The 72,089-nt window shown below is 42.3% G+C and overlaps 1 protein-coding gene and 1 long non-coding RNA gene across 2 annotated transcripts; one reads left to right on the top strand and one right to left on the bottom strand.

The window, feature by feature from the left end:
• The first annotated feature begins 24,082 nt into the window (after positions 1-24,082).
• BCL2L11 (BCL2 like 11) lies at positions 24,083-62,080 on the top strand. Its single transcript, XM_060248293.1, has 4 exons — positions 24,083-24,216; positions 25,572-25,991; positions 42,583-42,683; positions 61,790-62,080. Exons 2-4 carry the CDS (start codon positions 25,589-25,591, stop codon positions 61,877-61,879), a joined length of 594 nt encoding a protein of 197 aa, XP_060104276.1. The 5' UTR covers positions 24,083-24,216; positions 25,572-25,588; the 3' UTR covers positions 61,880-62,080.
• LOC132578357 (uncharacterized) lies at positions 31,153-71,046 on the bottom strand. The gene is made up of 2 exons (XR_009555879.1): positions 70,905-71,046; positions 31,153-32,325 (listed from the first exon to the last, which is right to left on the bottom strand). It is a non-coding gene; the product is annotated as an uncharacterized LOC132578357 (long non-coding RNA).
• Between the last annotated feature and the right edge of the window lie 1,043 nt (positions 71,047-72,089).

The raw sequence follows: 72,089 nt of genomic DNA, 5'->3' as shown, positions 1-72,089 counted from the left end.
GTTGTTATTACATCATCAAGGCTGTGAAGTTGTGCAGCAGATGTGAGCTTTAATTTGTCTGACAATAGTCATGTTATCGAAAATGAAATACAAGCCCTCAAACAACTGACACAGCAAATCAAGCAAGATGTCCTCCCTTCCTGGAGGAGCAGCTTATGGTCCTGGTTTCCCTCAGGAGCCTGGCTCCAAACTCTTTGCATGTATGGAATATTAGTTTTTGTCATATTAATTTTATGTTGTTGTTTAATTCAGTGTGTACCCTCCTTATTGCAGCAATGTCTTTCTACTTGCCTCACAGTTCCCACAAATCCTATTTCACGGCAACAATTGTCATATGTATATAAAGCTCTTGCACAGATGGACCATCAGTTTATAAAACAAAAAAGGGTGGAATGAAGTGGCTCTACCTTGCTCCTTGACCTTTCAGGCACACCTGAAAGGTTAATAGGGAACAGGGCACAGCGAACTTTGTGCATGCTCATGGAAAAATGCTAAGTTCAGTAAACATAATTATTGGTCTCTGCTCTCGAGCATGTCTCATGCTCTGACCAAACAGTTTTGTACAACTCAGCTGTCCATCTCAGACAGTGATTCATGATTATCTTGTATGACTCAATAAAAGACTAGGTAAAGACCCTAGCAGGTCAGCTGATGCTGCGGCTGGAAGACTGACTGTCTCGACTCGTTCTCTGCTTCACTTTTCTAACATGAACTTATGTATCTAACCCATGGACTTTGTCAAGTGTGAATCAGCTCTGAGTAGTTACTCTGCAGTTTTAGGCATACCAGGGTATCACTCGTTATGATTCCTGCCAATGTGACTTTCAGCCTGGGTTTGACTCACTTGCTCTTGTGGCCTTGATATATAGAGATCTTTAAAGAAACATATAATCTGGAGATCATTTTAGATCCACATGGAGCACTGAGGTTCTAGTGGTCCATCTTTTAAGACTTGGTAGGTACTCTCAGAACTGCTTTGGTGTGTTCCCTCTCATTTCCAGCTGTGAGGTCTCAATAGGTTTAGATGGATTCGCTACTCATCATCTTTCCACGACCTTCCCACTGAAGCCAAAAATGGGCAGTATAAAGATGCTAAATGTGAACTGTGAGCTGAGAAGTCCCAGCTTTAATTCTTACCTCAGTGGAGTATTTGGAAGAGCAAAATTTGGAAAACAGTCCACTCAGCAATGTTTTGGCAAAGGAAAATAGCTTGGGGGTGGGGTGGGGTGGGGAGGCAGGAGCCATCCTTTCCCCTGAGGCAGCATTCCAGCACTGTATGGATTCTCCTTTATTTTTAAAAAGTCATGGCCAGCAGCTGCTGTGTGGCTGCAGGGAATCCCAATTGGGTATGGGGAACCTTAACCCAGCTTTATAAAACACAACTGGATAGTTTAGCCCTAAGGCAAATTCTGCTCTTCCAAATGTCATAGAATCATAGAGTTGAAAGGAACTTCTAGGGTCATCTAATCCAATCTCTCTGCACTATGCAGGAAACTCACAAATATTTCCTCCCAAGTTCACACCTCCCCCCTAAGTTCTGCCTAAGTTAACAGAATCAGCATTGCTTTCAGATAGCCATCTTGATCATTTAGAGACTAACTGTAATGATCAAGATCAGCTCACCTGGAGAAAATGGCTCCTTCAAAGGGTAGGCTCTATTCCGTCATACCTTGCTGAGGTACCTGCACTTCCCAAACCCTGCCTTCTCCAGGCTCCACCCCCAAAATCTCCAGGTATTTCCCAACCCAGAAGTGGCAACCCTATTGATTCATAAATTACCTTTCTCACGGCTGAATTCCCCAGGGGGGCATTAGCTTAACAGTAGAAAAAATGCATGCTTACAGATTTTCTCAAGAACCTAAAAGCAAAATCTCAGTGTAAGAAACAAAAACAAACCTAAACAGTAATATAAAGTTAAAATCCACAGCAAGACTTTGCTCCTTTAAGCAGAGATGGTAGGACTGAATGTGGCATTCTTTCTGTGCAAAGCAGATGCTCTGCCACAGAGCTACAGCCCTGTCTGTTATCATGTCTGTGTGGTGCGAGACAGCTATGGCCCTTCCGCTAGATTCAGACTTGGCAGCTGTCATCTGTGTGCCCTCACAGTCTCGATGATACACTGATATTATGTACTGTATGTTGAGAGACAATTAATTGACTTTTTAAAAAACCCAGTTCCAAGCAGATTAACTCCAATGTAATTTTATTCCAATTTAATTTTTCCTCTATATCAAGTACAATATCCAATACAATATAGGACTTCGCATTCTGAGTCAGTAGTGTTCCTTTATTTTGTTTTCATTCTGCACAAGATTTATGTAAGCTTAACTTTGCATACTGTGAGGAGTCCTATTGGTTTCAGAGGTGCTAACTCCCAGCATGGGACATTAACCAGATGTATAAATCATTGCAAAAAGAGTGTGCTTTGTGGCGCATTTTCATACAGACACACACACACACATTCTGAACAGCAAATGTGAGAAATTGAAACTTGGAATTAACAGCTAGTAAAACTTTTTTTTCAAAACCAAACTGCTTTGGTTCAGGTGCGTAACTGCGTTGGTCTGAAATAGCAGAACAACATCTGAATCCAGTGGCACCTTTAAGACCAGCAGCGGTTTATAAGCTTTTGTGTGGACACGGACGTCTTCAAGACTGTGATCAGGCAGGCAAAAAGGGACTATGAGGAGCATATTGCAAAAAACATAAAGACCAACAATAAAAATTTCTTCAAATATATTAGAAGTAGGAAACCAGCCAGGGAAGCAGTGGGGCCCTTGGATGACCATGGGGTAAAAGGATTACTGAAGGAGGATGGGGAAATGGCTGAGAAGCTGAATGCATTTTTTGCCTCCGTCTTCACCGTGGAAGATGAGAAGTGTTTGCCCGCCCCAGAACCACTAATATTGGAAGGGGTGTTGAAAGACCTGAGTCAGATTGAGGTGACAAAAGAGGAGGTCCTACAACTGATAGACAAATTAAAAACTAATAAGTCACCGGGTCCGGATGGCATACATCCGAGAGTTCTGAAAGAACTCAAAGTTGAACTTGTGGATCTTCTAACAAAAATCTGTAATCTTTCATTGAAATCTGCCTCCGTTCCTGAGGACTGGAAGGTAGCAAATGTCACCCCCATCTTTAAAAAGGGTTCCAGAGGAGATCCGGGAAATTACAGGCCAGTCAGTCTGACTTCAATACCGGGAAAGTTGGTAGAAACCATTATCAAGGACAGAATGAGTAGGCACATTGATGAACACGGGTTATTGAGGAAGACTCAGCATGGGTTCTGCAAGGGAAGATCTTGCCTCACTAACCTGTTACATTTCTTTGAGGGGGTGAACAAACATGTGGACAAAGGAGACCCGATAGATGTTGTTTACCTTGACTTCCAGAAAGCTTTTGATAAAGTTCCTCATCAAAGGCTCCTTAGAAAGCTTGAGAGTCATGGAGTAAAAGGACAGGTCCTCTTGTGGATCAAAAACTGGCTGAGTAATAGGAAGCAGAGAGTGAGTATAAATGGGCAGTCTTCGCAGTGGAGGACGGTAAGCAGTGGGGTGCCGCAGGGCTCGGTACTGGGTCCCATCCTCTTTAACTTGTTCATAAATGATTTAGAGTTGGGAGTGAGCAGTGAAGTGGCCAAATTTGCGGATGACACTAAATTGTTCAGGGTGGTGAGAACCAGAGAGGATTGTGAGGAACTCCAAAGGGATCTGTTGAGGCTGGGTGAGTGGGCATCAACGTGGCAGATGCGGTTCAATGTGGCCAAGTGCAAAGTAATGCACATTGGGGCCAAGAATCCCAGCTACAAATTCAAGTTGATGGGGTGTGAACTGGCAGAGACAGACCAAGAGAGAGATCTTGGGGTCATGGTAGATAATTCACTGAAAATGTCAAGACAGTGTGCGTTTGCAATAAAAAAGGCCAACGCCATGCTGGGAATTATTAGGAAGGGTATTGAAAACAAATCAGCCAGTATCATAATGCCTCTGTATAAATCGATGGTGCGGTCTCATTTGGAGTACTGTGTGCAGTTCTGGTCGCCGCACCTCAAAAAGGATATTATAGCATTGGAGAAAGTTCAGAAAAGGGCAACTAAAATGATTAAAGGGCTGGAACACCTTCCCTATGAAGAAAGGTTGAAACGCTTAGGGCTCTTTAGCTTGGAGAAACGTCGACTGAGGGGTGACATGATAGAAGTTTACAAGATAATGCATGGGATGGAGAAAGTAGAGAAAGAAGTACTTTTCTCCCTTTCTCACAATACAAGAACTCGTGGGCATTCGATGAAATTGCTGAGCAGACAGGTTAAAACGGATAAAAGGAAGTACTTTTTCACCCAAAGGGTGATTAACATGTGGAATTCACTGTCACAGGAGGTGGTGGCGTCCACAAGCATAGCCACCTTCAAGAAGGGGTTAGATAAAAATATGGAGCAGAGGTCCATCAGTGGCTATTAGCCACAGTGTGTGTGTGTGTGTGTGTGTGTGTGTGTGTATATATATATATATATATATATATATATATATATATATATATATATATATATATATATATATATATATATATATATATTTGGCCGCTGTGTGACACAGAATGTTGGACTGGATGGGCCATTGGCCTGATCTAACATGGCTTCTCTTATGTTCTTATGTTCAGATACAAGGAAAAGGAAATTCCCAGTCTATACATCTAGGTAGAGAGTGAGCAGTAAATTAGCATACAGCATAATGAAGATGTTTGATGCTGTTTGCTAGTTTATTGCTCATCCTCTACCTATACATATGGACTGAGAATTTCCCTTTCATTGTATCTGAAGAAGTGTGAACACGCACAAAAGCTTATACCTTGAATAAAACTTCAAACTGCTTTGGGTTAGGTATTACATTGCACTGTATTAAATTTTTGTATTATACTGTTAACATTCCAAAGCTGATGTGGATCTATAATTTAGTGTGTTTAATTGGGCAAACATTACCAGTCTTGCCCATATTTCAGTAATAGCTTTAACAAAAATGTTCAACATCTGTGTTTTTACAAAAATGTTTACCTACACTAGAGTCAGTGGTGGGAGACCAGAAAAGGGATAATAAGTCTGGACTTTCGTCAAGTTTCATGCGCCAGTCAACATTTGCACAGTAGGTCCGCAGTGAGGTGTTGAAAAGCAAGTTGTTAACTGGTGATAAGAATTCCACATTTGTAGTTTTGTTAAACAAAGGCCACCTTTCATTACAGTTTGTTTAATCAGCAAGGCCATTTTTTGAATTTCATCAAAAATGGATAAAAATCAGTTTTGCTATCCTGAACAGCTAATTTAAAATTAGATTTACAGTTTGGCACTTTCAGCAGTGGTGGAAACCATGGACTATTCCACTTAAGCTAAAGCCGCATCCTATTTTTATGTTTATGTCAGGTGAAGCTCTCTATTGTCTTAGGCCTAAACTACACATGATTTCAGAGACCTGTGATTGGATGTCTCACTGTGTTGTTTCATCAAAGTCTGATGAAGGGAGCTTTGAGTCTCCAAAGCTTACACCCTGAAACTCTTGTTGATCTCTAAGGTGCTACTGGACCCAAATCTGTTTCCCTGCAGACCAACACAACTTCTGCCTTCTGAAATGGTGTCATTTTAAGTTCAAAAGGGAGGTGGGTTGGGACCAGGGCCATTATGCTGTAACAGGGCAGGGAAAAGTTAATTTATGTCCTCAGGGCTTTTTTTTAATGAAAAAGCCCAGCAGGAACTGATTTGCATGTTAGGCCACACCTCCTATCAAGCCAGCTGGAACTGCATTCCTGTGCATTCCTGCTCAAAAAAAGCCCTGCGTGTCCTCATCATTTCATTGAAAGGCTGGAATGAGGAACTGGCTGTGAAGAAGGGGAATCAAGTGACATTACCCTTCCTTACTTTTCTGCCATCAGAATTTCTGTTGACTTGAGGACTTCTGGGGGAGGAAAATGTTGAGCTGAGCTTCTTCTCATAACGGGAGCAGGCTGGAACTTCTGTTTGGGGTAGTGGAAGGCAATTTAATGCCTACTGCCTACTTTTCTCAGTCAAAGATTAGTCCAAGATATGCACAGGAAACTTTGAGGAGATTTACCTTGGCTAAAAGGGAGTCCCGGGGGGGGGGGCTGCTTTGAGGCTTTGAGAGGTCTCCGGGAAGAGTTGCATTTTCATCATCTGAAGAAGTTTTCAGAGTAATTTATTTGACATAAGCTCGACAGGATCCTAACCTTCTTGGACATTGCTAAACATCTAAGCTTTGCAAGACCACTGAAAACTTGGATAATTGGAAGAGGAGGTACAAATTACTGTCTTTCATTCCAGAACTATTTACAGCTAAATGGAATAAATTTAAAAGGTGGGAAAGGAAAATCTAGAAAGTCTGGAAGAAGAGGGGAGGAAGAGGTGAAATTTGGACTTTATAAATATAAAAGACAGTGCTAAAAAGTGGAAAGGAATTTATTGTTTAGTCTACTTGTGGTTTTGAAAAAAGCACCATCATCACAGACCTGCAGCACATTCAAGCAAGACAGGAAGTACGTCAAGTATCGTGAGATCTCCTTACCAGTGTGAATGAGACTTTGCGGCAACAAAAGCAGGAAGTAGCGGAAGGAAAACCTACTCTAGGAATTTACTACCATTGAGAAACATTGGCGGCCATTGCTGGGAGGTCAAAATAAAAACAATGTTTTTAAATAATTTGGGACATTAAAAATTATTGGAGTTAACTGAGAAGAGGGTAAGAAGTTAAATTCTATTGGTCATATTATTGGTGTGGACCTCGGATGTTTTTAAAAGGGGGAAAAATTGTAAGAAGCAGTAAAAAGTTGCAACCGCCATTTTGGAAGATTTAAAAACTTTAAAAATAAATATCTTGACTTTGGGAGTTCCGAGGATGGCGAAATTGGGCTTGTTATAAAGGGCAAGTCCTACTCTTTTGAATCTGATAGTCAAATTGGAAATTGGTGAGGTCCAAATTTTCATTGTTTTTAAATATCTGAACACAAGCAGCCCCGTACAAGGGCTACTTCATTGGAAAAAATGCAGGACCAATTGGAGGCAATGGCCAGAATGATGAAAGGGGTGAGAGAGATGATAAATGAATTAGGGAAGAAATTATTGCAGAGATTGATATGGAAGATCTCAGAAAGGAAACTGAGGAAACATCTAAGAAAGTGCAGGAGGTAGAAGGCAGAATGAAACTATATGATTCCACCTTGTTGAAAATGCAAGAAAAAGTGACAATCCATGACTGCAAATTGATGGAGACTCAGATACATCTGAGAGAAGTACCTGAGAAGAAAGCTGGTGATTTAAAAGAATATATAATAAAAATAATTGCAGAATTTTTAGAGGAAGACCCTGAAGAGACTAAAAACATGTATGACTATATGTATAGCGTGAACTCACTTTATGCCAAGAAAAACAACTTACCAAGAGATGTTGTCATAAGATATGTGACAAAGGAAATGGTGGGAAGGATCATGAGTAAAAACTTTGAAAAGACATTGATAGTGGGAGGCAGTAGAGTGAGAATCATGAAGGAGCTGCCAAGGCAAGTGATAAATGATAGAAGAACATATAAAAAGTTGACAGAAAAATTGAGAGACAATGGAATGAGGTTTAGATGGATAATACCTGAAGGCTTGAGCTTTGAACTCCAGGGGAAAAGAGTCACAATTACAAATGCACAGGATATGTGTAGATATTTTTGAAGAAAATAAAGAATTTGCACCATGATGGATTACAAAATATTGTCTTGGAATGTAAATGGACTAAATTCACCACAAAAAAGAAGGGCAACATTTCATTGGATTAAGAAACAAAACTGTAATATAATTTGTTTGCAAGAAGTGCATATCAAACAAAAGGATTATAAATTTTTATGGAACAAACAATTGGGAGTGGAATTTTTTTCATTGGCTGAACAGAAGAAAAGGGGAGTGGTTTTTTATATTAAACAAGAATTGGAGCCAAAATTAGTATTTAAAGATAAAGATGGAAGATTTGTAGCAGTAGAGACAATATTAGATGGGGGGAAAAACGTTGTTATTGGGACTTTATGCATCTAATGGTGCAAAGGATGGTTTTTTTAAAGACATTATGTAACAGCTTGATGAATTGACCTATGACCAAGTTTTGATAATGGGAGATTTTAATGGAACAGTTAAGAACTCATTGGACAGGTCGGGAGGGGGGGGGAAAACAATAGTAAAGAAGGAAAATTGCCAAAGTCCTTTTTTGATCTGGTTAAACAAGAACATTTGGAAGATATATGGAGGAAATTTAACCCTGAAGTTCGGGACTATACTTTCTTTTCTGCAAGACACAAAACTTTTTATAGAATTGACATGTTGTGGGGAACTAAAGATTTAGGTCTTATAACAAGGAAAATAGAGATTTTACCTAAAATTGGTGCTGATCATAACCCAATAATGTGGATTACAAAATTGTCCAAGAAGGTGAGAAGATGGAGATTGAATGAAGATTTGCTACAGAATAAAGAAAGTGACATACCTAGAAAATGAAACTGAAGGTTTTTTCTAAGTGAATGACAAAGAGGATATTGACTTTCAGACGGTCTGGGATGCCTATAAAGCAGTAATGAGAGGAATGTTGATTACTTTGAATAATAAAGAAAAGAGAGTAAAAGAAAAACAGTTGTTGGACATTCAAAATGAAATAAAGAAAAAGGAAGGGGGGTCAAGTAACGGGGGGAAGGGTAGGTAGAAAGTAATATATGGGGTAGATAAAAGAAGTTTTTTTTAAAGATGTACGATATAGATGTATTACCATTTGTTACCAATAAAAATGTTTTAAACACACACACAAAAAGAATTTCTGTTGACTCAAAAATCTCTATTAGTGCAAGAGGAAAGTGGTAGTAATATTGCCCAACCTGCCCTCCTTTCATAGCACTCCCTGTGCTCTGGGGCATTTTACCCACAGGGTCCCCCTGACTCTGAATAGCAGTTTTTTAGAGGCCTCAGGAGGCTGCTGGAGGAATTGACCTTTGAAGACCTATGCAGTTTGACAGGGCCAGATTAACAATTAGGCCAAGTAGGCACTGTTCTATGGGGGGAAGCCAGTCTGGGGCCCCTAAAGATGTAGGGGCCCCAGACTGGCTTCCCCCCATTCCCCCCCCCCGCCCTGCTTGCAGCCCTCCCAGCCTGCACGTGCAGCCAACAACTGAGCCACTCTTTGCCTGACTTGTCTGGTGTGGCTGCTGCTGGTGGCATTGCCAAGTTTGCCTCTCTCTCTCTCCCCCACAGCTTTGTCAAAGGGCCTTTTGAGAAGATGTCTGCAGCCCCGTGGCGCAGAGTGTTAAAGCTGCAGTACTGCAGTCCTAAACTCTGCTTATGACCTGAGTTTGATCCCTGGTGGAAGCTGGGTTTTCAGGTAGCTGGCTCGAGGTTGCCTCAGCCTTCCATCCTTCTGAGGTTGGTAAAATGAGTGCCCAGCTTGCTGAGGGGAAAGCGTAGATGACTGGGGAAGGCAATGGCAAACCACCCAGTAAAAGGGCTGCCATGAAAATGTTGTGAAAGCAATGTCACCCCAGAGTTGGAAATGACTGGAGCTTGCACAGGGGACCTTTCCTTTTCCTGCAGACTGCAGCAGGGGCTGCAGGCAGTGGGGTGGGTGCTCCAACTCTGAGATAATTTGCGAGGGGTCCCCCAAGATTTTGACTGCCTAGGGGCCTCCACAGGGTTTAATCTGGCACTGCAGTTTGCGCTCAACATACCTTAAGGACCACCTACTTCCATATGAATCTATCTGACATTATCTTCAGGGACCCTTCATTGGTAGCCCTCACTGTTTAATGCTACATGAGTGACAGTGTAAGAGAGGGCCCTCTTGGTTGTGGCATCAGAATCATGGAATTCCCTCCTCAGATAAATTTGTATGCTCCACCCTTGATTATTGTTTTCTAGCAATGGCTGAAGATTTACCTGTTTCATCTGGTGCTCATTCAGTCTGGTGTCCATTCCCTCACTGATCCTTCTTCCTTTTTATGTGTTTCGTATAACTGCTGTTCTTAACTATTTTTATATTGTTTATTTTTAAAAGCTTGATATGTTTTTTTTATTGTTTACCACCTGTGGGGACTGTAAGTTGAGTGAAAAAAGCAGCATTAAAACATTTTCAATAAATAAAGTCAGAATGGACCATCCATCTGTTAGAAGACTTGCATGTGGATCTAATCCCATAATGGTCTCCACTCTACATGCATGGGATGTAGCTCAGTGGTAAAGCACAAACTTTGTGTATTGGAAACCCCAGGTTTATTTTCAGTTAAGCTCTGGTAGCCAGGGGCTGAAGAAAGTATGACTGGAGAGTTGCTGCTAGTCAAAGTAAATAATAGTGAGCTAGATCAGTCAGTGGTCTGGCTTGATATAAGGCAGCTTCATATACATGCACACACACACAGAGAGCTTCCAGAAAGTCTTAAAGGGCAGCCCCATATACAGCACATTACAATAATCTAATTTAGATATTACCAGATAATGCACTATGGTAGCAAGATCTTTTGAGTTTGGTGTAGTGGTTAAGTGTGCAAACTCTTACTTGGGATAACCGGGTTTGATTCCCCACTCCACCACTTACAGCTGCTGGAATGGCCTTGGGTTAGCTATAGCTATTGCAGGAGCTGTCCTTCAAAGGGCAGCTGCTGGGAGAGCCCTCTCAGCCCCACCCACCTCACAGGGTGTCTGTTGTTGGGGAAGAAGATATAGAAGATTGTAAGCCGCTCAGTCTCTAATTCAGAGAGAAGGGCGAGGTATAAATCTACAGTCTTCTTCCTGCCCAGGGATAGGCACTCTTGTGAAAGGCACTCTAAGACACTGATGCTGCCTATTTATTTATTTATTTATTTTTAAATTCAATCAAACTTTATTAAAGAGTAAATACCAAAATATATATAACTTTCTTTGTATAGCAGATATTGGTAAATATAAGAACAAAGTACATTTCCAAAATCTTGGGGGGGGGAATGAATATTATCAGTTCCGGTGACCATATAAATAGTGCTGGGTGCACTCATAAAAATACAAGCTGCCTATTTATCCAACAGCAATCCCAGGTCCAGCAGCACCCACAAGTTACAAATATGTTCCATTAGTGGAAGTGCAACCCTATGCAGAACAGCAGATATCCCAATTCCTGGACTGAATATTCCCCACACCAATAGTGTCTGCATTTTGTCAGGATTAAGTTTCGGTTTGTTCATCCTCACCCATTCCTAAACTGCCTCCAGACATCTGCTCACATTTTCTACAGCCTTCCTGGAATCTTCTGGAAGCATGAGACAGAACTGAATGTTGCCCACATATTGGTGGCAACTCAGCTCAGATCTCTGGATGACCTCTCTCAGTGGCTTTATGTTGATGTTAAAAAGCATTGGAAGACAACGTGGAACCCTGTGGGACTCCTTAGACCAGAAGCCAAGGGGAGGACCAACAGTCCACCAGCACACCACACTCTGAAACCTACCTTCAATGTAGTTCCAAGACCTCTGCAGAACATTGCCTTTCCCTCCCAAACCTGAGCATCCAAAAGATTGCCATGATTAATGGTATTAAAAGCCACTGAGAGGTTCAGGAGAATTAACATGGGTATATTTTCTCCTGGCTATCTCCCAGTGCAGGTCATCTACTAGGGTGATGAAGGCTATTTCAGTTCCATAATGAGGCCTGAAACTAGACTGGAATGGGTCCAAACTTTTATACACACACACCACACATCCACAGACATGATTTACAAATCCAAATCAAGGTTATCCAACAAATTCACAAGCAGCTTAGAATGTGTGAACTACTGTCTAATTTATTTATTTTGGAAAATTATCACACTGTTTTTATACTATGCCATTCCCAAACTGACTTACAATAAATGAGATAACCCAGATAAACCAAAGATATTTAATTTAAATCAGTTTAATACCATTGATTCCAATCAGATTATATTGGTTTATTAAATTAAAATTCTCCTTCATAAACTTCAGGTTTGGATACATACCCATTTACTTCTTTCAATAGTAGTATCCTCCTTTTCTGAAATTCTTTAGTAAAGATGCTCTATCCCCTTTGCTATGCATTTCCCATTATTATTTATTCTCTAATCTAATGTTTTTGCTGGCCACTTAGATGATACCAGACAATTCTTGTAATTTTATTATGCTATAAAGATTTTTCCTGCTGGTTTAAGTGGGTCTTTTAAAGGATTGCTTTTGGTTTTAACATGTATGCTGCTTGAGTGAAAGTGTTGGAAAAGTGACTCATTACTTTATTACATTAAAAACAAAACAAAACACCACTTTTCAGTAAATTTCCAGAAACTGGTTCAGCTTTCCTTTTTTCCTTTTTTCTTTTTTAAAGGGTCTTCTCTTTCACCTTATGTTAATTGGTTTCTCCCCTATTGTTTCACCAGGGACAATGCTGAACTTTATCTGTAGAATCAGTCTCCAGAAAAATTGCTGACGGGTCTGTTTACTTGAACATAGTGATGCTGTCCCGGGAGGCATCAAAATAAAGCTGCGAATGGAGGACGGCTTGTGTAGCGGATACCTTGGGGGCCTGTTGTAATAAATGCCCAGCTCTCTTGGGAATCAGGAAAGACAAAGCAAGCCTGCAGTAGAGGCATCTGTGTGTGAATTTTCTCAGTGTACCTAAAGTCCGTTGCAGTCATGTGGCCTTTGTTCCCTGTCCCTTTTCTCTTTTCAGTTGTCAATATTAGCACCAGAAGTGACTTCTGACTTCATGGGAACCAGGAGGGGAAGGGGGTGAGTCATTGCTCTTTAAGCCACATAAGCGCTCTCTCATGGCATGGTTTTTTAAGGCAGCACAAAGAATTGGATCTATATGGGTTCATACCAGTCCAGTACTGAATCTTCCTTATGGGAGAAACTGAACTTGCTTCATTCCCACAGAAGTCAATGTGCACTTATTTCCCAGTGGGCTCTGGTCCAAAACCCTGCAGAACATATTTAGCTAAAGTGCACATGAAGGAATCTTACTATAAAAAAGTGTTGTTACAATTTTTGGTTTGTGAAATTTGCACATAATAAAAACTACTTTAGTGAAAAGTCAATGTTGTAAATTTGTCCTGAAAGGTATGTTTTCCCTTTCCCTCAAACAATTTCTTTTTTAAAAAGCTAATTTTTAAAAGTTGCCCCTTGCATTAAAATACCAATATTGCATTAGCAGGTAGTAAGTACATGCAAGTAGAGAAAGAGAGAATAAACTCTCACTGAATTGATGCAGATTTAACTAATAATTGTACAATCTGCAATAACAGGTAAGAGCTCACATGTTTAGCAGCACCAGGGCCGTAGCCAGGATTTCATGTTTGGTGGGGCCCACAGCAAGATTTGTTGTTTGGGGGGGAGGCACTCGGTTTGGTGACCCTGGGCTCTCAGCACTGTAAGCTGTCTTGAGTTCCATAAGCTAAGCCCCCTGTGCCTGGGCAGTCAAAGCAGCTCTGCTCCCCCCACCCCTTTCTTATGTGCCCCTCTCTCAGAGGGACGGAGACCTCTTGACTCCCCCCCTCCCTTTGCTCTGCACACTGTGTTAGGGAAGGGAAGAGAAAAAAGTGAAAAGACCAGCAGCAATGCTACTATTTGTTCAGAGTGGAGTGAGCAAAGGGGACAGATTGAGGGCCCTCCAATGGAGGGGCCATACAGTTGGAAGGGGGGGGGTTGAAAGGATGGGCCTGGCCCCACCTGGGCCCCACTGTAGCTACAAGCCTGAGCAGGACTGGATATTATCATTGCAGGTTGCCACAACACACACTTTAGAACTACCAAAAAGAAGAAAACCCCAGTTTGACAGAGGAAGATGCTGCTTAAGAACACACAGTATTATTGCATCATGAATTACAGTGTTACTCTCCACTTCCCTGAACAGTGGAAAGTTTCAGGGGCAGCACTACAGGATTTAGTTTTCTTTGGACAAGACAGCTCTGGAGATGCTTTTGTAATAGTTACTTTACATACAGCCTGACAAGAAAAGCATATTGGAAGCACACTCTTCTTTGAAGAACAGCAAAACCCCACAGAGAACTCCTGGACCCCAGGATGTTTCTGCTCCAGCCAGTTCACAGCATAAAACACTATTGTCTCTCATGGTCTCCAAATTCAAGAGGTTGTTTTTCACACACACCTCTGTCAATCCTTTTGCACAAACTGCTTTTCTGAAAGTAAACTGCCCATTCAGGGAATCATCCACAAAAACTGAGAAACATTGGAATTCTTTTGTCATTTTCCTGCTCACTCATTATAGGTTCTTTCCACACAGAGCTCTTGTTTTGCATCCCCCAACTGCAGTCCTTGGGGAAGGCAGCTTCTGGATTACATCATCATGCACTCACCCGTCTTCTACATTTTCCCTGACTCTGCTCTACAGTTTTCCAAACATTCCTTGAAGATGGCACTCAAGAATGAGTTTGAACAGTATAGGCAAGAAGATGCAGATTTCTGCTCCTGTCCATCAGAATCTGGTGCCATTTCCACTCTGTTTCCCCTTGTGCCAACCATTCCATCCCACCCTCCAATCTCTAGTGTATTTTTGCCCTTAAAATTTTGTATACCTACTACCAATTTTTTTTAAAAGACAGGCAAAAAGCCCTCTGGTGATTAGGAGTGGACATGAGCTGAAAGCACAGAGCAAATCCCATGTGGGGACTCCATTGTTGTTGTAATTGCTTTTGGATTTGTTGTGACAATGAAAGGAAAATGTGGAATTGCCCTCATGTGGGAGCAATCACAATCAGTAACCCCACAATCTGGGAACAAAATTCTAGGACACTCTGGTCACCCTGAGGTACATGGCACTCTGCAAGTCATGTGATTTATTGTCATATGATATTTAAGTTGGACTTGGGTAGGAGAGGAGCAAAGGGAAACTTTGTCTGAGGCCCTGTGGTGGTTCATAATAACTAAGCCAGCCAAACTCACAACAATATCAGCAAAATTGGAAGGAACAATGGAGCAACAATGTGGTATTTTATGTCCAGATAAGTAGTGGTGTGTGTGTGTCATTAGATGGAGAAAGAGATAGGAAGATATCAGAAATATGATACTATTGGCACAGGATGTGTGTCTGTGTGTGTGCTCTACACCTATCCCCCAGGGGATTTTGCAGTTAAGATGCTCTCAGCACACACAATACCACACCTGTCACAACGACAGGCAGTTTGCTTGTTATCACATAAACCTTATTGAGAAAAGTGAGAGGTTTGGCACAAGGAGCTTCTTGGGAGGGAAAATGGTTGGGAATCTTGCCACATATGTAGATCTGACAAAGACATTAATCTAGATAATATTTATTCATTATGCCATTGAGCCAAAGTAATTCTGCTAACATCTTTCTAGGAACCTACGGGTGTGACTGCTCTCATGTAGAAGAAGACGACGACAACATTGAATTTATAATCTGCCTTCCACTCAGAGTCTCAGAGTGGCTCACAATCTCTGTTATCTTCCTCCCCCACAACAAACACCCTGTGAGGTAGGTGAGGCTGAGAGAGCTCTCTCAGAAGCTGCCTTTTCAAGGACAAGCCCTGTGAAAGCTATGGCTGACCCAGGGCCATTCCAGCAGCTGCAAGTGGAGGACTGGGGAATCAAACCTGGTTCTCTCAGATAAGAGTCCAAACTGGCTCTGCACAGTTGCTATTAATGCTTCCTGCTTCTACTGGGGACTGGCTTACTTCTCTCATTCTGGGAAGCTTTGCCTTTTGTAATGTATATGGACTCAAGTGAGAACTGAGTTGGGTGTTCCTGCCTGACTCATTGGAGCTTGACAGCCAAAGCTTAAGGACTTGGGAACCATGGGCAGCAGGATCTTAAACCCTGCTGCCCTGCTCCAATCATGGCCCCCTACTGGTTTGAATAGACCAATCAAACGCTTGCGCAGGAACACAGGTGTGCATATAGTTGGCCCCATTGACCCAGTTTGGCAGTCTTATGCTTAGCCTTGAGTATGCTAAAATCAATAAAAAACTGATGTTGCACCACCACCTCGCCTCATCATTGTATGGAACCCACTATATTATACCTTTAATCAGCTAGTCTTGCAACACTCAACTCCCCCCCCACCAGCTTCCTATTTTGGCAGCTTATCCTTGGGGGGGGGGGGGACAGGAGGAAACATGATTGGTTGGCACTCTATCTCTGGTACCCTTAAATTTTAAGGGAGAACATTCTAAGGACAAGTGATGAGGCAAAGAATTGTATTTGAGGATAGAAATGTGAGGAGATGCAACACTTGAGCCAAAATCCTGCTAGAGAATATTGCCAATATACAGAGTAAGTAAAGCTCAACAGTAGCCTTCCTCTTGAGGCAGTAAGATTAATGTAGACCCAACAATCTCCATACCAATAGGTCACTTGCAGCCTGATTAGCCAATCTGACTGGCCATTCATAGTATAAATACTGCAGGCTGCTTAGTTATCAGATAACATGTCTAAGTACAGTTTACTGTTCTTTTTAAAAATATAGTTTTATTTTCAGTTATTATAATAATCAAGGGCAACTCCTGTGAGGATATTGTAGGTGAAGGTTAGTGTAGCATTTCCCACAATTATTATACTCAAATACTAATTAAACTTCAGCAGTATCTTTGGAGAGTTTTGTACTCTTAACAATACATTCTATGGCGCGAGTTTATGCCTTAACTCAAGGGTTAAATTAATATAGAGTGAGGTATTATTTTTGCTGGCCCTCACTTGTTGCGCTGACAAACTTCTGAATGACTTGTTCCAAAATCTCAACCAGCTGAAACCAATGGAGCTGAATAAACTGGGTTATAGGACTGGGCTGAAAGATCATACACTCGTACACCAGCTCAGTGGATACAAGAAAATGGAAATAAGAAGGGAATTCCTTTACATGGTGTGGCAAAACAGGCCTGCAGACACCTCTTTTAACAAGGGGAAATTTGGAATTTACTCCCACTGGTCCAGGTCTCAAGCTGACAGGCCCTAAAGCCTGTTTGGTGTGGAGAGCCAGTTTGGTGTAATGGTTAAGTGTGCGGACTCTTATCTGGGAGAACCGGGTTTGATTCCCCACTCCTCCACTTGTACCTGCTAGCATGACCTTGGGTCAGCCATAGCTCTGGCAGAGGTTGTCCTTGAAAGGGCAGCTGCTGTGAGAGGCCTCTCCAGCCCCACCCACCTCACAGGGTGTCTGTTGTGGGAGAGGAAGGTAAAGGAGATTGTGAGCCGCTCTGAGACTCTTCGGAGTGGAGGGTGGGATATAAATCCAATATCTTCTTCTTCTAAAGAGTTCCCCTCTCTAGCTGCTCCTCACCAAAACTAAGATTACTCTTAACTGCCACCACTAGGCCAGTAGTCAGAAGTGTATTTGTCTGGTAACCTGAACTCAAGACTAAGGCCTGCCCGCAGCTGTTGGGTGCCCTAGGATAGGGCACCCAAGTTACCACCCCACTACAGGAAGGTGAGAAGACAGTACCCACTCTCACCTCTCATGCTGCAGACAGAAAGGAAGACACTTGCCCTGTTTGCCTCCCTGCTGCCCCCTGCTGTGCTGAAGCCAGAAGTCACTACTTACTTGCCCTTCTTGCCTCTTCACGTGGTGTGGCAAGGTGTGGTGGTGGAGAGAGGCACAGTACTGCCTTCCTCCTCTCCTGCCTACAACACGGTTTGAAAAGAAGTTTTTGCTCACCTTCTTGCCCCCCCACGAGCTGAGCTGAGACACCAAGATGTGTTGCAGGGAAGAAGAAAGACCTGCTATCCACTCCCCCAATAGAGGGAGGGAAGAATAGAGCAAGCTCCCTGTCATCCACCCACCAGGGCTGAGGGCATCTCCCAGGTAGTGCCAGATGCTGCAGGTGGATGGCCAGCAGGGGGGGCAGGAGGAAACATGATTGGTTGGCACTCCTCTACCTCTGGTACCCTGGGCAATCTGCTTTACTAGACACGCTGTCCCTACCTCAGACCTATCCATCTCTTAAGAGACTTTTCTCCAAATCAATAATCAGGCTTCTATTCCAAACCATCCTGGGAGTAGGAAACCCTTGGGATTTTCACCCTGTACTGTAATTACAGATAATTACATTTCTCTGCCTCTTCTCTGTTGGCACACTTGAGTTGAACTAGGTTTTACAAGTGAGTGCAGGGATCAAACAGCACCTTTGTCAGAAAACAATATCTCTTTAGTTATATATGTAGTTATTGGTTACAAAAACAAAAATCATATATTATGTCAAAGTGAGGTGAACATGGTAGTTCCACATCATTAACAATATTGTGGTACATTCTCTGTGGACATTTTTATTACAAACTGTAACAATCTATCCAAGGATTTTTATCCATGGTTGTTCACTTTCATATTCCAGAAGTTCCTGTACTTGCCTAATATTTATCCAGTTCCTTTCAAGACAGATTTCGTAGCCCTGGATACTGTATCCAAAACCTGCAAAACCTAAGGAATGCATGAGTCCATTGTGGGAAGCAAAGTCTCTCTCAAAGCACTTTGTTTCATTAAAACTTTTTTGCCTTCTGATTGAGGAACTCCTTCCTTCCTTCCTTCCCCCAGCTGAGCATGGTAAGTACATATGGGAGGTCAATGAAGACTGGGATTGCTATGTGAGGAAAACAATGTTCATCTCTTGCCTGGAATGTCCCATGGGTGGGGTTGCCTGGTTGCCATGAGTCAGTCAGCTGTAATTCCATGGGACAGTGTGGTGTAGTGGCTATGAGCAGTGGACTCTAACCTGGAGTTGGAGAACTGGGTGTGATTCCCCCACCCTCCACAAGTAGCCTGCTGGGTGACCTTGAGCCAGTCACAATTCAGACTCTCTGAGCCCCACCTACCTCACAAGGTGCCTGTTGTGAGGAGAAGGAAGTTGTAAGCCTCTTTGAAACTCCTTAAGGTAGAGAAAAGTGGGGTATAAAAACAAACTCTTCTTCCTCCCCAAAGGCACCAGACTTTCTGGCTGGCTTGTCTGATGGCAATAAAGTCCCTGAGACAGCAAGATGTAGCTGATGAAGATGCTCATTGCCCTTCATTCCCTCCCTACCAGAGAGCCTTGCCATCAGATTCAAAGGAAGAGTTCAGCAAAACATAACTGTCCAGAAGTTTTGTTCAGGTTCTTTATTACTTTTGGCTTTTTATAGATCACACTCTTTTTCTGTTCCAAATTTACAACGGCCACCCAGGGGGTTCCAAATGGTATTCGACAAGCAATCGATGTGGAAAGGGTGAGGGGGAAAATCCCAGGCTTTTTTATCACCCAGATTACCAAACACCACCGGGTAAGCGGAGGCTTGAAGGAGTTGCAGCCTGGGGGCGATGCCGCAGCCCTTCTGGTGCCGAGCAGGAAGGGTGGCGGAGATTCCGCTTAGCCCCAGGCCCCCAACTGTCTGGCTCCTGCCCTGGAAGGAGGAACGGCGACGTTGAAGCGGCGCGGTGCGGTGCTGTGCCCGCTCTCTCACCCGACCGCTTCCAGTTGCCTCCCGAACCGAGGGCGGTTGTCTGGGACACAAACCCGGCTTGCCAAGCGTCCTCCCCGGGGCTCCTTTGACTGGCGCTGCTGGCCTTTCCTCTACCTCCCCCGGGGTGGAGTCTCGGGCCACGACGCCGAGAGGAGGGAGACAGGACAGCGCGGTCCCCGGGCGCCTTTTCTCTTCAGGCGCGCAGCGAGGACTGAAGAACAGCAGCAGGCGAGTGGCGGCGGGATGTCCCAGCGGCCACGCTGCCCTCCCGCCCAGCTGAGGCTCCGCTTTTTCCGAAGGCCCCCGAGTCGGTGCCGCTCCTTGGGCCTTATGCTGGCCCGCGAGTCCTGCCAAGCGGCCGGCCGCCCTGAAGGCCCTCTGGGTGCCGCCTTCCCCGCCTGAGTTGCTCAGAGGAGCCGGCCTAAAAGGAAGGGGGCGGGGGAGGTAGCAAAGTTGAGGCAAAGCAAGAGAGGGAAGCGGGTGCGCTTGAAAACGGGGCCCAGAAGAGCCCGGGACTCGGAGCTCTGCACTAGGCAAGGCTTCGGGAGAGGGAGGTTATACCTGGCGGTGGTGAAGGCTCTTTGCGCGAGAATGTGAGGCGGGGGAGGCGCTTCGAGGTCGAAAGGGGAAGCTGCAGGCAGCTTCGGGGTGAGGTGGCGCAAGGCTGGGCGGTTTCAGGTGCGGGAAGGGAAGGGAAATTCCAGCCGGGGAAGCCGTGCTCAGCTGCTTCACCCGAGTCTTGCGGTCACGCGACTCCGCCTTCTTCGGGTTTGGGGGCGGGGAAGGAAGGCGACTGACCATCGGCGCGCATTGACCGCTTGCAAAGGGGAGGGGGCGGGAGGGTGGAGCGAGCCGGTCCAGTGGTTGGGGCGGAGCGGGGCGGAGGAGGGCAGCCGTCGCGGGAGCCGGCTGGCAGCATCGCCGCCTGGATCGCTGGGCGGGGTGAAGCAGCGCAGTGGCCTCACCAGGCGATGTCGGGCTCTGCTAAAAAGCCTGCGTCGGTTCTTTACTATTCTTTGAAACGCTGGGAGAGAGGGGATGTAACATTTGCCATACCATCCGAAGCAAAGTTTAGTAATTTGATTTATTCCATGCCAGTCTCTCCAGTGGGGACCCTCAGTTTATCCTCACAACAACCCTATGAAATAGGTTAGGCTGAGTGTGCGAGGAACTGGTCCAAGGCCACCCAGCAAGGTTTTATGGCAGGGTAGGGATTCAAACCTGGGTCTTCCCAGAGCCTAGTCAAACACAATAATCCAGGGTGTCAAACGTGCAGCCTGGGGGCCAAATCAGGCCCCCAGAGGGCTCTTATCAGGCCCACAAGCAACTCACTGTTGTCTGCTTCCTTCTCCCGCTCTTGCTTCCTTCTGCATTACAACTTGCTTTGCCAGGCTTGCTCAATCACACAGAAGCAACGGAGCAAAGTTCCTTTCTTGGGGACGAAGTGGGGGAAGGCGAGCTAGCTTTGCCAGACTCTCTCAATTGCACAGCAGAGCTACTGAGCCAAGCCTCTCTTCCTCCTGTTGGCTGAGGCTCAACAACCCAGTGTGTGTGTTTGTCTGTGTCCTTTATAAAGTTTCTCCTACCTGGCGTTACATTTTATGACACACATGGCCTGGTCCAACAAGGTCTCATTTATGTCAGATCTGGCCCTCATAATAAATAAGTTTGACACCCCTGCTCTGGGCTACAGTGGCCCAGTCCATTGGTTTCCATGGGCTTAAATGGGTATGATTCTGCTGAGAATGGCACTGCTAGGTTTTGCCTAAGCAGGCCTTGCTTGGTTTATATAATTGAGGTGATATTTATTTAGACAAAAATGTATATCTTGCTGTTTGGCCTAATAGTATGAAGAATGATTGTATTTATAGGCAAAGGGGAGGAGGAGATAGCAAAGCTGTGTTTTTCTTTAAAACTTTATGGACAGTTCTAGGCAAGTTCAAAAGAGCCAAAGGAGCTTTATACTTGGTGCCAAGTATGGGTGGAGTGCTGGGGTGGCAGCGGCTGATATGTGTGAGATTAGGAAAGGTTCTCTTTTAGTGGTTAGTGTGGTTTAATTGGAAAAATTTGAGGTTAAGGACAGTGTTTCTCAGACTTTAGGAAACTGCACCCACCCCTTCTAGACTTAGTAGATCTTTGACAGCCTTCTTCCAACTGAGACACTTCATTTGCTGTCATCATCATGAGTCTCTCGAATACTGATGGGCTAGTCTAGTGCCTAATAGCAGGGCAGTGAAAAAGGGGGGCATTCAGGGATGAATCTATACAGACTCAGGGGGCTGACCTGTTGAGGCCAGTTGAGCAGGACAGGGGAAGGAAAAAAGAGGGGGTGAGGAGAAATTTGGCTTGCTGATCCCCTTTAGAGTATTTTTAGAGAAGGGTCTGAATTGAGCAGCAATTTCCACATCCTTTGTTCCTTCTCTCTCTACCCCCCACCAATGATTTCTTGGCTCCTGAGGCCATACCAGATAGGCAATATGCTTTAGCATGAGTCAGGGTTCTCCTGACCTTAACACACAGCAAGAGAGCAGCTGTGGGGAACTCCCCCACCATGTGCTGCAGGGCCTAATCTTCCCCCTGTGCTGCAGTCCCAACTGAAAAAAATTGAACAGAAGACAACACCAACTAATCCTGACAATTTGTGCCACAATGGACTTACATTCCAGAGAAGAGATGAGCAGAGGTAGTGTGCCATTGCTTTCTCTGCTTATTAGCAATGTCTGTCTTCCTTGGTGGTCTCCCATCCAAATATTGACCATGGTCAACCCTGATAAACTCCCCAGCTCTGATTTGCCCTGACTAAGCTGTCAGTTGCTTGACAGTTTATGGGCCTGTTACTAGACATGCATAACTGTACAATCTGCCCCACTGGTGCTCCCCACTGAGAAGTTCAGGCCTAAGGCATCATTATCATTTTTTATATTTGCATCTTGCCCATCCCCCTAACTAGCCTCAGAACAACTCACTGGTGTAGTTTAGACTGCAAAACAGTGTTTTGCCCAAAACCAACCATTGAGCTTCATAAATAAGTTGGGGTTTGAACCTGGATTTCCGTGCATCACCATGGATTTTAAATTAGATGAGCTATGGCAAAACACATGTGTACATTTTGAGAACTTTAGAAATTGGTACATGTGGTGGACAGTGTTCCTTCTAAGCTGCAGAGTCTGGTGAGCAAAAATTCTACTTTGTGAGCTACTGGAATTAAAGTTGTGAGCTATCAGCATTAAAGTTGTGAGCTGGAGGCTAAAAATCTGTGAGCTAGCTCATATTAACTCATCTTAGAAGGAACACTGGTGGTGGAATGTAAAATTGTGGGAGTTCTGCTTGAATAATTGAAAGGGTTTGATTATCTGCTGGGTATATGACAGAATACAGTATATTCTGGTTGTGAGTCTTATTTGTGAGAGGACTGAGTGAGGACAGCAAGACCACGGGGGTAGTTTGTGGGAGTAGGTCCGCAGTAATATATCTGTAGTAGGATGAGATTATTTTGGTGTAGTGGGGACAAGAAGTGGTGTGCTCAACTTTGTGCTCAGCTTTCTGAAAGGAAAAGTGCTTGTATAAAACTTAAAATAGATCAGGGCATGAAGGACCTGTTGAATGTACAAGCGGAACAGTTTGGGTATATATTTGATGGTTGTTCAAGTTTCCAAAAGTGTAGTGATGCAGAAGGCTGTTGTGGACACAGGAAGGCACATTAGTCCCCACCACAGACTCCACAGTATGGTTAGGCCAGGAAACAGACTATGTTCCGGCCAAGTAGACATGGTATAACGGGTGGATCGGGAGTGTTAATGGTGTGAATGCTGGTCGAACAAGGACCTGCACTGGGGTGCATGGATGGGAATGGGGGGATTGAGAGTATGTAAGCTGAGTTTGGAAATGAATGTAAGGTGAAACGGCTGATGAGTGTGGGAATGGCTCTGGGGAGGATGCACCGTGGATCGCAGAAGGTAACATGATTTTTTTTTAGTGCTGTGATTTGTGGGTGAGGGAATGGGTGTGGCTGCTCTTTGTTAAGGGGGTAAAGCCTTTTGGGGTGTTGATGGGTGGTGCAGATGCTAAGTGAGAAGGCGATTCAGACTGGTCTGAGGTGAGAAGGGAATGTTGCCTGGTGTTGAAATTGCAGCTGTGCAACCGACAAAGTGTCGCCTTTCCCAGGAACGCTCTCCCGTGTTGCCAGTCTGCGTGTGGAGCGCCAGGAGAGAGCACGTCCCTTTGTAGCTTTGCTGCCTCGGTTTTGGTTTGGAATGTGGCTGGTGGGGCCATGACCGAGCTGAGAGCAGCGGCGGCGGCTGCAAAAACGCTTCTGTGTCTTAAGCAGCCCCACGGCGGTGTCTCCAGGAAGCTCCTGGGGACAGCGGGCTGGGAGGGAGGGAGGGAGGGCGGGCGCAGGGCTGTGGCAGGCTTGTGCATGTGTGTGCGGCTCTTTCTCTCGGCTGAGTTTGTAAACAGTGTCCTCGCGTTGCGGTGGGCGGAGCGAGGCCGCCCCTGGCGCGCGGATTGGCCGGACTTCTCCATCGTGTCGGCGCGGCGGGCAGGGCTCCTTCTCCCGTGCTCTGAGGCAAGGCTGCAGAGAGTGAGGCGAGAGCCGTGCTGCTGCTGCTGTGTGAGCAGTGTGTGTGTGTGTGCACGCGCGGCGGCAGGTTCGGCAGCCGCGGAGCTAGCGGAGAGCGCGCCAGGCGCGCGCGTGGCTCTCTGCCTGTGTCTGTGCGGCGGGGTCAGTCTGGGGGAAGTTTCGGGGCTGCCTCGGGCGCCCTAACGCGTAAGTGGCGGCCCGGGGGATGGGCTTGCGGGCCGGGGGTCTCTCGGTGTGTGCCTCTGTCTCCTCCCCCCTCCTCCCCCTCCCCCTCCGAGTGCGTCTCGGTCTGTTATTCTCCTGCCTCCCCTCGGCTCGCTCTCCCTTTGTTGGCTGCATGTGAGAAGGGAGTCTTGGTCTTCCACGCTCCTGCGCCCACTCGGGGTCGCTTGGGCAGCGCTCTTCGGAGGCGAGCGGAGGGACTTGCGCTTACAATTGATTTGTTTTCAAGTCGCGACCCGGGAGCCGCGCGGGGAAGGAGGGGATCTCTCCTCTCCCCCGCCTTCCCGGGCATTGGCTGGACATGACTGCTTTCTTTTTGTTCTTTGCTTGTGATGATTTTTGCTAAGTTGGGGTGTGTGAAAATTGGCATTTTTTAAAAAGCCTCTTGTCGCTCGCGTCTATTAACCCGGCTGCGATCCCGCTGTTTGCTTAGTCAAGGCGCATTATAATTTTGAAAGAAAGTAAATAAAGGTGAGTGGGGGGGAGGGAATTGTCTCCTGTATCGCTCCTTCCGTGGTCCGCTTCTTGACTGTCGCCTTTCCTCCTCTGGCTTTGCAGTCAAAACAAACCTCGCTTGGGCTTCATGAACAGCCCCCCCCCTCCCGTCTTGTCGTGTAGCAAGGAGAAGGATTTGGTGGCGAGGCAGCCTTAAAAGGATGAGGGGAGGAGGAGTGAACGGAGGAGCACTTTGCAGTGTACAAACTCTATTGTGACGCACTTTACTACAACCGATTGCTCTTGCCAAACCTTCCAGACTTGCTGTGATCAGCATATTCGGCAGAACAATGGAGCGAGAGCCTGGCCAAGTTCCCTGTCCTGCACAATCACGGCATCGACTCCTTCAGTTAACATTTCAGCACTGTATCCGATCCCTCTTTCTAATGACTTGGAGGGGGAGAATCCGAGTTTAATGCCTGCTGGCTTTCTCCCGTTCTCTCTATCTTAAAAAAACAAACAAACCTCAAGTGAACCAATAGGTGTTTTAGCTTTCCCCCTTTTTTGTCTCCCCCCCCCCCCTCTAAATATGTTCATACTTGGAACAGCACTGAGTTGGCTAGCAAGTTTTGTTAAAACTTTTTTCTCCCTTTTCAGCAGTTTTTCTTGAGTGCTGTTGGACTGGATAGCACTTGACACCTTTAGCAGTGTTTGATGGGGGGGGGTGAATAGTACTTGAAACCCTAAGGGGATGTAAAATGCAAAGTGATTTGCACTGTTAACAGCCCAGTGAGTTCTTAATGACTCCCTTTCAAGTCATCATTGTTATACAGCCTGACTGGACCTTATAACTAATTTGCATTGGTTTTCTCTTATTTTTCCAGGGAAAAAGACAGACCAAATGGCAAAACAATCTTCAGATTTGAATTCTGAGTGTGATAGAGAAGGCAGACAATTGCAACCTGCTGAAAGGCCGCCTCAGCATCTTCGACCTGGGGCCCCTACCTCTTTACAGACTGAGTATCAAGGTAATCATTCAAGCGAGCAGGACGGTGCTTCACCCAGTAGCCCTCAGGGATCGTTGGCACCACCCTCCAGCCCCAGCCCGTTTGCTACCAGATCCCCGTTGTTCATGTTTGTAAGAAGATCCCCACTGCTGTCCAGATCCTCCAGTGGGTATTTCTCTTTTGACATCGACAGGAGTCCTGTACCTATGAGTTGCGACAGGGCCACGCAGACTCCAAGTCCCCCCTGCCAAGCCTTCACTCATTATTTGAGCGCAATGGGTAAGCAAGATAATAATGGTAAGAGAATTTCCCACTCATGTTCTGAATACACATCTAACTCCTGTAAAATGGGTGTTCCTTTTTTTGAATTGGTATGTCCATGCTGAAGGAGCTTATTGGTGTAGTGTGTGGCTGAAAGATAGGAGTGGACTGTGAAGGCCCTTTGTTCAGTCCTTGACTTGCACCTTGGATTTGCTGGGTTGATAATCTCATCCAAGTTGCTTGCATGGCTTCATCTTTGACACAAGGGCATTTAACATTGATCTGCCTAATGCAGGGGTGGCCAACAGTAGCTCTCCAGATGTTTTTTGCCTACAACTCCCATCAGCCCCAGGCATTGGCCATGCTGGCTGGGGCTGATGGGAGTTGTAGGCAAAAACATTTAGAGAGCTACCGTTGGCCACCCCTGGCGTAATGGGCTGCAGTGCAAACTGTTGGGATGACATATAGAAAGAATCTGGGACACTGAAGTGCTACATAAATGGATATTAGTCTTGGTATGCTTTAACAGCAGTAAAATACCATGTGTGATATAAGAATAATGGCTACATGTCCAAAAGGGAATGCTTTTTGAGAAAACCAGGAAGGTACTGTCAGGCCATCGAATGATAGAGGTTGTAACAGGTATGTCCTTCTACTTAGAATACTTTTGTCAATGGTAGTGGGACTGTTTGGAGGAAAGCAAGTTGAAAATTGTACCCGAAACATTGAATCTGCTTTTGAGGCCATTTCCAGACATTGCTTAGGAGTTCAAGAAGATAGCTTCTGAAGCAGAAGATGCCCCTATGAAGGGTTACTGTTGCAGTGTTTTCAGTAGAAGCCCTGCAACTCAGGTGTGTTCATGCACTTGTACTTATTTGTATTGGGAACGCCCTCCTTCCCCTGTGTTGGTTGGGGATGATCAAAGTCTCCTCTAGAATGCAAAGCATCCATAGGTTACAAGCTCTGGAAGCCCTCTTTAAGTTAATCGTGGATACCAGTCTGGTCTGCTATTGTTCACCCTGATATACACAGCTAATTTGAATACAGTCTTGGTAAAAGGGAATCCTGACAATGTGAGGTTGAAATGAGTTAAAGCTATGTCATTTTAGGATTCAGCAAAGGAGCTGTTATGTGCTGTTGCACTGCATCTTACTCCACACTCAAGGTGCTTTGCATGATTGGCGTCTTGCTTTGAGTGTTCTGAGGGAAAAGGTATTTTCTTGTCTTGGGATTCTTCCACAATGCTTAATTATGGTAAATTACACCAAACCAGGAACATAGGAAAACTGCTAGATGAGCATCCTGTTATGCTAGTTTAGTCCCAACTGCATATGCATGCTTTTAAAGTGGATCTTGATGTAGTATTGCAGGCATGTTTATCTTCCTGTTTTTGCCATGGAAACTGAAGACACTTCTTGAAAATTCCACCAATCAGAATCTAGAAAGAAATCCATTGGGTTGTTTTCATAGGCTCTGCATTGATGTTTTAAAATAGCCTGTAGAATTTATTGAGGATTTCAAGGTGGGGTGGGTTTTTTTGCTAGTGTTGTTGCTGTTTTGCATAGCTCAAAAAACATTCGGGGAAATATCTGTGCAGCTTATTTATTCTATTAGGTAACAGATTGTAACAAAGTATCAGAAAACAAACACACACTGAGGCTTACCTACACATGCCTGTTTGTATGATTATTGCTAAAATATGTAGAGATTAGTTGTCACTTCTTTTCCTAAAAAAGATTTCATACTATATGGCAGACAGCAATTCAACAGCCTTTCCTGGCATGGAGAAGAGTCGGGAAAACTGCCGCTCTCTGACATGGACCTTTTAAAAGCATAGAGGAGTCTGGGAGGGATGGAGTGGGGGACTAAGTAGCAGTCCCAGCAAATAATTGTCTTAACAAGTGAAAAGCCTTTGTGTATTATTTTCACAAGGCATGCACATATGCGCATATGTGTATGTTTAACTGCTTAAGGAAACAGCTTGATCAGAAATGACTCTGTCCTTGGAATTTGTTTACTTTGGTTTATTTCTACCCTGTTCTGTGAAATTCAACTACATCTTATAAAGTAATAAAACATACCATACATAAAGCAGAAATACACTCTATTTGCTTAAATTTGGTTGTTACATGCTTACCTAGGTGAATGTTCTAACATTCATATGGCCAGTGGTCAGGAAGGTATAGTTGACCTCCTGTGAGAAAATAATTTCACAGTACTGGAGCAGCGACCAAAGATGCCTTTCTTAAGCGCCTTTAGGTGGGATGACTTAGCTGGTCTTTGGTTACAATGTGAATTTGCTCCAGATACATTTAGAGATGGTGTTACTGCTTGCATGGAAGGAGGTCTCAAGGAGTTGAGTGAGACTTGTTCCAAAGTAAGTATGCATAGGACTGCGGTGTTGGATAGGACTATGGGCTTTAGAATACAGTCCTAAGCACAAATACAGCCTTCTATGTCTATTGAAGTCTGGTGAGTAGCTGCGTTACCCTGCAGTAGAAGAGCTAGATTTGAGTCCAGTTGCACCTTAAAGTCCAGAAAGTTTTCCATGATACAAGCTTTTGAGAGTCAAAACTTCCTTCATCAGATATTAGGTGTTTTGTATCTGATGAAGGGAAGTCTTGTATCTGACAAAAGGGAGCTTTGACTCTTGAAATCATGTACCCTGGAAATCTTGTTGGCCTTCAAGGTGCTACTGGACTCCAGTCTAGCTCACTGAAGTCAGCAGTGACTTGTGCTGTTAATCTATTTGGCATCCCTGCACTTTTTCCCCAACAAAAGAGTTCTGCTGCTGTTTGAGGCCCATTGTGCTGTTGCCTTAATCATTCTCCCTTTTCAAAGATTTTGTTTTTTATGTTTCTCACAATCTCTTCTCCTTTTTATTTCTGTTCTGTTTTTTTAAGATGTGTGGATTTTTACTGCTTCATTGTTATTTTCTAGAGAAAATGTGTTTCTGAGAAAAATTAAATTAAGGAGTGGGGACAGAGTTCTCAAAAGTGTTAGGTGGACCTCTGCAGGTAGCTGCTGTCAAGATATGAGCTTCTATGCAGTGCTGCTCCCACCTTCTGCGTGTATGCCTGCAGCACAACAAGAAGCTGTATTTCCATTGGCATTTATTTTGGGGATCAATATACCAAACTCTCCCCCCCCCCCCCAATTGGTATGTGTGCTGCCAGGTGAGCCCTTTGTCAGTGGTATGTGTTAATACACACTGAGTCACTTACTGTGAATTTGAACACTGAGGTACCATTTTGGGAAAATCTGGCAGTCATAAGCTAGTTACTGGCAACATAACATATACCTGCATAAGGTTTCCAGAGGTACTTTCATGTGGCCTGTAGCTTCTGGTTAGAATCCAGAGAATCCAATATCTGACATTCGTTTTTTATTTTTTTAATGTAGGTTTCTGGCTGTCATGATTGCAGAGATGAGAATAAAGACTTGGATTCAGAGTAATGTTCCTATGGGTAGAAGGATTTCCATCCATCAAGTGTGGCCTTCTTGCTTCCCCACTTCCACAGCAGCCTGAAATGCCACCTGTAATCCTGAGTTTTGGTAGTGTTTCAGGCTGCACAGAAGGTGGGAAGTCATACTGGGTAGGTGAAAGTCCTTGTGCCTCTAGTAATATTAGTCTGGAACCAGCCCCACCCTGCAAATAAATAAAACAGGGAAATAGGTTTAAGGTTTTTTTTAACATAGTTACAATGTTTAAGTTTTAACTTTAACAATACAGCAGAGCATGTGTTTTCTCCATATACGTATATAATTTCTTCATATGTCCATATAATGTATGTTGTACCTTCTCCATAAGGCAGTCTGGATCTGCCTGTTCTAATTTGAGTTTCTGAAAATGATATGCAGTAAGACACATTATGGGGACTTGCTTTCAACATCTACATGATCGGACTATACCACGTGCAAACAGCTGTCACTTTGTGGATTGTTCTAAATGGCAGGTTTTACAAAGCAGCATAGAAAGTGGTCTTGGAAGCATAAGGCAATTTTGGCTTTAGCGCTGACCATATTTGAAGATATTTTTGTCCATTTGCTTTTGAAAAGTCTCATGTTCTCTTTGTAGATACCTTTTGCAAGTAGTGCTACACTAACAGTAAAGATTGTTCACAATTGTTGTTTACCATCTATGCATGACAGATCATGCAGAATAAAACATTCAGAATTAAGTAGGCAAGTGAACCACAAAGCTGCTATCAGAAGTAGTGGAGTTTATGAAACTTAGTTCAGTGATCTTTTCTGATGACTGTAGCTATAGCAGAGATTTTATTTAATTGCTTTTAAAGGTTTCATGCCCTTTTCAGGACAAACTTGTGGGTTTCTCTTTTTCCCATGTAGCTTCAGGAAGAGTTTAAATCTGAGTGTACAGTGAGAGAGGGGAAGTTTTCTGCATTGAGCAGTTTGTATGACCACTTCCCTTTCTTCCTATTCCAGGTGAAAGTTGATTTTAAGTTTGACTTGTTTTCAATACTTCCATTTGTTTACATGTCTACATTTAAATGAAAAAAATAGCATAATGTGCATGAAATGGGATATGATATCAGAAAGGTCCCTTCAGATAATAATCACAAGAATGAGGGTTACCATATAAAAATATGTACACAACAGCTGCAAAGCTACAAAAAAGTTTTGCTAAAATGCTTTCTTAGAAACATTTTTTCTGGAATTCTATATTTTGAGAGATTAATGCAAGTTTATTGGGCAAATGTTGGCTTTCACAAGTTTACTGGGCAAATGCTGGCTTTAAATAAGAGGTGTTGAGGCAGAGGATAGATACACTCTTCAGAGATCTTGAAATAAAAATATCAAGTAGTATTTATGAAACCACCAAGAGTTGTTGTTATTCCATAGTCAATACTAACAGTTTTATTGCAGCATAAGTTTTCAAGAATTAGAGCCCATTTAATCAGGTGGAAGATTACATATTTGTGCAAAATTACATATTTGTACACAACATATTGCGTACAATATGTGCAAAATTATATATTTGTACACTATTGTGCATTTGAAAGGGTGGAAATCTGTTGTCCTCTTGTTCTTGAATTAAAAAATAATAATAAATTGGGGAGGGCAGCTGGTTGGCTCCAGACTAAATTTTTCAGTGGTAGAATGGAACTTTCCTGCTTCCTGCTTTTTATGGCAGCCCATGGATCTCCCCAAAATGTTGCTGGTGCTGGGATGCTGAGGAATGACATGGGAGTGGAGGTGGAATCTGCAGTGGGCAGGAGAAAACAGTGGAAATTGCTGGTTTAGTCTGGATCCAACCCAACTTTTTGAGCATGTTCTCATCTTCCTATAATTTATTCGTTACTTGATGCTAAAGATTATATTATTATTATATTATCAGAATCTTGTATTCATGGTTATATTCTCAGAATCTTGGCAGCTAAAGGCTTGATTACGTAGAGACCGTACAAGTAAAACACTTCCTTTTGTCATAACAGTGACATAAAGATCTTATAGGGAAAGCAGAAGTGCAAGTGGCTCCAGCATCCTCTTTCTGCAGTTCTGGCATAACATGCAAAGAGGGAAACCCATGCGTCTCCCCATGATGAGATGCATGCTCTATACTCACATTGGACACCCACATCTAAATGGGAAATAGATGTGTGGCTTTCTCTTTGGATGTCACTCTTCATTACTGTAAGATCTGAAGCCATATAGTGATTGAATTAAACATTACTAGCTAGAGGCCCAAAATTATTTTGAATCCCATCTCCTCAGAAATACAATTTATTTAGACTAGAATCCACCAGAAGGTAATTAGGGAGAGAAAGTGTGAGGGAACTTGGTAACATTTTTAAGATACTTAACCTTGACATAATAGCTCTATGATACACTTTTGTAAACTTGAATTACAGAAGACGTGTTCTCTCTGAAGTGTTAAACCTGTTTCTGGACTGTTCCACTTAAGACTGCAGTGGGTAGGTGGGGATCAGTTAACTGAATGCTCCTCCACTTTTTTGTGTGTGTAAATATTCATTCATGTGAGTCTCCATAGGCAGCCTAAAATGGTGCATTCTTGGACACAGGTATACCCTGTCATTGGTAAGTCGATCTAAATGCTTTGTTTATCAAAAACCTATTCTAAAGAAAATGTTCATTTATATGGACTATTAAATAACTTCTGCAGATATTTATAGAACTTAACTTGCATGATACAGCTGGATAAGTGTTTTCCTGTCCCTTTGGTGGGATGCTGCTGCTACGCTTCCTGGAGTTCACTAGAGGTCCTTCTGACTCCAGTCCAACATGTGCCGGCAGTTGGAAGCAGTCACGGTTGTGCTCGCTCTGCAGGCAGCTAAACAGCTTCTCTGCCAGCTCTCTCGCTATTTCTTGCTCCTTCTGCTGCCTAGTGCTGTGGAGAAGAGGGAAGAGACAGCATGAGACATAGAGCTGGTTACTCCCTATGGGTGGTTGGCTCAGCTGCATGCACATTTACCCCTCAGCACACGAAGAAAAAACATTTATCCTTCTATCACTTGCATGTTCATGCTCTAAAATCCATTGGTTCTTTAGGACACAAGCTTGGGTTGTGGCAAAACAATAACGGCTATTTACTAATGCTGGATTATTTGAAAAATGAAGTATGTGTGTTTTTGGTTTTGAAAATTAAAAAGATTTGGATCATGTCTGGTTTGTATTCTGAAACATAGTGAAACTGAAAAATATACTGTGGCTCTAGAAAGGCAAACAGAATGTATTAAAGCAGTATTACAGTTAAGCATACATAGTATGTGTTGAAGTATCTACATTGCTAGAAAGTGATTCACAGTATATTGCAGATATTATGCCTGTGATGTCAGAATTAATGTATGTTAAATTTTATGGGGAAATCATATGGCTGTTTAGCCTTTGACCTGGGGAGGGGGATGAGGATTTTTAAAAAAGAATTTGCATTGTTTTGAAATGTTGATGATGTTGAATGCTTGAATAGTTACGGTAAATGTTCCAGCATTCTGAATAGTTTTCCATAGCAAAATAACTTTTTAAGAAGGAGAGGAAGAGAAAACTGTTGCTTCTAAAGAATAGCATTTGGTTATTGTGTCAATTTAGAACCATCTTACACTATCCTTGTCCTTCAAGTGCTGAAGGAGTGCTTCGAGCCACTTCAAGTAGTGCTTGCAGGGGTTGTCAAGCAGTCTCTAAAGCACTGAACAAGAAGGGGTCAGCTCTTACTTCTCACAGTCTGTTGAATTTAGTAACTAACAGCTACTTACAAAAGCATCTGGAGCCACATTGTGGATCTGGTACTACTGTGAAGAGGTATTAGCAGTGGTGGTAGCTATTTATGGTAAATCCTTTTGGTGTTCTTTAATGTGACCACAAACTAGGATGACTTGAATACATTACTTATGCTTATGGAAATAAGCAAAGTTCTGAGCTGCTTTCAGAAATGATTTTATAGATTTGTATATGATGTTAACATCTTCAGTGCTTCTGTGCCAAAAAGGAAGACTGGCATACATCTGATCATTTCTTGACCAAACTTACATATTCATTAGAATTCTGTTTAAGCATTTGTTTAATTCAAATGGTATACAAGGTTTTCCAAAATGAGCTAGTTTCATACTGATACTGTGCTTCAACCTCAAATTTTCAGAAACTATGAGTCAGGCACACTACGAAGAATGAGATTATATTTGGTTTCTGTGTTGCTGAAGGCACTCCATGGTCTCTTACAGTAATTGCATGATTTCAAACTTTTTTGTTTAAGTGTAAGTTGAGATTCTTTCACTTTCCAATCAGAGACTAAGTACCAAATATTGCTATCATTGTGATGGTGATGTGAGATTTTGAAAATGCTGCCAAATAATATTTCGTGAACCTGAGAATGTTTACTTTCTTTATGTCTCCTCTGCTTTTATTTTGCCACTAGTTCTGAGAGATTAAACTAGGAAACTGATGGAAGTAATTTGAAGTATTAGTAAATGCAAGTAAGCAATTCATTCTGGAAGCATAAAGGGCTCGGCTGCATTACTCAGGATTTATTACCTATGGCATCATATTCCAGCAGCTGTTCTGTGTGCTGCCGTCTTAAATTAATGTGCCTGATTGAATTGTCATGTATTCATGTACAAGTACACTGAGACCGTTACAGGCTTCCTGACATCTCTTTATTTTTATTCCAAGAATCGAAAGCTCCAGTATCCAGCTGGGTTTTTTGTGTTTTTCAAATTTGATTGCCATATATATCTGTAATCCCCCCTAGGAATTGAGTCCACACTGTTCTGTAGAGGTGATTGTTCTGCAGGCTCAAAAAGTACAAAATGCTGTCTGCCACTGTCCTAATGTTGACAATGTATTGAGGATTTCTTCACAAGTTCCATTTTATTTAAGGAGAAACTTTTTTGCACTGCATCTTATAACTGATTTAGAATGTTCTGCCTCAGTCTGAAGTTTACAGAACTTCAAAATCTGTGAAAACCCAAATTTGCCATTATTAAAAAAGATTTTTACCATCTAGCTTGTATTCTTTACTTTAAGTCTTTTACAACCACATCCTAAATGTATGTGATGATGTGTCTGGTTGCAATGTGGGAGTAATGTCTTTGCAGTAATGTCACTAGTGTACTATCTTTTATTTTGCCAGTAAGTTGTTCATTTGTGTTGGTACACAGGTTGTAGGATTGGACAGTTTAACCTGAGGCATGTTTTGAGTTCTGTTGCAAACAAATGACATTTTTATTTAAATGAGAGTTAAGATGTGAGAATCTTTGTCATTTAATAGGGGAAAAAATCTAGTAGTTATTGCAAGATTACTTGATATGAACTGGCATTATTGAATATGTTTATAAAAGATTTCTCCATAGCACAAATTACACTTTCTGATCATATACGGTTGCACAAATATTTATTTAAAGACCAGCAAGTCTGAGGACAAGGTGCTTCTGGTGGGAACGTACAAAATAAATTAAGGATATAGAAAGAAACCCCTTCATAAGGATGTAAAGATCTTTGCAGGACAGTCTGGCATTCTGTTTCCAACAGTGGCGAGGCAAATGTAGTCTGATCTAGCAGGGCTTTTTATAGTTTTATGTCTAGGCCAGGGGTGTCAAACTCATTTGTTAGGTGGGCCGGATCTGACATAAATGGGACTTTGTGGGGCCAAGCCATGCATGTCCTAAAATGTAATGCCAGATAGCAGAAATATAGACTTTATAGAGGACACAGGCCAACACAATTAAATATATCAATTTTTAACTTAAAATACAAACATGCTTGAAATTCTTGCAATATTTTGTTTAAAACAGAAAGGGGGAATAGTGGGATTTTGCAATGCAATTTTAAAAATAAAACATCAAGAAAAAGCACAAAGATCACAGCAGAAACTTTAAAAAATAAAATGCTCTCAGCCTGGGAAAACATGAAATGGCAGGGCATTGAATGCTTCTTCCCCCTCCCCAGGTCTACTAAGTTTAGCAATGTCTCTCCAGTGTTATATCCTTTGGCTGTGGGTTCCCAAGTTAGAGTACTCACTAGACACTAGTTTTTACTCCACTGAGAAGAGACAAAGCTGGCTCAAGGAATCAATGCTTGGTTTGCAATGACACAGTTTCAGGAAACTTCAGCTGGCCATAAGAACACTGGGAGGTTTCTTTCCACTGAAACAATAGACAAACTTGCAACGAAAACATGGAGTGAATTTTCTGTTCACATTTGCTCAACCCATAAGCCTGATGGGGAATCCATTCTGCATTTTCTTTGCAGCTTTGCTTTCAGCTTTAGCCTCTGCAAAGAGAAGGCAGAAGGAGCTGGGAACCTTGATGCAGACTTGGAGCTTCACAGGGTGAGGACAGGAGGGGGGAGGGGGGAAAAGAAAGCTCTATGGGCCTGATTGAAGCCCTGGGTGGGCCAGTTTGGCTCACAGGCTGCACATTTGACATCCCTAGTCTAGGCCATGCCCATTTACTCAACCAAGTCACATTGGTTGCTCTAAAGTGTTACTTGGAACCAGGGGTCATTTTATAGAAAATAGGTGATGGAGCTCATCCAGGAATTGTTATGCAGCTGCACCTACTATTCAGTGGACAAGGAGGTGGAACTCTCAGAAGGAGGAGGTGGAACTCTCAGAAGAAGAAGAAGGAACTCTCAGAAGGAGGAGGTGGAACTCTCAGAAAGGTTCAGGAGCTGTGCTCCTGTGAGCTCCCACTGAATCCGAGGTCTGCTTGGAACCTTCTGTAATTTGTTGCAGATTTGAAAATTAACAAGGAGTTCAACAGAGTTAAATATCTAGAAAGCATTCTGACTGGGAAAGTATTAGAGTTGAAACTATGGTGTACAACTTGAAATTATTTCAGTTTTGCCTTTTTAAAAAGTTGATGAACTGATGATGCCTCAAGTTAAGACATAGGGTAATGGGGGGGGAGGTGAATACTTCAGTTTTCTAATAAGCTGTTTTCCCTCTACCTATAAGTTACTTGTCTACTTCTGCAGTTACTTGTCTAGTCAATCTCAACTTATTACCTGATGCAGCATTTTCTTTTAATTTTCCAATTAATTCTATACTGGATTTGATGGAAGTTGTAGTTTGTGATTAATATGTGGGGTGGATCAGGCTTAACTGTGTGACTACCCTTGGAATTTTTAATGGAGGATTTTAGCTGTGTGGTTGAGACTGTGTATGTTTTGTATTTTTGCACTCACATTTATTGGGAGTTTATCTGTTTGCACTTCAAGGTTGATGATAGTTAGAAGATATGGTGAAGTTTGCAAGGAAGACTTCTTTCTGTAGGGAGGCTGAAATTTTTCAAGTCCAGTAGGAAATCTCTCTAGATTTGGTGCCCTTCTCTTGACATGTAGAATTGCTCAGTTTCCTGTGTAGATTCAGGTGAGTAGCTGTGTTGGTCTAAAAGCAACCGAACAAAGCTTGAGTCTAGTGGCATCCTGAAGACCAACAAAATTTAATTCTGTGTATAAGCTTTTGTGGGCATGCATACAAAAGCTTATACCTAGAATTAAACTTCGTTGGTATTAAAGGTGCCTCTGGACTCAAATCTTGTTCTGTTTCTTGTGTAGGCAGGAGTCCATGCCTAAGCAGAACTATACTGGCCTTGCTCACTGTAAAAGATACTAGTGCTTGACTCTGAAAGATATATCAAGGGTGGACTGACTTCACTCTGCTTTTTAAAAAAAACAATTCTTGTGATTTACCAGTGTGGATTGCATTCTTCTAAATAAGAAGGCATACTTATGATTAAGACAGAGCTAATCCATGCAATTTTGAACACGTGCTCCTGTTTAAAGAATACAAATCCCTCTTCAGATCTGATCAAGGTTCACTGGTCCAGCATTCTTTACAAAAATCAGTAGGTTCAGCAGAAAATGACTAGTGATCCATCAGTGGACCTTAGTAAGATACCTCGTACTTGTTAAGGGCTGACTGAAAAATGACTGAGCAGTTTTTGAATGCTTACAATGGTAACTATGTCTGTGGAAGGATATTCGGCTCTTTTTGTTTGAGTCATGGTATCAGTTTGTATCTGCTTTATCATAAAGGCTTAGGGGTGGTTATATGTTCAAAGACTGGTGAAAAAAAAATACTGTGAATCCCGTTAAAAGTAATGGGAACTGTGCTACAGCAATATCATTTAGGCTGTATTTACTGACTTCATGAGAGACAAGCACTTTTTAAATCTCTTTGGTCCCATTTCAACTTTTTTTTACTTTAGAAGACTAGTATCTAGTAACTAGAAGACTAGTAACTAATACCTTTGTGACTAGAAGAGAACTGAGATTTTTCAGGATTGTGCCTAAGAAAAAAAGTGCTGTCTGGGGTAGATTGTGACATTTTTGACAGGCACCAACAGCCACATGTTTTAAAAGCTTTTGTTTAATAATAACCATGAGGAGGAATTACATCATGATGAGTACTATTTGAACAGAACTGAAGTTGTGTATATTTGGAATACAGATGTAAACTATGTATGTTGAAAATGTATCTCTGCTTTACATAACTAAATTATTTGATGCTCCTGATCTTTTTGATCTTGCAGTACCACAGAAAGTCCTTTCTGAAAGCCTCAGATTGATTTCGCTGTTAACCACATGAAACAATATTTTAATTTCTTGACTTGCAAAATTTGTCATTAGAAATCAGTGTAAGTTTTTAGGTACACAGTCCCATAGGTCCCATTACAAGTTTGTATGTTTTGGTAGCTAGCTGCACAGTTCTGCTTTTGGGTGTATATGTGAAACTAACATCTTGATCGGCTTTGAACAAAACTTGTGCAGGTGGTTCCTTGAGAGAAGAGAGAATGTCTTCATGAGGCTTTTTAGTATTTTGCAATACCCATGTACTGTGCAAAAAAAAAAAAAATCCCACTTGCTCTAATTCCCAAATTCCAATTCCTAAATTTAACTGGGAGGAATACAGCATTTCTTCAAAAGACTAAAAACATCATTGATTATCCTCAGTCTTGTCAACTGTGTGCTTTTGCAAAGAAAGGCATTGCTTTGCGGGATTTGGAATTTCCTACAGCGAACGGGTCTTCCAGTTATCTATGCAAAACCATAAAATACCAATATGCATGAGCCAACACATGTCAAATTTTATGAGATGTTAAGATGATATTTCAGTGTAGAAAACTTACTTTCTGTGACATGGTCTATCAGTGAACTAGGCTAGCACAGCACAATCTTTGGTGTAAAAGGGCAGTGTTTCCTTGACCTAATTAGTAAGAAGTTAATCAGAAACTTCTTGGTTAATCCTAAATAGATTATGGGGGGAAGCAAGTCTCAAACTGTCCTTTATTTGCCAAGCTTGAGAGGCACCATCCATGTGTGAGGACGTTTCCATTGGCAGAAGAAGTGTTGTTCTTGGCTAGGTTGCTATATGATATGGTTCTGCATGGTCCTCTGGAGGGAAGTACTAATGGGTAGTTTGAAGTCCCTTTTCACCACATTTGTGGCTGTGTAGTGCCTGCCAGCCCTGCCATTTCAGCTGGGTGCCTTGGGCAGAAAAATGTTTTGGGTTGGCACCAATATAGTGTATGTAAGTTGCATGCTGCATTGGATGTCAGGGTTTACTGGAGTGGCATTTGTGGTCTTTCTCTTTTCTGCTTTTTTGGGGATGGGCTTTACCCTGACATTGAGAGAAATGGGTCTCCTGAGTGGGTGTGGGCTGGGTGTAGTTTTTTTTTAAAAAAGTCTTAATTGGTAGGAGTATCAGTGTTGCGCTAGATCATTGTATTCTGCTCTTAACATCTCAATCCAAAGCTGTAAAGGAGTGTCTGATGATACAATCCTCCACCCCCTGCATATTTCTAGAGAGTTGCCTGCTCTGATATACCTTGTGATGGTGTAACAGATTGTGATCAAATTTTGGGTAAATGGGAGAAAAAATTATTTAGCTTTGCAAGATGCCATTGTGGAGAGCTCTTTTTGAGATACACCATTGGACAGTCAATTCTGTTGGTTGGTTCCCCACTCCCGCTCTTACAATAATCAAAAGATTAGTAATAGAGCAAGCCAAGTATTGAAAGGACTTTGCTGAATGAAATTCAGCAGCTAAGCAAGTGACTGAAATTGGGCCTGATACAAACTGTGTTTTGAAAACTGATAGGGCCTTTCACTACTATAATGTGAAAACAATACATTTGAAAGCCAAGCAAATGTGAGTTTGGCTCGGAAATAAATTTTCCATCCAGATTGGAGCCAGGCACATTTGCTTAACATTTTCACTGCTCAGCTAGCTTTTGACTGTTGTGAGATTGGAAGCTGTATGTATTCCCCTGTGATTCCTTTGCGTTTTAATGCCAAGTTTGTGGAATACTCTGGGTAAGAAGTACTGTCATGCTTGCTTACATTCTCAGCTCATGTTGAAGAGGAAAAAAGTCAGCTCAGTATCATAAGAACTGAAAAGCACTTAAAAGTAATCTTGTTAGGCCCCCTGCAGTGGTAGTGTTACATAGACTGAAATAATCTCTGATAGGTTCTTCTTCTTCTTCTATAGGTGTCATACAGTCTCTTCAGCATGTTGCCATTTAGAAGTCAAAAGTTCTTAATTAAACTCTTTTGGCTGTGCAGTGTAGCTGTTCACTGGCTTATATTAGCACCAAACCTTGCTTCTTAAACCTGATCATTATTTCTTTGTGTAAGATATCCACTAAAATCCTTTCTTTTTATAAACCTGTAGGTTTGCCAGGCCTGTTAACCAGTGGGAGATGGGGTTGGGGGGATATGGAGGAGCAGCTATCAGCAATGTTGTGATGTCACTTCTGGGTTTTCATGGAAGTGACATCACACTTTTCTAGGAATTATCAGAAATTCTGTTTTTACTATAGGTTTCCAGTTCTAATTTTTATTTCTTTCTGCTACGAGTGTAGTGAGCAAGGCTCACTTGGGGGCAAGAGATTCCAACTCCCAGCAGGCATATGACAGCTGTGCACTATTTTGCTGGAGTAAGTGTTATTTTTATAAACAGTAACTGCAGACAACGTCTAATTTCACCATTAAGAGACCTGACCATCCCAGCTAATAGAATTCTGTGGCAACTAAATTAGATGTAACAGGAGCAGGCCCAATTGTTTGTTTAATTGTCTGCTTTCTTAATACATAAAGTGAGTGGAGGGTTAATATTTATGATGAGAGAGGCACATGGGTGAGGGAAGCTGAACCCTGCCACCTCCCATGCCTTCTGTGATGCTTTATTGCTTCAGATAATGTGGCGGTGAATACTAAAGGGACAATCTTGTGTAAATTCAAGCAGCAGGCTACTGCTTTTATTTTTGAGTAAACATACTTGTGAAGAAGCAGCATATTGTGCATTCTTAGTAACAGATCGACTTGAGAAGAAGCAGCAACACACTACTTAAGAATCATATTACTACACCTTGGAGATTACTGGTAGAAAGATGCAAGATATGGTAAAAAAGCGAATATCAATCTTTTGATGTAATAACTTTTCAATGAGGAATCCTGGCAGTGAAACACTAAGCAGAGATAAAAAGCAGGATTAAGTATAGAATGCATTATCTGTTCATTGTACAGTATGTTCATGGGCCTGCCATGCCAGAAAAAAAACCATACAGCTGGAGCAGATATATTTAAAGGGTAAAGCTAGTCAGGTGTACTTATAAAGATTATGTACGCCAAAGGATTTGTTGAGACTTTGTTATACGGTGTTTTCATACCACTGGATCTGAACCATCAATGCGACCCCTCCCCTGAGGTACTGTTGGTTCTGATAAAGTTAACAAAAGTTCTTTCTCAATTGCTTAGCCCTCAGTGGCAAAATGTTTTGGTGAAGCAACAAACCTACCTATGGCAGTCAAAACTTCCTCTTCTGAGGAAATGATTCATTTGCCAATATTATTTTCATCCAGGGCTTTTTTAATAGCAGAAGCTCCTTTGCATATTAGGCTACACCCCTCGATGTAGCCAATCCTCCAAGAACTTACAGGGCTCTTCTTGCAGGGTCTACTGTAAGCTCTTGGAGGATTAGCTACATCAGGGGGGCATAGCCTAATATGCAAAGGAGTTCCTTCTACAAAAAAGCCATGTTTACATCCATTTAAGGTTTGTCTGTAATAGCTGACCTACAACCCCCAGTTTGTTTCAATACCTAGTCAATAAATATCGCTTAGTTATTAATTGAGCTTTTTTGTAGTGTTTATGTCAGTGCTGTGAGGATAGTCTACAGTTAAAATGCTAAAGCAAAAACTGAAGAATTAAACAATGAAATACTTAAGTTTTCTTGAGTAATCTCTTCAGGGTGTACTGCATGATTCTGGATATTAGGAATAGATGTGAGAAATCAGATTCAGATGTCTGCTTGGCTATGAAACTTGCTAGGTAATCTTGAACATCTCACCTTAATTTGCATAATTATTAGATACAGTAAAGAAGATGCAAATGTAACTAATCAATAAAAATTTTGCAGACTAGAGATTACTGTAAAAACACATCAGCCACCCAAAATGGCATTGGCATGTCTAGTTCTTCGTCCTCTGTAGCATCTACTACACTTCAACTGTGTCCAAGTGTCATGACGTTCTGAGGGTCTTGCACCACATTTCTGTGACTGCTGGTGCTGTTGGCTGGCAAAGGAATGTCATGACATAGAGGCACTTGGAAATGCTTGCTTGCTGCATCTTCAACTCAGCTTATCCATAATAATTTCTTTTGTAGGAGATGATCCTACAAAATGTTTATATTTAGCCTTTTCAGTGTTTACAGATCATAAATATTTTTGTCTAGTTAGGTCTTCTGTTCAGCTGATGTGAATGTCTGGGGAGGTTTGGAAAGCAGCAGTTGTACTTTGCTATGGGCAAATGGCTAACATGTGCAGGCTCAATAGATCTCCAGTTGGTGCTTCCCAAGGGCAAAACTATAACCTTAAGAGAATGATAGATGCACTAATGTTATGCTCAGAAACCTTAAATCTAAGAAGTAGATTTAATAAGCAAAGAATTAGGAGTGAATCCTAAAACAATCTCAGGTTCCTTGATGATTTAGTCAATGAAAAAAAAAACCCTGTGTATATTTTATTATGAGTTGTCATTCTCATTTGTTTAATTTGGACAGAAAAATATAGGCCTATAATAGGAGGTAGGGGTGGGGAGGGAGAGATGCTTTTTGGAAACTTAATTTTCTTTATGTTGCTTTGATCCAGCTTCCGGGCGGCAGCCTGAAGATACACGGCCAGAAATATGGATTGCACAGGAATTGCGGCGCATTGGAGATGAATTTAATGCTTCCTACTGTCCAAGAAGGGTAATTTTTAATATTTTTATTTTTCCTTTTTTGGCTACAGTCCTGGAGTATAGCCTTGCACCCAAACAAGGGGCTCTTCCCTTTTGGGTTCTGCAGGATCCTGTTAGCCTTTTTGTAAGGCTTTGATCTTACCTCTGAGTGTTTTAGGTTTCAAAAGAGCAACCTTTCCCACCCATTTAAATTGCTCATTCTTTGTACAGCATTGTAACAAACTCAGGGAAAGTTCTAGATTACCGTGTCATATGGTCAAAGGAGGAAATAGGCAATAGTAGCATAACCATTCATTTCCGGTACATGGTGCAGGAAATGTAAATCATGTTAATCTCTCTGGGCCTTGCTAAAACCTGATTTATGCATTTTGTGGGCCTCAAAATCTACAAGCGGTCCAGGCCTCTGAGAAAGCCTGCCTGGTCTATGCTTTTTAATTGTTCCCCACTCCACATTGTTATTCTCTTGCTCTTATTCAAAGTCTCCTCCCTGGAATTAGAATCAGTCTTACTTACATTTTTATCAGAGGTGTTGAACTCATTTGTTACAAGGGCTAGATCTGACATAAATGTAACTTTGATTATGATGATGCACACAGACAGCTGGTTCTGCATTTAAATAAACACAAACTGAGTTATTGAAAAGACAGGAAAACAAAGGAAACACTAGAATGCAATATTTAATAGATCAGAGGTGTTGAACTCATTTATTACAAGGGCCAGATCTGACATAAATGTAACTTTGTCAGACCAGACCATGTGTGCCATAAAATGTAACATGAGGTACCAGAGATATAAACTTCACAAAGATGATTTCAGATGCCAAATGGCAATAGGCTTGATTGGATTGGGTGTGATATGCAGAAGGGTAGTAGGCATGGAGATATCATTGGTATTGAGGCAGGAAATCTAGGTCTCAATTTGGTTCAAGAGGATGCAAAGAATAAATGGACATAAGTCTGAAGAAGTGAGCAGTGACTCACAGAAGATAGACTACTTACTAATGGACTCTTACTCTTTCTATAGCTATAGGAAACCACAACATTCAAAAACAAGTGGAGAGAGCATTTTAACTTTCCAGGACATTCAGTTGCTGACCAGAGAGTAGCAGTTCTCTTACAAAGACTTTCAGAGGGAGATTAGAAAGAGAGTCTGCTGAATTGCAACTGATAATGAAGCTCAATATATCCTCCTGGGTTGAACCGAGACCTCGGTTTCTTCTCTCCTTACCAATGGCTGCTATTGTTATTTGGCATCTGAAATCACTTCATTCTCCAAGATATAAGGACAGATGGACTCACATTCTAGCTGCATCTGAAGAAGTGAGCAATGACTCATGAAAACTCATTCCCCACTCCCACAAATTTTGTTAGTCATTGCTACTGGACTCTTGCTCCCTTTCCACTAATAAAGATTGCAAGCTGTGCTGTTAGGTTTCTTTTACTATTTTTTTTCCATCTGGTAGAACTGGAAAGGAGGATCTCTGCAAGTGAAATAATGTGTTGTTTTCAGACTGGACAAAATCCACTCACTGCTAGTGATGATAATAAAAAGTTTAAAAAGCAGGAGGGGGGTGTAAATGTGAAGAAAGGTAGCCAGTGAAGTGGGAGAGAGGGAGACCACGTGATGAACTGGAATATATGGAACCATACATTTATTTTTAAATACTTAGCCATCAGCTTCCCATCATTAAACCATGGAATCAAATCCAAACATTGTATTCCTAATCAAGGTCTTTTTGAAAGAAAATAAAATCCCAGATATGCACAGAGAAACCTAAACGTAAAAAAACCTTTTCAGAATAAGCCAAAACATCTTATCCCAGATACATCTCTTTCCTGCCACCCTTTCTTTTCTAATGTGTGTGTATTTTTCTAACGTGTGTGTGCGTAATTAGGTCTCAAAGTAAACAGCAGAGCAGGGCTTGTCAGAAGAATCTCCCCCCTCTCCTTCTAAAGAAGTGTGCAAGCACAGGAAAGTTTATACACGGAATAAAACTTTGTTGGTCTTAAAGGTCCCATAGGACTCCCTTTTCTTGTGCCTTTTATCTCTTTCCTTCCACCTTCCTCTCTCCCTCTCCAAATAAGAGGAAGCAGGAAAGAGTGGAGGGAGCTTTTCTTTGGTGAATGCATGTGCACTCTTTTTCCTTCCCCCTTGCTTCCTCCCCAAAAGAGGGATGAGAGGCTTGGAAGAGAGCAGCCTCAGTGGGGAAAGCAGGAGAGATTAGAGGGAGCTTTTCTCTGGTGAATGCATGTGAATTCTCTTTTTCCCTCCCCCTCGCTTCCTCCCTAAAGGAGGAAGAGAGGCTTGGCGATGCAACAGTGGCTAGAAGAAGGAAGCAAGAGACACCCAGTTCCTCGCATCCAGCCTACATGTTTAAACACCTCTGGTTTATATTGATTTAAAATTTTTTTATCATTGTGCTTTTATTGTTGGGTTCTTTTAATTAGTTTTTATTTTTGTTTACATTACTATTTTGATATATTTCTTCTTGAACATATTGGGAAAGATAATTTATAAACAGCACCTATATATAAAAGGATTAAAGTTGCCTTCAGTTGATCTGATCAGAATTCTGGCACTGCTCTTCTTTCTATCCAGTTCCCTGTCCCCTTGCTGTTGCACTAACCATTGTGAAAGCCTTGTGGATTTGTTTTCACACATGTTAAACCTGACCACTTTGTTTCCAGAATCTGCTTACTTCCTGACATGATTTGATGTTTCAACCCCACCACAATTTTTGTAGAACACTGCAGAAGGTGTGTGTGGAGAAGCATAAGGATGCAGTTGCCACAAATTCAGTGTCATAGATAAAAATAAATACCAGGCTTTTTGAGAGGAGAAGTTGCATGTTTACAGGAAACTCATGAAGATAATACTAGGACAGTGAGTGACAAAATTGTAATGAAATGTGAATGAATGCTGGACTGGCCATTATGAATTTTATCATTTGTTTCTAGATGTCTTTTCTCAGATATGCAACATGCAGAACATTTTGCCTCTGGTTTTTCATTTTAATATCTTTTACATAAATATCAAGCCATTAAATGTTACCATATTCATTACTGGAAAGTATGTAATACTTTATACTGTTCAACTCATAGTTATGTTTTTAGCTACATACTTCATTTATTTTAGGATCAGTTATTTCAGCAGCATTTCCCTTCCCTCCCCCTCAATTATTTTTTCATTGCATTTAGTCAGTGGTAAGAAGTGCATTCAGACTTAGAAGTGTTTAAAATGGGCTGGCTCAGAAGATTAGCATCCGATTTCAGCAGAGTTAATCCCTGCTGGGAATTAAGAGCCGAACGTAGTAGCCTCAAACTTGGCAGGAGGTCATGTGAAGCAGTCAGCTCATGCTATTGAGCCAGGTGAGTTCAGTGCCTAGGGCTCCAGTGTATATGGGGATTAACATGTGTTATGATCAGGGGAAAGGTGAAACAGGAAATTAAAATAGGGATGAATTTCAGTAATGCATGCAAATTTGAAAGGAAAGAACACAATCTAATGATGAAATAACATTTTTGTTTAAGATGTTAAAAAATATATTCAGAATGTTTTGAAAATCATGCGCTAATATACAGTTTAATTTTCTAGCCAGTTAACCAGAGAAGGTTTAAACTAAGACTACTAAATTTATTTCCAGCTGTTTTTAAGGGACAAAAAGATTAGTGCAAGATTAGAGTTACAATGTTGAAGTTCCCCTCTGTTTCACTTGATGTTCTTTCATGCTTACACACTGTAGCTATGTGTAAATAAATTGCATCATAATGTAGAAAAATGGCCCTAAAGGAGGAAAGTTATCTGTGCTCCAGAACTGTGTACTAGAACATTTTGAGGCCAAACTACACATTACAGTGGAGTATTTGTGCATGTAGAGCAGCAAAATTGTGGTTGTCACACACAAAAATGGCTTGGGGGGTGGTGGAGTCTTTTAGCACCATTTGAAGCCCTTTTGCCCCCACTCCCCACCCCAAGTTTTTCTCTCTGTGTGTGACACTGTGTGGTGTGTGGCTGTGGGAAACCTGAGTTGGGTCTGGGAACCTGAACCCAACTTTTAAAAACTATTCTGTTTACTTTGGCCCTTGGTCAGCTGCCATTCAGAACCTTTCTGACAGAATCTTTCAGACTGAATTTCAAAAACTGTTAAGGGCCAAAGTGGATAAGATTTGGGGAGACTGGCCTTTTGTCCCCTGCCATTTTAATATTTTAAATAAATAATCTCTCCATAGGGCTACAGATTTGATTGGAGCAGTAGTGGAATGCAACATACATCCTAGAACTTCTGGGTCAGTTTCATTTTTAACTGCACTATTTCCAAACTCCTAAAGGCCAATCTAAACAATTCACGTGCACAGTCTCCCAGTGTTTGGTTCATTCCTGAGTCCCCCACCCCAAGATGCATCCAGAAGGAACTGCAGGTTTGACTGGTACACTGGCATGATGAAATAGTGATTAACCCTTTCGCATGGATTCTTTTTCTGATTAAACTTTTCCCCAGTTGCTTTTCCCCATAGTCTCAGAAAGCTCTCTCAGCTCCCACCTGCCTCACAGGGTGTCTTTTGTGGGGAAGGGAAGGGAAAGGAGATTGTACACTGCTCTGAGACTCCTTCAAGTAGTGGAGAGCGGGGTATAAATCTGATCTTTTCTTCTTCTCTTTTCCCCCTTGGTGGGCAAGAAGTTGCAGGGAGGGGATTTTATGAAGAAAAACAGCCCATGGGGGAAGTGTGAAGAAGCCCTTTGTTTTTTGTCTTAGTAAATCTGTCACCCAGGGCAAAACTCAAGGATGGGGCCCCAGAATCACTGGCAGGGCAGAGTGTGATCCCTGGGCATAGCTCATTGCCTGACAGGTGGCAGAAAGTGGTGGCCATAAGCTGGGCAGTGGGAGCCAAGCCTCTCAGCAGAATCACAAGTGTGTGCGACGGGGTGGAGCATCCCCTCTACCCAGCCCATTGCAGACAGACTGCAGCTGCTATTATGAAACTTGTGTCCTTGCCTGCTGTGTGATGCTGGCAGTGGGCCAGCAGCACAGCAGTCCAGGGTGGCAACATACAGGGCCTGGGGCAGCTGCCCCAGTTGCCTCACAGCTAAGACTGGCCCTGGCCAGTGTACCAGTCAAACTTGCAGATCCCTTTGTATGCATTTTGGGGTTGGGGCAGAGTGCTGAGACATTGCTCACGCTTCTCGCATAAATTTTGTTTAAGTGTTTGGAATGAGCATAGTTGAAATGAGCATAATTTGTGGGGTGAATGTCTGTGTAGTTAATGCATGGTGCATCACTGGAACACCTCAGAATCAGTTTCTTTATCTTATAAACTTTATCAGTTTCCTTTTTAAGATAGTGGCATCTGCAAAGGGAAGAATGGAATTAAATGACAACCCAATCCTGAGGGCCCCTGTGGTAGTGGCAGCTAGCAACATAATAGCATCTGTGCTGGTTAGATCCCTATGAACATTCCACGGGGGGGGGGGGGATCATGTGTCTCCCCACAAGGTGCAGCCCACAGAGTGAGAATGCTAAAGTCCATAGGAACCCCAGCGATACCCACCAATCACACAGCAGCCACTGCCCTTCAATATCACCCCCCTTCACAAGCACCATAGGCCCAGCAACAGTGCAACCCCAACGGAGGCAGACAGGATGTCTCCCCACCCCCCTAGTAAGGGTCTGTCTAGCAGCAAAAGAGCTGCCTGCATTTACCTTCCTCTGAAAAAAGGGGAACACATCCCTGCTCTGACCCACATGCACCCCTTCTCCCAAAAATGAATAAAAGGCAGTGGCTAGCTCAACCCCTCCCCACATCCAAGACCAACAACTTGGCTGCTGGTCCAAAAAGACAGATGCAAAAACAGTATGCCATTAGACACTCCACTGCAGCCCTGATGTCACCACCAGCCATTTTTGCAGCCAGTTGGGTGTAATGATTAAGTGTGCTGACTCTTGTCCTTTCCAGTTTTAATTCCTCTCTCCTCCACTTGCAGCTGCTGGAATGGCCTTGGGTCAGCCATAACTCTTGCAGGAGTTGTCCTTGAAAGGGCAGCTGCTGTAAGAGCTCTCTCAGCCCCACCTACCTCACGGGGTGTCTGTTGTGTGTGTGTGGGGGGGGGGAGGTAAAGAAGGTTGTGACCACTCTGAGATTCAAAGTATAGGGTGGGATAAAAATCCAATATCATCTTCTAAACAAAGGAGAGGTCCAGCAGCAGCATGACAACTGACAGCATTGATCCCACCACTGACAGCTTCCCTGAGTCAGAGCCCACCCCCTTAAATGAGTGAGAGAGAGAGACCATTCCAGGAGGCACTATGGGGAAATAACAGAAGAGGCTCCACAATGAACAGAGTTGTAGATCTCTCCAGACTTTATTGAACAGCAGCAGAGAAATAGTAATGAGGTGTCCAGTATGCAAGCTGCTTAGGGAAGTCATGGTGAAGGGAATATAGTGTGAGCCCTGCCTATCACAGCATGCCTGTGAGCAGGGTGGACTTGCTGGGTGGATGGCTGCCTGAGTTGGAAAACTGCAGGGGCTGGGCTGGAACCAGTGGGATGGCAGCCCCAGGACAGAGCAATGGGACCCACTCTGCTCAACGCAAGCAGCCCCTATGGCACTGGGAATGTCATCCTCTCTGGTCTTCTCCCTGTTGAATCACCACCTGCACAGATGCCAAACAGAGACATGCAGTGATGAAAACCAGCACAGTACCTACACTGTAGCCATACCAGTGGAGCTCCAGTATGGTCTGTGGTTCACACACCCCTTCTTGAGGGGGAATTCCATTTCATCTGGATACCCCCTGAAGCTCATGCATAGGCATCCAGACAACACTTAATCATTGGGTGTGTTAGTTACATCTCAACTGTATCTACTCCATCTCTTCTGCTGCTGCACAAGTCTCCAATCCTGTGATGCAGGAAGTGCAATGGTTGCTTGGCCAGCAAATCCATGGAGAACAGTGGGGCAGCTGCCAGACACTGGCCAGACACCATTGCCTGCCCTCATGGTGCACTTATCTGAGGGTCTGCTCTGTTGCATGACATGGGGCACACAGCTCAGTGCAGCTGCATCTGGTTGCCCTCATATACATGCACTACTAGCCTCAGCTGTAGGAGCCTGTCAAGGCACTGCCAAGGATGCATATGAGGGGAGAAGAGTAGGTGGGTCCTGAGACTCCTGGGCTGAGCCTGCTGGATGCCCACTGCAGCTTACCTGTCAAATGAATGGTTGCTCCTTCAGTGTGCATGTCCAGAGATTAGGCATGTTAACCACACAGCAAGGAGATTTGCTTCCCCCCAAGGTGAAAGTGCTAAGCGCCCCTTCCATGCATTTCCCAGCACCTACTATGTGCTCTGAGTCAGAGACCTCAGTGGCTGAGTCTTGTGCTGCCCACCCTTTCATCTGAGCTCTAGGATGTCTTGGTTCAGGTTTATATAGAGTAGGGTGGCTGTGGTTGGGTGCAGGGGAGGAGAATTGGCCACCACTAGGGCAGAATGTGATTGACTGTTACTGTAGTTGGTATGAGAGCCAGTTTAGTGTAGTGGTTAAGTGTGTGGACTCTTATCTGGGAGAACCAGGTTTGATTCCCCACTCCTCCACTTGCACCTGCTGGAATGGCCTTGGGTCAACCACAGCTCTGGCAGAGGTTGTCCTTGAAAGGGCAGCTGCTGTGAGAACCCTCTCCAGCCCCACCTACTTCACAGGGTGTCTGTTGTGGGGGAGGGAGATAAAGGAGATTGTGAACCGCTCTGAGATTTGGAGTGGAGGGCGGGATACAAAATCCAATATCTTCTTCTTTCTTGTGCTATGGTCTATACTGTGGGTTTTGATGGTGTAACTGGGGGAAATTCCCAGGCTGGGGCAGTTAAGAGAGCTGACTCTGGTTATGCCCCTGGGTGCTGCCCTTTCCCACTAGTGCACAGGGCTGCACTAGCAGTGTTCTGGCAAGGATCTGCAGTATTGTTGTGCCAGCAGCTGGCCACAGCACAGCAGCAGTGGGGACACTATGTCAGTGTATCTCCAAGATTCACCAACATATTTTTAAGATACACCAGTGGAATTGGTTGCTCAGTTCCTTGAGTGCTTTTGCCCTGCCTCAATAGGTCAGTGACTGGTTAAATTAGATGATCGCTAGTTTTAAGGTCACATACTTCTGAAGCAAATCAGTAGAAAATTTAAAATAGCAGTCTTTGAAAGATGGACAGTTTCATTTGATAAAAGATTTTCTGTCCACATTATTCCTCAGGCTGGAGCTGCCTAACATCTTTTAAAAAACAAAATGCAAAATGCACTTCAGTTTACAACACATAGAAACAAGCTCAATATTTTGAAATCACAAATTTAGTGAGGTTTGGAAGGGTGTATCTTTATCATTTGAAGAAACAGAATGCGTGAACTAATGTGCCTATCTCTTCCCCAAAAAGAAAGTTTGTATAGCTTTAATAGGCTGCTGTTAAGCAGAAGAACAAGGCCAGTAGCAAAACTGGCAAAAACCCAGACATATAGGTAGTCAGCAAAAATACTCGTTTTTACTCAAAAGGGAGGACAACATCAAAATTCAAGAAGCTGGCTGTGACAGCCAGTGGCTTCAAATATCTGAAGTCTCTGCTTTACTGATACAGCAGTCTGTTCCTGTATAGAAGCACAGGCTAGCACTCTCTCTCTACAGAAAGGTTACAGTTCCTGCTGCTCTGCTGGACATGTACAGACATGTACAGCCTGATTCTTTCTGTGTTATAAATAGTGAATATATTGCATTGTGGTTACTTTTGCTGAAATGATAAAATTTTAAAAACTTGTTTAAGCTTTAGGATTTGTTTTTCCCATTTTTTTTTTCTAAAAATGAGGAATATACTGTGAAATGATGTCAGGGCACCATAAAACTATATCTTTTGCTTTGCTGTTTTTCTCTGGTCTTGTGTTTTTGTGTTGGTCTGTCTTAGGCAATGCTGCCAGATGTAATAATAACTGAATGGAAGCGACACTCCCCCCCCCCCCCCCCCCACACACACACACATGCATGTATATACTCACTCTCACTAGGTTTTTCCTAGTCCCAAAGCCTGGTTCAGAGAAAAATGGGAGACAGGAATTAAACAAGTGGTAGGTTGGGGAAGGGGTTAAACTCTCTGCTGCTTCTCCCCCACAAATGCCCCCACATTATTCAGTTGATTGGTTATACTTATTTGAGTTAAATCTCTCTCTTTTTTCCAGGCTACAATTTTCAGCTTAAGAAATATTTCCTCAATACTGTTTTGCTTCCCGTTAGCTATTTGTTTTGGCTAAACTTCTCTGGCTGTTTGGTTTGTTTTATATTTAGCTCTTTCCCGTTTTTCACGCCTTTATTTTGGATTATGTGACTTTTCTGCTCAGCTGGCAAAGCATCACACACCTGATTTGTCACACACCAGAGTAACGTGCAAAAGGGTTGTTCTGTAGTGAAATGTTGTGATGAGTCATTTGGTTTATGTATGAATTGGATTTTAGACAGCTTTTTGGTTTCATCATTCATATCTGGAAAGTTAAGTAGAAAGCGCAGTGAAATGTTACTACTATAACAATAGTAAATTCACAAGAGACTTCAGAAAGAGCAAGCTGCTGTCAAGGTCTGTTTTGTTTCCTATGCACCTGCTTCCCTGGATTGAACTCACAGATTGTTTTGATTTGGGTATTTCTTCATTCTGCTGTTGTGGCAGTGCAGATGCTTGTGTCCATTCATGTATCATAAAGATAATTAATGCACAGAAATAATTAACTCATGGGAGGCCAGTTACTTAAAAGGCATTAAAACTATTCTGCTGTGGACTTTGCATGTGTTTCAATGCTCCTAAGACATCTTTTAAAACACTCATGTCTCAGTGCAAATTCTATAGAGTCTGTGTTATCTGAGATTGCTATGAGTTATTGCATCAGCATAGGACTATAGAATGTGGCATGCCAAAAGCAACACCAGTGTAAGGTCTCAACAACATAGCATTATTCTTTGGAGAGACATTGTACTCGTGTCTAACCAGATGTGACATTTTACACATGTATATTACAGGTTAAGTGATCTGGTTAGATCCATTGCGGTTAGTGAAAGTTAGGAGTTAGGAGGGCAATGCTTATTCGCTGAGCACTTGCACTGCCATCCTTCTACCTCAACCCTTTCTGCCCCTCCCTTCATGTTGTGAAGTAGCCAGAGAGGTCTGGGCTCATAACATGGAGCAAGGGGAAGGAAAAGGAAAGCAGTAGGAGAAATCACCTGAGTTCTTTTAGTGGGGTCTGAAAAAGGTGGAGATGGGCATTCCTTGTGCCTCATATCCTACTGCAGGCTAACAATCAAGCAGCACTAGTATTTTTTGTGAGCCTTGGGAGGAGACCAAAGCATGTCTTGGAGCTGAGGGTTGTAGTAAAGGGGTACTACTGTGACCTCTCTCAGGCCACAATCTGTGGAAAGTATCATAGACCAAGCAGGGAACTGGGTGGTGGGAAACTGAAGGGGCCTCCCGGCTGAGGAAAGCAGGCACTGGCAGTGCTGCTTTGCCCTCTTGAATCCTAAAAGCAGGATTTCTTAGAAGATTTATATGCTTCCTTTCTAGAGGTGCTCAAGGCAGGTCACAAAGTAACCTCCCCCCCAGGCCTGTAGCCACAGTGGGGCCTGGGAGGGGCCAGGCCCATCCTTTCAACCCCCCCTTCCAACTGTATGCCCCCCAATCTGTCCCCTTTGCTCACTTCCCCTCTGAACAAGTAGTAGCATTGCTACAGGTCTTTTTGCTTGTTTCTCTCCCCTTCCCTAACACAGAGATCTCTGTCTCTCTGAGGGAGGGGCACTTAAGAAAGGGGTGGGGGGCAGAGCTGCTGTGACTGCCCAGGTGAAGGGAGGTTAGCTTGTGGAACTCAAAGCAGCTTACAGTGCCAAGAGCCCAGGGCTCCCAAACCGGGTGGCCCCCCCAAAAAAACAATAAATCCTGCTGTGGCCCCACCAAACATGGAATCCTGTCTATGGCCCTGCCCCCCCCCCAATACAATAGAAGCATAAAAACAACAGAAGAAATTATGAATAATTAGAACAAGCCATTAAACCAAGACTGGGACTTAAAAACAGCATTAAAACTTTCAGAAGCCTTAAATGAAACTCATAAACCAGTCTTCAGGCTAGTAGCAGACCATTAAAATAGCTTTAAAAATGGGAGCCCTCAGTCAAAATCAGGGTAAAAATAAATTTTGGGGTCTGATGCCTAAAGGTCAGTAAGGCAGGCACCAGATGAGCCTCAAAGGAAACAAGGCTTGAGAGGAGGATTTTAACTGGTGGGCCAGCCACTGTGGAAAGAGGCAGTCCTTCAAGTATCCTGTCCCCAAGCCATTTAGGGCTTTAAAAACCACTTAATCTGACACAGGTCTTTTCAGTGCTAAAGGTGTTGTGGTCAACATGTATGTGTCACTAGAGATTGCTTAACCAAGGTTAAGTAATCAGAAGCGGGGTGCAGGTTCTTTGGAGTTTGAATTCCTTTGCCAGGGAAATGCTGATCACCACTGTGGGGTCAGTCAGCAATTTGCTCCAGGCCAGTTTGGCAGGGGATCCTGGAGGTTTTTACCATCTTCTGGACTTGAAGCAGGAGTCACTGGGGATGTGTGTGTGCGTGTGTAGGAGATATTGTGCAGGGGGTTGGGCTAGATGACCCTGAAAGTCCCTTCTACCTCTATGATTTTGTGATTCTATGAATAACCATGGTTAATGTTAACATGCTGACAATGTTAATCATGGCTTGGACGCTGACTTAATTGAGGATATGAAAACTCAGTCTGCCATTATATAAGGATAGAATCCCTAATCTAGGATCTGGTGAGGAGAATTCAAGTTGTGGCATCCAGAATTATCTTCCATAGTTTTGTCATTCTCTTGCCTAGAACCTGAACGATAGTTCTCATATCTAAGTGTGGCTGCATTCAAATGCCATAACAACTCTTAATTGGGAATTTGGGCATCTTGTTGCTGTGTTTCAGGATCCAGGTTTCTGTGGAGCAAACAAACTTTAGTTCATTGTGGTGCCTGCATTTGGAAGTCATAGTGAATTTGAAGCTTGATCAGCTGGGAAGTTTTGTATCAAGACGTGCACATGAAGGAAGGAAGCAGCATCTATATTTGTGCCCCGCAGGAGTATAGTTGCAGCTTGTTATGATGTGTGAATGCAGCCTGAATCACATGGTTTAATAGAAGTATTCCCAAGTGTGTACCAAATTCAGAATACTGTTTCATTTTCTACTGCCAAAATGAAACTGTTTCCTAAGATTCTTTGTGGCAGAATACTTAAATACAACTGCTGCACTTTCCACAACTTAACTTTGATGTAATGAAGATGTTTTGATTTTTGTTTTGCACTTATGATTGTATTTCTAGATTGCACTCAGATGTTGGGCATAACCACAGCTAAATAAAAATGTGTATGAGCTTGGCTAGTGTCAGGCTTTATTCATGGAGGACAAATCTATCAGTGGCTACTAGCTATGACTAAAGGGAACCTTCATTTTCAGAGGCAGTAAACCTCTGAATCTCAGAGCCAGGAGGCAACATCAGGGGGAGGACTTGGCTTCTGTGCTCTGTTGTTGGCTCTCCAGAGTAACCAGTTGGTCAGTGTGTAAGACAGGATGCTGTTCTAGATGGACGACTGGTCTGATCCAGCAGGCTTCTTCTTAGGCTGGCTTAAGCGTCAGCTCATTCCCCTTCCCCCCTCCTTTTTGCGCAAAGAATGATGCCATAAGACTGACTTTGGTTATGTATGACATGCATGCAAACACACACAGAGGTCCTTTGCCTAGGCCGCAGCGCCCCGGGAGGAGGGATTCCCCTTCCAGCTTTTGACGGGACGCCACTGGTACCAGTGCGTGAAGTCAGGAGCTTGGGAGTGCTACTGGAGTCTTCCTTGACAATGGAGGCCCAGATAGCGGCCACTGCCAAATCCGCCTTTTTTCATCTTAGACGGGTGAGGCAGCTGGCCCCCTTCTTGGAGCGAGGCGACCTGGCAACAGTGATCCATGCGATGGTCACCTCGAGATTGGACTACTGTAATGCCCTCTGCATGGGGCTTCCCCTGTACCGAACACGGAAACTGCAGCTAGTGCAGAACGCAGCAGCCAGGCTACTAGTGGGACTACCTCAGTGGGAACATGTGCGGCCTAGGCTGCGGGAACTGTACTGGCTGCCAATTGTATACTGGGTTCGTTACAAGGTGCTGGTTATCACTTATAAAGCCCTATATCGCCGAGGACCTGCCTACCTCAGGGACCGCCTCTCTCCATATGTTCCCCAGAGAGCACTGCGTTCCAGCTCACAAAATCTTTTGGAAATCCCTGGGCCTAAGGAGGCCAAACTTAAAACAACTAGGGAGCTGGCCTTCTCTATAAAAGCGCCCCGATGGTGGAATCAGCTGCTGGAGGAGGTGCGGGCCCTACGGGATCTCAACCAGTTCCGTAGGGCCTGCAAAACTGCCCTCTTCCAAGAAGCCTTTAAGATGTAACCAGAATGAATATTACGCTGCCTGGATAAATAGAGATTGTAGCACCACTATATTGTTTTAGCTTATTCTTAAAATTAATTGATATTTTGTATTTATATTGTTGAGTGATTTTATCTGTTATTGTCATACCATGATACTGTATCATGTTCTGTAAGCCGCCCTGAGTCTGCCTTGGCGGGGAGGGCGGGGTATAAATAAAAACTTATTATTATTATTATTATTATTATTATTATTATTATTATTATTATTATTACATGGGGCTTAACCAAAATTAGTACCTCTCCCCCCCCCATACACATGTTAAAAAATGGGATTCTTGCTGAGCAAGTAAATCCTGGTTTAGGAGGATCCTAGTTAGCATGAGGAAAGTTGTACAGAACTCACTTGCTTCATTCATGTAATGTGGACAACTGGGATTAGTTGTTCCTTCATTATGTTCTGTATGAGAAGGGAGAAGGGGGAAGATAGGGAGCCAGGCATATGTAGGAGCCCAGCACACACCAGGAAAATAAACTGTTTTGGTTAACTGTAGTTAAATTGGACAGATGAATGAATACAACCCTAGCATTGATGATCCAGGACAGGCTGGAAGTTGAAGGCCATATATTGCCTCTAAAGCTGCACCCCATAGATTCTCTGGTGGGGCTTGTAGCTGGTTAGTTGGTCTGAGAGATAGTATGCAAGTTACTGAGGCGTGGCTTCTCAGGGTATCTTCAGAATCTAAAACAATTGTACCTGTTTGATTTTTTTCCCTCTTGCAGTTTGTATCAGATAAGTCAGTTAAAGAATACCTTGTAATTTGAGCCTTACTCGAACACAAAAGCAATATCAGGTATTTATGTGAAAGAAAGATTAGGTTTGTCCTCTTTTTTCACCATGTGGATGCTTCTTGATCTCCCTATGAATATCAAATTTGCATGATGCTTCCACTTCCAAAGAAGGGGGGAGATCATAGGAATTGGCTGTCTCAGCATACTAGTGTTTGTCACATGTGCCATTATCTGTTGGGGGTGGGGAAAGGAATCCCTATTCCTACACTTTGGGGAAACTATTGATTCTCCTGGAAATACCTAAACTAACAGTGCAATCCTGAACACAGTTACACACTTATAAATCCATTGGCTCCAGGGGGTGTAGAATGGTGTAGCTCTGTTTAGGCTTACACTGTTAATCATAGATTATTCTTTTTAACTATAACATTTTCCCTTTTAAATCCTTTTTGCATCAGTGTTTGGTGGCATCCCATCAAAACTCCCTGAATGTGAAGAACAAACTGTGAATTAATGATCTTATTTAGTCTTTGTGCTCCCTTTGATTTTCCTATTAGGTTTGCTTTGAATTGCAGTGCAGCCTCCTCCCTTTTTTTTTCCAAACCAAAACTTGAAATAAAACTTTTACTGTTTTTAAAGTAAACTTATGAAATGCTAATTTTGGAACAATCCCATACATCCAAGATAAAAATCACAGGCTGTTGTTAGAGTGCCTGTACAGGAATTGCAAGCATGAAACTGATTTCCTCCCAACTTGTTATGTAAAGATGGAGGGGAAGTGTCCCAGTCTTATCGCAGTCCCTAGTGAATTGGGGCAGGGGCTTGGCTAGACAAACTCTACAACAGCTGCTGCTGCTATTGCTGCCTTCTCTGTGCTGCATTCTCTGTGCAGCTAAACCATTCCTTTGCTTGCAAACAAAAGGGGCAAGGGTTTTAAGGGTTTTGGAGCATGTAACTGTTTGCCCCTAGGTGAGCTGCACCTTATCCTGCTGGATCTTTCCAGCTGAAAGGACCAGTGAAGCAAAGACCAGTGCAATACTGCAGTAGTTGTATATCATCTGTCCTGCATGGGACAAGGATTTCTGCACTAGCCACTATACCAGCATTATACACCCTGCCTCTCCTTTTGCTTTTCAAAGCTCCCTGTGACCTGTACCTGTATGATGTGTACATGTAAAATATTGCAAAGTTATACCTCGAAAACATAAATGAGTAAGGCAGCCGATCATCCTAAGTGGGAGTGTCACAATTGTCCATCTTGTTAGCTTATCAGATCTCTGCATATGAATGTTGCTTAAAACTGAGGATAGTTAGTATGTTAAAATGTTAATGCCATGCTTTGCATTAGATAGCTCTTTCCTGTCCAATTCATTTGTGTTCATGATTTATCTAATAGCAGCCTTTCAGTGGATAATTTTTTTTTGCAAGGGGTAATCAACCCAGGGCTAGGGCTCCGTCCTTCTGCAAACTTGGAGTAACCCCCCAGGTTTAAACAAAAATATTTTACAAACTGTAAAAAATTTTTTTGCACTTAAGGCTATCCCACCAGTGGCTAGAAGTGCTTGCAGTTGCACAGATGGTGCTAGAATCTCCAGCTGCAATGAGAAAAAAATCAACAACTGTAAATTCTGAATTAATTATTGGCTAAGAGGTGGTCAGAAATCAGCTGATAATGTAGGTTGGGGGCATACAGGTGGTTAGGCAGGTTGAAGAAGTTTTGGCAAGTTTAAAAAGGAAGCAGAAAATGGGCAATTGGGGAGGGAGGGAAAACAACTGATGATTGGGCAGGTGGGCAAGGGGAGAAACAGAACAAGAGGGGGGAGGCAGTGGGTTCAGCAGCAGGGGATGGGTTTTCCCTCCCATACAAGTTCTTGTGGGCCCTCATCTTGTGTGTGTAATGCCAAAATGAACCAATGAGTGTTTACACAGGTGGAGTCACTTGAGAATATTGTAGAGGTTCAGTAGTTCATTAGCTTTGGCACAGATTGTCTATAGCTTTATTTAGTTTCTTAACACAAATTACACCAAATCACTGGTTTCTCAGATAAATTATAGCTACCAAATTTCATCCTTTGGGAATCTCTAGCATTTGTGAGAGTCAACAATTTAGACAATGATACAATTATACTTTTAGAATACCATCCTGTTTTTGGCTTCTCCTATTTCCCCCCCTCTATCTACTATACCAGATCTCATAAATTATATGCCATTTGTTTGTTGTAGTAAACCTCATGTTAAACTCGGCAACAGTGAAGTAAGCAGTGTAGAACAACATTAAATGTAATGCCAACTGCTCTAGAGCCAATTTTAAAGTGCCTAACCATTCTCCTTTTAAAAAGTGTTTCTTGTAGTTACTGGCAGGTATAGTTAGTTGCTGTAGGTAGGTGAAGAGAGCCAGTAGAGATACGGATAGTGAATGAAATTGTGAATGTGAAATACGGTAAGTTCTGTTTAGGTTAGAGCTTGGCCAGTAGCATCCCAGCAGCAGAACCAGTCTTAGAAAGGACTGTGGAGGTGATGTTATGATAGTATAAAATTGTTGCCATCATAGTAACCGCCTTGGCAGGGAGGGCGGGGTATAAATCGAATTAAACATAAACAAACAACCCAAATACTAAGGAATGGCAGGAAAAATTGAGACATTCATTAGCTTTGTTACTCAGGAACCACTTGCATGATTCTTCCTAAATTGCCGAGAGCCCTCCTGCTAGAGATGCTCTCTTAGGTTCTGTTGTGTTCCATGCTGCCTAGGGTAGCAGGCCTTGCAGCAGTGGAGTGGCCATCTGCTTATCTGGAGAATGTGCAGTGAAGTATGCATATCTGTATCTTGAAATAAGCAGGTGCTTACAATGGTGACTACTATTTTAATAGTAATACATGCATCATGTAAAACTGGAAAGTCTGGAAAACTGGGCTGCAACAAATAAAATGAATTTCATTGGGGATAAATGTAAAGTTCTGCTTTTAGGTAGGAAAAATCTAATGCATCATTACAGGATGGGGGAGTCTTGTCGGGGGAGTGGTCTTATATGGACCATACACCAAGTGTGAATCAGCAGTGTGATGTGGCAACTAAAAAGGCAAATGCAATTTTGGGCTGTATCAACAGAAATATTGTGTCCAGATCACTCTGCTCTGGCTAGACCTCGCCTAAAGTATTGTGTTCAGTTTTGGGCACCGCAATTTGAGAAGGATATTGACAAACTGGAACATGTTCTGAGGAGGAAAACAAAGATGGTGAAGGGTCTGGAGACCAAGTCCTACAAGGAAAGTCTCAAGGAGCTGATTATGTTTAGCCTGGAGAGGAGATGACAGAGAGGTGATATGATCACCACCTTCAAGTGCTTGAAGGGCTACCATATAGAGGATAGTGCAGAGTTGTTTTCTGTGGCCCCAGAAGGTCAGACTAGAAACAACGTGTTGAAATTAAATCAAGAGTTTTTGACTAAACGTTAGGAAGAACTTCCTGACAGAGTGGTTTCCTCAGTGGAACAGACTTCCTCAGAGAGATAGTGGGCTCTTGTTCTTTGGAGTTTTTTAAACAGAGGCTAGATGGCCATCTGACAGCAAAGCTGATTCTGTGAACTTAGGATGGGGCAGGAAGTGTTCCATCAGTGCTTAGTTCTCATGGCCGCCTTATATGCCCTGGGGATTGCTGTTTGCCACTTTGGAGTCAGGTCCAGGCCAGTTTGTTGGGAATCCTGGGTTTTTTTGGTCATCTTCTGGTTTGGAGCAGGGATCACTGGGCATGTGTATAGGGGGGAGGTACTTGTGCATTTCCTGCATTGTTAAGGGGGTTGGACTAGATGACCCTGGAGATCTCTTCCAGCTCTGTAATTCTATGTAGTAATAACCCCCTTTCAGTAGTTATCTCAGTAAAGCCTACAGCAATCCTGTGAGGAAGGCCAGTGTCATTATCTTCTTTATTACAGAAAGAGAAGAATGGAGGAACAGGGGCTTTCCTAAGCCCATGTATGAGTTTGTGGCTGTGATTTGAATGTCTGAGGGTTCCAGCTCAGAGCTCAGGATCTTAGTGTAGTGGTCAATCTCCCTGGTTCACACATGCATAGACATTTCATTTCTGTGACTCTTTAGCAAGGTGTAAATCCCACTTTTGAACAAACATTGAGATAAGATGAAAACCATGTTGTTATATCCAAGATGCTCATTCATTTGTTCAAGTTGATTATTTGATGTTTCAGCTATCAATTGAACATGGTTGAATCAGGCCTAAGAAGGAAGATGTAATATATGTTGTACTAACTGTGTGCCAGTGCTAACACCGGGTGCTTATAACACAAAGAACATAGCCCAGCCATGGGAAAGGGGACTCACTGGAGCAAGAGAGAATGACTTTTCTTTCTCCTGTTTTCATTTAAAAATAAATATAGTTATCTTACTTATGGATGTTTGGAGATGGGGCTATCTTTATTTCACATGTATTGACCTCATGCATCTGTTACAGCTTTATAGTGTGTTAGCCTACTTGTGATCACACAGACACGTACATGCACAGAAAGTTAAGTCTTATGAATGCAGCAGACCAAATGAAGTGTGTCAGATCTATAAAAAATCTGGAATGCAACATCAGAAATCAGTTCATTTTATAATCACAATGTATAACACATCAAATCTGTGCACTTGTTCCATCACTACATCTGTCTGTGATGCTGTCAAAGCAGTGCCATTCTGATCTCTTATTTTGCAGCATTGGCACCAACATAGCTGTTGCTATTTCCCATCCTAAATATGTGTATGCCAGCCTAGCAAATCCTAGCATTGGCCTATAAATTTGGTAACTATTACTGCCAGACAGGAAAGCTGCATGAATGAAAATAACTTCTTGTTTCCTCTTACAGGGTTTCTTGGATTACCTTGCAGTAAACCACCCAATTGTAATTTTGCGCCTGTTGCATTACATTGTCCGCCTCATATGGAGAATGCAGTGACTAATGCATAGAGAAGCAACTGGGATTATTTACTCATTAACAGCAGCCATGAACAATGCCTGCGTATGCAGCTAGCAGGTCTTTCCTGACTTCAAAAGACATCCAGCAAATGCAGGGAGCGAGAGGACTCCGTCTCAGACAGTTTTTACCCTTTTCCGAAGAAAAGTGAGTTTTTAAAATGGAAGTTCATTGTCACAAAAACATACACCAAACTTTTATGAAGCAGGATTTTACCTTTTTTAAAAAAAAAACCTTTGCTGCATAAAGCTTTCAAGAAAATAATTGGATCATGTGGAATTCACTTTTGGAAACTTGTACATTGCTCTTGGTTATATCCTTCAGTGGAATTGACTGAGCCAGCTGTTTTGGTAAAGCTGCCTTAGTTTTTATATTAAAGATTTACTGTACAGCTTTTTTTTTTCTTCTGAAGCAGCAAGAGGCTGGACTCTGATAACAGGCACTCTGTTCATTGCAGATCACTTTCATGCACAGGGGACATAATCATAAGAGAAGCTGGTGGACGCAAGAAGGGAACGTTTTGAGCTGATACTTGTGGTTGCTCTGGAAAAAGAATCCCATGCCACATGAAATGCAGATGTCCTTGTGTGTCTGATACAGAAACAAGTTTGCACACACTCATCTGCTGTTAACGTACCATTTTGGATCTTCCATTGCTTCCACCTCTTGCATCCTAGAGGGAAAAATCTTGAATTTGCTTTGAAACTGTGAAAATGTTAATACCCCAAATATTGACACCAGGTTGCCTTTTACAATCTTCTTCCTACTTGTACAGATAAATATGTGTATTCTAGAACGTGTACTGAATGGGGGTGGAGTGGCAATGAAGCAATAAGTCATTGCATGTGGGTGAAAGCAGTTCCTACACCTGTGCAATATTGCCCTATTGTTATAATGGGGACCTACTGCATAACTTCAGGCACTGTTTTGATCCTTGATTTGGTTATTTTACTGTTGTTTAAATCCAGTTTGTTTGAGTTTTTCCCTAACAAAAGAAGAAGAAAACACTCTGGATTTGGTTATTGCTGCCTTTCATAAAATCTATTGTAATGAGAGGTGACCTGACAACCATAATGTGGAATGTATAAGGACTACTGACTTGCTGCATGGGTTAAAGGTCAACAACAGCACAGTATTCAGATTAATCACAGAGGGTCAAAAGATAAAGCAGGAACAAATTTTCTACCCTTGTGAAAGATCTTTTAACTGTGGAATATGCTTTTTCTCCTAATGGTGCCAGCTTCATATGAACAGTGCAAGTAACTGGCTATGTTGTTCCTGTGTGGGCTCTTGAGGTCTTGTGATGTTCTTAATCAGGGCTTATTTGTGCTTTAAAAACAAAACAAAACAATTCTGAACTAAGGAGGACCCAAATGGGAATAAATTATGATTCTGTAAATCACAGGGAGAAGTAAGATTGTTGATTCTCAAACAAAACATATCTTGAGAAATATGTCCTGAGAAATTAAACCTCCTATTAGACCAAGGAAGCCCCAGGCATAGAACGAGTTCCCCAAATGCTTCTTTGCCAGTATCTGGGCAGTGGCTTTGCGAGGAAAGGATTAAAGGTGTACTGTGTTCCCTGACACAACCTATGCAGTTGCAGGGGAAACTCAGAAGGAGCAGCTTTGCCCTTAAAGAATGGCCTGATCCAGCAGAGAAGGGCAGGAAGCTAGGAAGCAGTGTTTACTGTGGAATGAGAATGTCCACCCACTGATCTTGGAGCTGATTTGAGAATGGATACAGAGATACTGTAAAGTGGTATGTGCCTCCAGAAAAATAACTTGTGCCCCCAGGGTTCAAAAGTTTGGGAAGCACTAGGTATGTTATTCTGCAGGTCCCTTGTCCTGTGGAAATTTGGCCCAACCTTTCTTTGGCTTCAGAAGCTTGCTACATGGGTTTGAGGTAGCACATTTGCATGGTGACATTTCCAGGCTTATCTTTACCGTTGCAAGGGCTAGAAAAATTACTTGTTTTACTTCATTTTCTTAAATTCTCAGGAGAATTCTGTGCCCAATGCCAAATTTGAGGCTTGTGCAGAATCATGGATTTGACACAACCCTGATGGTAAAGTGAATCCCCATACCACCACCACCCCCAAATCAAGTAACATCCCGCTAAAGCAGATTGTGGCAAGCATTTAGCACAGATTTAAGTTTTGACTTCCTTTTTCCACAGACAAAGAAACCATTGCTTCTGTGAAATCCCTTATCGCCATGCTTCCTGATTCATTGGTATTATACTCAGGGCTTTTTTTGTAGAAAAAGCCCAGTAGGAACTCATTTGCATGTTTGGCCACATACCCTGATGCCACCTTTGTTTCACATAGGGCTTTTTCTACAAAACAGGAACTCATTTGCATATTAGCACATACTTCCTGACACCAAGCCAGCTGGAACTGCATTCCTGCTAAGAAAAAAAAAGGCTCTGATTATACTAAATTTCTTCAATCTTTAACTTTCCAAACTAGTAATAGTTCTGAAAATTTAATAGGCCAATGTATTTTGGAAAAGCCTGAACCAGGAAGTGTAATGATTTTATAGGATTAAAAACCCTAACCCACCAACCTGTGCTGCACCACATTATGGTTAAATAGTTCGTTTGTGGATTTGAATAGACTTTTTACTTTACCATGGGAAGCAACTGTGAGGATAGCTCCATGGAAGTGGATTGTTGCTTAAAATAGTGTGAATGCAAGTGCCCCTTATTCCATATTCTGCCCACATCATTTTATCTGGCCGTTTTAAAGTTCCATATAATGGTGCAGAGACTTTGCATAAAACAGTGGTTCATTTGAATCTTATTTGAAACATGTTTCTAAATGCTAAAGCTCCTATTTCTGGTTTCACCAGCACCACTGAAAATGTAACCTCTTTCAAAAAGTTGCAGCATGATTTGAGCTGTATCTAAACCTTCCTAAGTGCTATTACAGAATTTCTGAATTTTGTCAATTACAATTTCATAATCTCTCCATATTGTATCATATATTACACTGGACATCAGTGCCTCCCTGGGATACATGGAGTATTTTCTTATTTAGTCCAGACAGCCTCCATACTACTCTGCCCTACCCTTCTGTAGAGACTGAGGGCCAAACTGCACACTTTGTACTTTAATCTTAAAAAGCAGCAGGGTGCACAGGTGTCTGTGTGAGTGAGAGAGAATGATCAGGACCACATTACTGAAGCAGCTGAGTTTAACCTTTTCCCCCTTGTGTCCCCCAATTCCCTACTTTCAGTTGCGGTTAGCTGCAGTAACAGGAGAAGACATATTGTGCTTATCTTTTTCCCCATTCTTGCCAGGGCTAATAACATCTAAGGCGATTTTCCCCCAGTGGAAAACAACCTGGTGGGAAAGGGTTAATACCCCTATATCAGCATTGCAATCTCATTCTGAATAGCACCCTTCTCCACAACTGTTTTTTCTCATTAAAGTACATGTTAAGAGATCTGATCTTTTCCAAACATACAGTGCCTCTTGGTCCTTACTTCCAGAGCATTAGGATACACCCTGGAACCTGGATCAAGAAAGATGTTTGTGTCAAGGTGAACTCGCACAAATCTGCATACATTTAGGGGACAAGTAGGCAGTTGCAATCTTTTCTTCAATAGCAGCAATTACTTTGGGATGACGAGGGAGGATGGAAAGTTGAGCTGGATTTAGTTTCCTGCCCTTCCAAACAGAGAGATGGAACTATCAGAGTTAACTGCATGCATAGTTTCCCTTTCACTGTTGGGAACTGCACATACATCCTCAAGAGAACTGAGTGCCAGAAATTGTGCATGCAGTATTATAGTACAGTTGCAATTTCAGATGCAGCTAAGGTGGCATATAGCCAGGGATAGGCTTACAAGCACATGTTTTTGTTTCCTCCTTAGTGGCAAGAAGAAACTTCAACAGCGCTAAGAGGAATTTGGTCCTTTTGATTGCATGTTTGCAATATCATCCACATAAAACTAGTTCTATTGAAAACAGTGAGGAAGTGGGCTGTAACAGCTAACATTATACTGCTCAAATTGATAGTGTGCAATAGGGACTTTTCACTGCTTCTTTAAAAACCCTGGGACCTATAAAGACATCCTTTCTCTTCCAAATTTAGCAGTGTTGAAGCACAGTTATTAAAAACAAATCCCACTCCACCCCCCACCCTAGGGTTTGTCAGTGATCTTGTCTGCATGCGGTAAGAATTTCCTTATCCCTTGTTACAATGTTAATGACTCCTACTTTGTTCTACTGCTTCAGACCAACACAGCTGCCCACTTGGATCTATCACCAAAGCATTGTCTTCTGTCTATAATAGAACTCTTTGCTCACACTTCCACAGTTGGAGCACTTTAGTTTGATTCCTTTTAATATAAAAAGCCTCACATAGGGCACACTTATCAATGGTTGGGAATCCAGAGAGCTCCATCCATGCTCATAAAGCAGGAGGGCTTCTGACTTTTCACTTACACGGTGACAGATGTCCCTTCACAGAATCTCCTGACCTTCATTAGTGGAGGGGTTTTTTTGGGGGAGGGGGTTGTTTTTGCTGGGAGTGTTAGAGGAAATGTGCTGCTGTGGAAATAGGGAGAGGGAGAGAGCCTTATCCCAGTGCATGAATGAAAGTTTGTGAGTATGACCCACTGGGCACCCCACCCCCACCCTGGTGCTTTCTCCTCCCATCTGAAGGCTTGGCTGGTCCAGTGCCTTGAAACGTGTACACATTTTATGTGTTAACTGCTCACATGGGATTGCAACTAGTTTGCTGCCATGGCTTCAGGCAAACTTATTGTAAGTCTAATAAATATTTTTTAAAATTCTGTGAATTATAATGTAAACAGAAAAAAGACAAGGTATTGGCACTGTGTGGCCCAAACCCAAGCTCTCTTGTTTATCAAGAAATCTCTGCCAGACATTTATTCGAAGAATATATATCATTTTTATTTTTGTTTTTTTTAAAGCTAAACAAAGCAAGGCTCATTTGGTTTGTCATAATTCAGTGCAGGTTTTGTGCCTTGACCACCCCACTGCATCCACAATATACTTGGGGTTTTTAAAAAAACTTTTGTCAGCTAATGGATCTAACATTTTGTCTACTGGAGAGATTTTTTTAAAAACAACTTTTCTAGAAAAACTTTTAAAAAGAAAAATCCTGATAAAATGTTTTATGAAGAATTTTCTTTGGTAGTGGAGAAACCAGATTTACATTTCTTCCTAGAGGAATTGCATCTATTAAGACTTTCTATGCTTTTTTCTTCAATGATTGTAAATATTGACTATTTATTAGAATAGAGCCGTCGTTCTTTTCATCTGAGCCAAATGTTACTTGTGTGCAATGTTTCCTCTCTTTTCTATGTCATGTAAGATATTTTTGTATAGATGCCGAAGTAAAACTGATTTCTCTGAACTTTTTTTGTAGAATTGACCTTGTTAAATACTGTAGAATCTTTTTCTTTGTAATTAATGCATTCTACTGTTCCATAATGCTGTAACTTGTAGAAATTGTGTATATTTATTTTCTGCTTATTTAAGTTCCTGTAAAGTCTTTTTTTTCTTTTATGTTTTCTTAGTACATATGAAAATAGTGATTGATCAGTTTAGAGCACTGTCTACTAATCCAGGGTAGTTGATGCTGTTTTAGATATTGTTTTAACTCCTTGTTTTCTACCAGTCTCTTGCCACCTGCCCTATCTTATTAGGATGTTCAAATATGAAATGAAGGCAAGGATTAGCATTTCAGTGTGTAGCTGGGAACAAACCATACATGATCAAAAACCATATCCATCATGTCAGCTGTTGTAGGTTTCATTATAAATGTGTTATTGGACTGAAGTGATGTACAAAGACATTTATACAGATTGACATGCAGTGCTCTGAGCTAGTTTTTAAGATTGTTAAATGCCTCGAAATTTGTCTTTCTTACTCTTCTTCACAAACATGCCATCCATCCATCCATCCATCCATCCACCCACCCACCCACAGAGAACCACATACACAGAGAACTAAACTGCCTCCAGCATCCCATTTCAAAATTAGACCTGTTTGGAAAATTAATTCATTGCCAGTTCAAAATTCTGTTGGTGCTTAATGTTTCTTCCTTCAATAGTGCTTGTATTAAGGGCTAATAAGACCTTATCCCTTGACCTCAGTTTACATAGAAAAGGAAATGACTGTTACCTCATGAACAAGAAGCACCTAAATTTTTAGGGGAAGAATGGAATTTTGCACCCTGGTTTAAAGACCACTAGTTACTGTATGGCAGTGCCTCATCATCAGGTACAGACATCAATGTAGCACTGATCTTGTACTGATTAATCACTAATGTGTTTCATAGAACCCAGCATATGTAGCATTTTTATTGCAGTTTCCCTGGCTTACTTGTGTTTTGCACTGATGAAATTTTGACAGGGTAATTGCCACTTTACTTGTGCAATACTGCTGTAAATAACTGCAGATCTTTTTTTTAAGATGCAATCTTTTATGTTCTTAATAATAAATTTTATATGAATAAAAATTTCAACTATGCATCATGCGTTTTATTTTCTTTTAATAACCGTTTCATAAGGCAGTCTTGTTTTTATACTTATATAATACATAAACATACGCAAAGCTATTTCTTTGGTCTTGAACATAGCAAGAGAGTGTCTCTTTGTAGAAGTTTATTTGCAAAACCCTCCCTTTAAGTAAACACAACACATTCCTATGATGGATGATTCAAATGGCAAGCAGACTGTATGCCCACCTCTAATGCACCTAGTATTTTGCTGTTGCTGGAGAAATCCTGTTCCACTCTTAACTAAAACAATAGCCATTTGTTATTCTCTTTTTATAATGTAGTATTGCTACACACAATACATTTCCAAATTACCACAAGGTGAGAACATCTTTTACAAGAAAACGGAAGGCTTTTTAAAAAGTTTAGAAAGATGATGATGATGACTGTGTAGGGGGATGACAGAGGATTACAGAATTATGGATAACTCCCCCCACCCAAGTTAATGGAACCCTAAGTCACCTAAGGAATTTGCTTAACAGCAGTTTTAGGACAGACAAAAAGATGCACTTATAATGTGGACACTGCCTAATTAAGGAATTCACAAGCAGATGATGCAATGACTACTACCTTTGATAGCTTTTTTAATGGACCCATAAGCCAAGATAGCCAAGTGGAACCTCCACATTCAAAAACCAATATACTTCTGATTATTGGGTGTTGTGAGCAAACAAAAGAAGTTGGCTATCATTTTAATGCTCCTGCCTGTGAGTTTCATAGTGGCATCAGGCTACTGAAAACAACACTGGATGAGACAAACATTGTGGTTGATCCTAGGAGGTAGAGTACTTGTGTCCTTATGTGGTTCTTAGTACCTTAGGCACAAATTATCCTGCAATCTCATTTTCCATCCTGTCCATTTGCTTACTTCATTTGTAATCTGACTGTCCCATTCACTCAAGGTGTCATTTTCCCTTTTATTAGGCATTTAAAATAAAGCTACAACAAATTACATAACCTGTTCCCCTAGCCACCCAAGTACGGTCTGAAATGTTCCCCTTCAGGGGAGAGGGAGTGGAATATTTAATAAATAAATATAAAAGTCTATTTTTATAAGGTAAGAGTTTAAGCAAACAGAGTACTCACACAAAGAGAAAAGGGAAGGGGTGGGAGACAAATAGGAAAATGCAGAAATGATGGGGGTATTCACAAATGGCACTTAGCGATTTCCCCAGGTCTCTAGTTTCTTCTCAGTAAAGTTCACTCATCTTAACTGTAAGGTGCAGCAGATTGTTCGGTCCTCAATATTAATTTGGTCCCTCCATACTTTACTCCTGTCTCAGATTTTAAGCCATAGATCACACCTGGTACTGGTAGAATTTCTGAACAAGGAGATCAGTTCTAAGTTGAGCTCAGAGGAGTTTCTTAAAGTGATTGTATTGTAGTAAACAAAATAGAATGCCCTTGTCCTTGCATTTCCTGCAGCACTTTCTAGCTTAAATACAATCAGCAAGTCCGTGGTAATGGAAGAAAAGGGGACATGCATAGTGTGTGGCACTGAGTATGGACTTTCAAAAAAAATAAACTGATTGCGTACTGATTGTGTTCAAGTGTGTATACACATTCTAATGCAACTTTTGTATGTGCATACTAGGGTTCTACTAGCCAATTTGAAGAGATTCTCCCAATAAATGGTCAGACCCAGCCTTGAATTAAAGCATGAGATCTATGGATCCCACTGTTGTACAAGCAGACTTTGGGGACTTCTGGGTTCACTAAAAATATTAAACATGTCAATTTCTAGCCCCTGTGAGGCCCATATCTGATGAAACTTGAGCAGGATTTCTAGGGGCAGTGCTGGGAAGAGCTTCAGAGCCATACATACCACCTCCTTGCTCCCTGTTACTACCAGAATGATACGCATGTTGACTGAAATGGTAAAATGTATACAAGTCACAGAATTCAGCACTATTAACATTACATTCAATTTATGCAGATTTTTTTTTCAAAGCATAAGGTACATAAGCTTGCTGTTTGATCTGAGGCAAAGAAAAAGGTTTGAAAAGCCTTTTCTCCAGCAGTGGAAGTGCTGCTAGACTTATAGAAGGGGTGGAGAGGCCCCATCCAACAATGGAGTAATGTGTGCAAACTTATTTGAGTCCCTGTACATAATTACCAGCTGGGAAGTATATGTAGCTGTCTCCTGTACCTGGCTTTCTAGGCAAGGATGAAACAATGCAGTCTCCTATGCTTTTAGTTACAAGGAAGCCCTAAAAAACAAACTCATTTCATATTACAGAATAAAAAGAGACTAAGCATGCATTCAGTCCTAAAGTGAAGGAAGTTTAACAAGCCCAGGGAGTATTCCTACAAATCAGATGGCTCTTCCACTGGAGGAAGAACCCCTTTACACTGGAAGAAGGTTCATTAGGCTGGAGGAAGCCTTCAACCTTTGTTCAGCAGAGTGATCACTCCCTAGGCTCATACACCACACATTTCTACATTGAAAAGTAGCAATAAAGTTGTCATTACCTCTTGTGTCTTTGTGCCAGACCTGAAGGATTGCCTCGTTTGAGGGAGTCCAGTTAAACCAGCGTCCAGAGGGAGGGAATCAGCAGGTGGATGCTTTTCAAAAGTTGCAGCCTGTGAGAGACAATGCATATGTTTATTTTACTATGACTATGACTAGTCCCACGGTGGCTTGAGAAACTGAGCTCCTTTTGTTTCTTTGCCTACTTATTCTAAATTTAATGATGATGCCATCAAGGCTAAAAGCTGTTTGGACAGACACAACCTGCCTGTCAAAAGTAGTTTAAAATGAATGCTGCTTGACTTGCCAGGACAGCTATCCTGAGTAAACTATCCATTCATTTGTTTCAATTTCTGACCACTTACATGTTTGAGGGCTTAATAAGTGGTTGGTTGGTAAAATGAAAGTAAGTGAAAGAGGCTCTGGACAATTAGGGACTCTTAAATAACTCAAATTTCATATTGGAATGAGCGTCTATGTTAAAAAAGCAGCTTGGTTATCATCTTGCACATGCACAATTGCATATGGAATTGTGACTGTATAGACATAGCCATGATCTAAGACTGCAACTTAGAGACGTGGCAGAAACACCATTGGGTTCTATTCTTCACAAACTGAGAGAACCAAATCTTGCTTCAAGCAGTTATAAACCTTGCTCTAACCTTATTATGAAAGAAGTTTTATTTTGAGGTGCCTGATTGTGTTATGCATAACAGGGTTTCCAGGTCTGCCCTGAGTTCTATCAAACCAGACATGCTGAAATTTAATTCTCAGGCATGTGGTGTGTGTGTTTCAGATGATGAAAAAACAAGATATTGGATTTATACCCCACCCTTCACTCAGAATCTCAGAGCAGTTTACAATTCCCTCCCTTCCTCTCCCCACAACAGACACCCTGTGAGGTAGGTGGGGCTGAGAGAACTATGAGAGAAGTGTAAATGGCAGTGACCTTGGGTCAGTCACAGTTCTCTCCAAGCTGCTCTCTCAAGAGCACTTTCTGTTAGAGCCCTCTCAGCCCCTCCTGCCTCACAGGGTGTCTGTTGTGAGGAGGAGAAGGGAAAGATTGTAAACCACTCTGAGTGAAGGGCGGAGTATAAATCCAATCTCTTCATCTGTGGTTGATCCAAGGTCACTGTAGGGTTGCCAAGTCCAATTCAAGAAATATCTGTGGACTTTGGGTGTGGGGC

The sequence above is a fragment of the Heteronotia binoei genome, chromosome 1 (assembly GCF_032191835.1).
Source record: "Heteronotia binoei isolate CCM8104 ecotype False Entrance Well chromosome 1, APGP_CSIRO_Hbin_v1, whole genome shotgun sequence".
Lineage (NCBI taxonomy): Eukaryota > Metazoa > Chordata > Lepidosauria > Squamata > Gekkonidae > Heteronotia > Heteronotia binoei.
The sequence above is the reverse complement of the archived record's forward strand: the minus strand, read 5'-3'. Positions and strand labels throughout refer to the sequence as shown.

Coding starts and splice junctions, on each gene's coding strand:
- BCL2L11 (XM_060248293.1), top strand. CDS start 25,589: ATGGCAAAACAATCTTCAGATTTGAATTCTGAGTGTGATAGAGAAGGC. Junction 25,992..42,582: donor GGGTAAGCAAGATAATAATG/GTAAGAGAATTT, acceptor GCTTTGATCCAG/CTTCCGGGCGGCAGCCTGAA. Junction 42,684..61,789: donor CTTCCTACTGTCCAAGAAGG/GTAATTTTTAAT, acceptor TTCCTCTTACAG/GGTTTCTTGGATTACCTTGC.